Source organism: Staurois parvus, unplaced genomic scaffold, assembly GCF_062004578.1.
Source record: "Staurois parvus isolate SC_StPar_1 unplaced genomic scaffold, SC_StPar_1.0 ptg000017l, whole genome shotgun sequence".
NCBI lineage: Eukaryota > Metazoa > Chordata > Amphibia > Anura > Ranidae > Staurois > Staurois parvus.
In genome coordinates, this window is record NW_028317813.1 from 20,681,000 (window position 1) to 20,753,088 (window position 72,089).

The window sequence follows — 72,089 nt, forward strand, 5'->3', positions numbered from 1 at the left end:
AGTTACATAGTTAGTCTGGCTGAAAAAAAGTCAAAAGTTCATCCAGTTCAACCATAAAAAAAAAGAAAGTTCACATAAAAAAAAAATGTCAACACATTTTTAAATTTCAGAACATGATTTTCTTAGTGGTAAACCAGATTTAAAGAGATTTCATATTTTTTATACTCATGTAATTTTTACAAACTGGAATGAGAATTCCAGCAGAGGTAATGATAGTGATTAAAAAGACTGTTGAGTTATGAGAATTGAGCCACTCAACGGATTGATATTAAGGACAATGTATTTAAGTCTCAAATTATATCTATTTTTATTTCTGTACATGTATGGCTAACCCTTCAAGGACCTCAGTGAGATGTGGCAGAAGCTTCACTGTACAAGACTAATATATAATTGTATTGGATATACTGTTTGTATTGGAGCAAAAGTCTAGCAAACAATACTAATACCAGAGTGAAAATATGAATTAGTTTCCACCACTCTCTGGTACATTATAAACTGTACATTGTCCCATTCTGACATTGCAATTTCTATACGGCACACTGCTTCGTTATTAAAAGTGATCAGTACACACTGCACAATGCTCCATAGTGTAAAACGTATTGTACATTGTATACTTCACATATGGTACGTAAGCTTGACTTAGGCTGTTCACTTTGCAAGAGAAGTTGCACTTAAAAAGGGAATTTTCCCCCGAGCTACTGTAAGTCAATGTAGTAAAATTTCACTTTGCAAAGAATACCCAAACACGTGCAACAACAACATAAAATAGAATTTTTGCTTAAACATAATTGGATGATGGACACCGGCAGAGCTTTACCTCATTCACTAAGTTCTGGGGAAAATTCCCTTGCAAACTGCAACTTACTTTGAAAAGTGAACAGTCTATCTGCCTTTAGTAAAAAAAAAACCATATCACAAATGTGGAAGCTCAATCTTGACCTGGAAAATGAAAAAAAGAGAGAAGGTGTAAGGGAATTCCTGTACGGCGACTGTCGCATAAAAATGCAAATGTGTGCAACATCACACATAGGAATGATCAAGGGCGCATTGCTAATAAAAATGAGTGTAGGCTCACGCATGCGCACAAGAATGTGTGCACACAGGTGCATGCACGCGGGAGTGTGCCCAAAGTTTCTGGCGCCAGACAAACTATTTAAAGGAGGCTCTTACTCTCTGTCAGTGCTGACTGGTCTTCAGCTAATTCCCTGTGTCCTGCTGTATCCTGTGTTTATCTGTTACCGACCCAGCTTGCCATTGACCTGCTCTTGGATTCTGTTTATGCTTCTACTCATCGGTTTCTGATCCTGGCTTCCTCCTGACCTTGTCCCTGTCTGATATTCCAGTACCTCATCACCTGCTTGTTGCTGACCCTGGCTATTACTCTGACTACTCTTTCGGCTCCAGTTTAGCTCTACAGTCCTGCCGAGTGCTTGTTCTGGCTACCCATTATATCAGCTCTGGTTGTCACGGTGTGTTCCAGCCTCATGCTTATCAGAAGTTCCGGCAAGCCACATACCCAGATCTTGCAGTTCCAGTGGAGTGCTTCCTTATCCTCAGCTGGCCATTCCGACATCTCCTCTGTTCCTGACTGGATGCCCTGCTTGATTTACCGAGGTTACACCTCCAGCCGCAAGTTCTGCAATCAATATCCACAAGCACTTGTGTTTCTTCTGTCCCTCGGCACCATCTGTTCCACCTTCAGTGGGGCCTGGGTTGGAGATACAAGAGAGGCTGACCTTGTCAATTCAGACTTCTATCAGGTACGTGACAGAAGGCCTCTAGAAATGGAAAGGACATCTGGGTAATGGCATGCTTCATTTGGCAGGCTTGTGAGTAAATTCACCACTTACTGCATGTTTATGGAAATCAAATGGCCTTCGCTGATCCAGAACAGTGACCCTTGGCCTATTGTTTCAGTCTAGTGGGGACTAGTATGGAATTTGTAGTTCTAGTCAGCATGTGAAGCCCTACAGGAGGAACTTCAGGGGAGTGCATAGAACCAAAAGGAAAAACATGTCATTGCCCATTCTTCCTTTTGGAGGGTATATAGATAAAGTATGTACCATTCCTTGGTCTATTTTTCTGATGAACCTACGCCAGATTCCTTTTGCCATCAGAATTCCTCTTGTGGCAAAATGTAACCTTTTCCCAGAGGATGTCAGAACAACTGTTTGCAGTATTAACAAGTGAATATGTATTTTGTGACACTTAAGAGAACTTTAGATAGTATGTAACGGGGCGGACTGACAACTCATGGGGCCCCCGGGCAATAGGGGATCATGGGTCCCCTGTATCCTTGCCCAAACTCAAAAAAGCCCATGAAAAAGGTACCAGGGGCATCTCATGAGGCCCCCTACTGACCCCGGGCCTTTGTTTCCAAATGGTCAGTCCTCCCCTGGTATGTAATAATAATTGAAAAGGCTAAAGTAACTTCTATGTTAGTTGTATCAGTTTCGGGGTGCAGTATGAGGAACAGTATTGTATTCATCAATATGCCTCATCATAGAAGAAAAGAGCGCACAATAAAATTGAGACTTTCTTGACTTAATGATCCAATAAAAGCATTTTTTAAAATATTATTTCGTGCATCGTAATAAAGTTCATTGGGAACACTGCCATGATGAATCCTAGGACAATGCTAACATCATCCCTGATATGTGTACAGATGATATTGTGGTTGTTTATATTTAATCCCTTTTTCACAGAACAATGTTCATGTCATCATAAGAATAGGGACTCCCAAATAACCAAATGTCTAAAATAATGTCAAACAGATAAGAAGTGATATAAGAAAAAATCAATGATGCATTTTCCAGAAACTCCATAGACCAGTGGTTCTTAACCTGGGTTCGATCGAACCCCAGGGGTTCGGTGAGTCAGTCTCGCGGGTTCGGCGAAGGTGAAGACCCACACCCGACTCATATGATTCGTAATGACATGCCCCGCTTGTCCATCATTGGCTGCAGGTGGTCACGCAACATCGCTTAGCCCAGTGGTCGGCAAGCCGCGGCTCTTTACACGCTTTAATGCGGCTCTTGTGTGCCGGGCGCCCGCTCCCCTCCCTCCTCTCGGGCGGCAGGAACTCTGCAGCGTGATCCAAAAAAAAAAACAGCCAGGGCAGCGCGCTCAAATGCAATGATTGGCCAGTCTCGCTGCCACTCACATCCTGATAGCCAGTGATTGGCTGTCAGGATGTGTGTAGGCGGGGCAGCGTGACGAACGTGAGAGGAGCTAGGCTCCTCTCACAGTCCGCCCTGAAGACAGGAACGGCGCGGGAATACGGCGAGAGGAACGCGCGGAGCAAAGGTAAGTGAATTGACACAGGGGGGACTTGGCTTACTACTTGCTACTTACTTACTACTACTATATAAGGGATGAATTAATATGGGGGATGAATTACTATAGGGGGGATGAATTACTATATGGGGGATGAATTACTATATGGGGGATGAATTACTATGGGGAATGAATTACTATGGGGGATGAATTACTATATGGGGGATGAATTACTATATGAGGGATGAATTAATATGGGGAATTAATTACTATAGGGGGGATGAATTACTATATGGGGGATGAATTACTATATGGGGGATGAATTACTATATGGGGGATGAATTACTATGGGGGATGAATTACTATGGGGGACGAATTACTATATGGGGGATGAATTACTATATGGGGGATGTATTACTATGGGGGATGAATTACTATATGGGGGATGAATTACTATATGGGGGATGAATTACTATGGGGGATGAATTACTATATGGGGGATGAATTACTATATGGGGGATGAATTACTATGAGGGATGAATTACTATGAGGGATGAATTACTATGGGGGATGAATTACTATATGGGGGATGAATTACTATGGGGGATGAATTACTATATGGGGGATGAATTACTATGGGGGATGAATTACTATATGGGGGATGAATTACTATGGGGGATGAATTACTATGGGGGATGAATTTTCATACCGTTTGTTACAACATATCTTTGCGAGCAATCCTTTTCGAGGATGCTGGACATAAAGACGAAGAAAAGGAACAGACTTTGTTGCGAAAATGACATGAGAGTGGCACTTGCCAAGGTAATGCCGCGCATTTCTGAACTGGCCTCTGAAAGACAACAACAGAAGTCACACTGATTTGCGGTAAATATTCATTATTTTGTTTTTGTGTGAAAATCATGTTTATAATATATACCTATGTTTTGAATTTTAAAAATCATATTTTATTTTTCCAATTAAGAAGGGTTCGGTGAATGCGCATATGAAACTGGTGGGGTTCAGTACCTCCAAAAAGGTTAAGAACCACTGCCATAGACACTTACATTATACCATCAAAATAGCACATAATGTATGTCAGGGGTAGGCAAGCTTAGAGAGGAGGAGATCTACTTGAACAACATGGGAGGGGTCACAAATCACTAGACACAGTGCAGCCCTACGTCACTTCCTCACTGCCTGATTTAATCCTATAATTTCCATACTACCCACCACATTTGTGTGAATTGCACAGGAATAGTACTAGTGAATGAGCCCTTAATTGCATTCGGCAGTGGCACCTGTAGGGCTCGTTCACATGTGAAGTTGGGGGGGGGGGGGTTAGTAAAACTTCAGAGTTGAACTGCAATTTTACCTCCCCCAGTCCCTACCCTCTTTACTTGCAGCCAGTAGCCAAAGACCAATCGCGACCCATTAAAGTGAATGGGGCCAATCTGCAAGACTCCACAACCACGTTTGATGCATGCAGTTGTAGTATGCTAGTGCGGAGTCCAGGAAGTTGAAGCAGGTGGTGAGGAGGCGATGCGACACCTCCTCACCGCCTGCTTTAACCCCTTGGTTGCTGTACTGCACAAGATTGCAGGGGATTTACAGAGTGGTCCTATTCACATGAATGGGTCCTGATAGGTGGATTCTATATCAGTCAAACATCACAGGGTGTACAATTCTTGCTGCAGCTGTGGCATGTGTACTCCCACCCCCCAACTGCAAGTGTAAATGAGACCTTGCTGTCCTGATCCCCCATAATAGTAGCTTGCCATATAATTGATGACATCGGTCCAGTATTGTTTGTGGGCTTCTCACTGACCTGAACAAGATAATACAGGAGGAGGAGTCCACTGTCAATCAGCACAAATCACAACTCAATATCACTTCGAGCAGCTGCTCTGGTCCTGCTAAGAGGCGGAGTGCAGTTGATAGCCCTCCGCTGGAGACTGCAGGTGGAACTACATAAGTTGTATCGGCTGATTAAGCCTGCCTTACTCCAATTAAAAATATAATAGTCCCACTGCTTCATGTGCTCCACTGTGAGGTTATGCAGAGGGCAGGTCGACAAGCAGAGGGTGCAATCTACCAGTCACCTGGCCATGATCTACTGGTAGATCACAATCAATGGGTTGTTGACCCCTGATGTATGTATTCACCCCTTTCCACAGTATTGTACCCCCTCACAGAAAGGCCAGAATAAGTCAAAGGAATCCTAAGAAAAGAACCATTACTGAAAGTGTCCTGCACACAACCAAAGAAGTCATAAGGAGCCCCACATAAGCACATTCTGTATGGGCGTACCCTTGAGGACGTGCGTGTGCACGAAACATGTTAGGTAGAGCCTACATGCTGACACCATGCCACTGGGTCTATGCTTCGGAATGGTGGCCATCTTGGTATGTAAAATGTTTAATGTTTTACTGTTTTCCACGTGGAATGCTTTTATGCATAATTCTAAATAAATACTACACTATATAAAAGTTTTTCCAGGCTCCGTGTGGTGAGCATTTCCTTTTAGGATGTAACAGGACCAACAGATGTCAGAGAGTGGATAATACAAATCTCTTTTTATATTTGCTACCTAACAAGTAGCCCTCTGCTGAGTGCAGAGTGGTGGTGGATTGCACATTGGACAGCAGAGCACTATGTGGAATTTAATCACAATTTGCTGTGATTATTATTAGTATCACATCACTGATATACAGATTCTTATATAGAGCTGAGAAAACTGTTGGCGCTATATAAATACTGTGTAATAATAATACTGGAAGGACTTTTTGTTTATTATCATATTGGTTGCACTGAAATATATGTATATTTAATTCATACTTTTTTGACACATTATTATTTTATTTCATATGTTTTATGCGCCTCACCTCATATATGTTTAGTCTAATATCTCTGTCACAGACATTAGATACACATAGGCCACACAGAGAAAGCTGAAGTACCTGTGGTAACTTCACCGGGGCCGATGCTTCCACTAGGAAAACTAGGCAGCCGCCTAGGGTACATTACCACCTAGGGGTGCCTGGGCACAACACAGGCTGGCATTCTGTCTGTGTGGCCTATGGACCTCTTGTATGAATTCTTCATTTTTCTGCAGAGCCCCCTCTCCTCATACACAGGGAATGATGAGGGTATGATGGTATCTTTACTTTGCACAATTGTCTTACAGCCTATCCACACACATGACCATTTGGTTTCTGGGGCCAGTGTAGCAGCTGAGGTGCAGCTCCTTCCAGTGTTCCTCTCAGACTCAGTCCCTTACTACAAGCCGGCTGATGGCTGCTGATCACTGTGGAGTTTTGTCACTCTGCCTCTTTTTTTTTGTTTCTCTGTCTGGTCAATACAGTTAATTTATATTTGGTTAATATATATTTTGTCTCTAATATTAGTGCTAGTGTCATCTTATGGCACCTATTTTTTGAAAGTAAAAGAAATTCACCAGTTTCATGTTTTGTTGATTTAATATTTTTTACTGTTTTTAAAAAATGTTATACATTTTTTTTTTTGGGGGGGGGGGCGCAAGTAACTGGTCTTGTCTAGGGCGCAAAATAGTCTAGCACCAGCCCTGAACCCCACACAGATTATACAGAATCCAAGCAGATGTTATAATCTTCTCCATATTGGTGTATTTAGGGAAGTTACTTTTATCTCATTAGGGCTGGGTTCACACCTAATTTACACAGCAATGCACAAAAATGTGTGCTGTATGCATTGGTGTACTGTGGTGTCATTCATTCCTAATGACACCCAAATGCATCTTGCCAACACACATGCGTTGCAGGGCACCACAATGTACTGTAATGCACCCCAATGTATTGTAGTGCACTGCATTATAAAAAATTGTTCATGAACCTTTTTGGTGGGTTTTTCTTGGTTCATTAGGTAAAATTTTTTCCCTTCTTGTAAGTATTAAACTATGTTGATATAAAGTGGTTATGATTATGTTTATGGTAGATAGGGCCTTTTTCACGTGGGGGGAATGCAGTTCTGGCACCTCCAGCACTGAATGCATGTAATGGGAAGAGGTGTTGGGTTGTCTTAGAATGTCTATTGCTGCCGGGGGATCAATTTTTGTGTGGCATTCTATTGTTGCTGGGGAGGTCTATTGTTTTTGGTGGGGGGGTCTATTGTTGCTGGCCGGGATCTGCTGTTGAGGGAATGGTCTATTGTTTCTGGCTTATGGAGAGTCTATTGATGCTGGTTGCTAGGGGATCTGTTGTTGTTGCTGCTGGGGGTCTTTTGTTGCTGGGGTGGTATTTTGTTGTGGGGGTCTATTGTTGCTGGGGGAATATATTTTTGTGGGAGGCCTGTTGTTGTGGGGGGGGGTCTGTTGTTGCTGGGAGGGGGCGGGGTCCTATTGCTGCTGAATTTGAGAGATCTATTTTACTGCTTTTCTTGCTATCATTAACAAATCCCACACAAATGAGCACCATAAAATGATACTTGGCTCTGCATTCTCTAAAAGGAGCGGTACTGGCAAGAGACAGTGCTCGGAAGTGGATAGAGGGGAGAAATGACTCAAGAGGGGGGAGTTCCTGCACCTATTGCCTGAGAAATAAAAGTCCTGATGGTAGGGATTGTACTCTTTTGGATGTTATGTCATTAAGGTACTGTTGTCTTTACAATCTGCCTCCTCTTGGTGGTCTCTAAATGTTGCAGTCCCCGTGTGCTCCTGTGTCCACCTGAGAGACTATTGCACAGTCACTCCTCGCCTAACCATGTGGGCAAATACTTGATTTTTTTCATATACTGATAAAGAATGTTTAGTAATTTATTTGCAGTAAATCATCTGTATTTTGATCTGTATTTTGGTTAATATATAGTTGGCTGTTAAAAAACCATTCCGTCCTGAGGAAGCTGGTGGATGGTATTGTATACTGATCTTCCATATTTTCTTACATAAATTTTGTATGTTTGTGGAGCCTTTGAGATCTGAAAGGTTATTTTGTTTTTTTTTTGTTTTTTTTATGAGGTTATGAATAAATGATATGTTTTTATGGTAATTATGACTGCCTCAAGGTGTAACTTTAACCACTTCCCACCCAGCCTACAGTAATATGACGACTGTGAAGGAGCTCCTGGCTTCAGGTGGATTATTATTATTATTATAATACAGGATTTAAATAGCGCCAACAGCTTGCTCAGCGCTTTACAATATAACGGGAGACAATACAGCAACAATACAGTTCAATACAAGAGGGATAGGAGGGCCCTGCTCCTTGAAGCTTACAATCTAGGAGGGAGAGGCTAGTGGTACAAAAGGTAGTAACTGTGGGGGATGGACTGGTTGGAAGAGTAGAAGATTCCATTTTTAGCTGAGGGCAGGATAGGCTTCCCTGAAGAGATAGGTTTTCAGAGATTGGCTAAAAGTGAGCAGAGTAGGCGATAGTCTGATAAATTGGGGTAAAGAATTCCAGAGGATGGGGGAAGCACTGGAAAAGTCCTGGAGACGGCCATGGGAGGAGGAGACAAGGGAGCTAGAGAGCAGGAGGTCTTGCGAGAAGCGGAGAGTACGGTTTGGGTGATATTTGGAGACAACATCTATGTAATTTGGGGCAGAGTTATAAATGGCTTTATACGTTATTGTTAATGTTTTGAATTTTATCCGTTGGGCAATGGGAAGCCAGTGGAGGGATTGGTAGAGAGGGGTGGTAGATACAGAATGGTTAATAAGGTGGATAAATCTGGCAGCAGCATTCACGATACCTGCGATTTGGTAGGCTATGAGGAGGGAGTTACAATAGTCAAGGAGAGATATAACAAGGGAGTGAATAAGTTGCTTAGCAGTTTCCGAGGTTAGGAACGGGCATATCTTGGAGATGTTGAGGAGGTGAAGTCTACAATGTTTGGACAGTGATTGGATTTGGGGGTTAAAGGACAGATGGGAGTCTAGGAGTACACCTAGTACCCTGGCATGAGGGGAGGGAATGATGATTGTGTTATTGATCTTGATAGAGAAGTCAAAGGAGGGGGCATGGGCTGGGGGGAATACTAAGAGCTCAGTTTTGGAAAGATTGAGTTTGAGGAAGTGGAGTGACATCCATGCCGATATGTCACTTAATAGGTTAGTAATGCAAGAGGAGACTGAAGGGGTGAGGTGAGGCACTGCAGTCAACATCAAAGTGTACCTGTCACACAGAGCAGCCATCAGTGCCCTGATTCAACAGTGTACTTGTCACACAGAGCAGCTGTCAGTGCCCTGATTCAACAGTGTATTGTCACACAGAGCAGCTGTCAGTGCCGATTCAACAGTGTACTTGTCACACAGAGCAGCTGTCAGTGCCCTGATTCAACAGTGTACTTGTCACACAGAGCAGCTGTCAGTGCCCTGATTCAACAGTGTACTTGTCACACAGAGCAGCTGTCAGTGCCGATTCAACAGTGTACTTGTCACACAGAGCAGCTGTCAGTGCCCTGATTCAACAGTGTACTTGTCACACAGAGCAGCTGTCAGTGCCGATTCAACAGTGTACTTGTCACACAGAGCAGCCATCAGTGCCCTGATTCAACAGTGTACTTGTCACACAGAGCAGCTGTCAGTGCCCTGATTCAAGAGTGTACCTGTCACACAGAGCAGCTATCAGTGCAGCTGTCATCGATGCCTTAATGACATGGAACCTGTTAGTGCAGTGCAGGTGTCATCAGTGCACTGATCAGCCTGTCACACCTGTACCAGTGTCACCAGAGCCAGCCATGTAAAAAAAAATTTACACTAGCAAGGAGGCATTTGAAATCCTCAGAATGAGGGATGAGAGCATTGGAGAGCTCTCACTGTCCGATTTGTATTTGGTTTATGAACCTGTAGAGAGTGGTGGATCAGTAACGGAGGAGCAGGAAAGGGTGTCCACAAAAAGGCATTCTGAAGAGAAGACAACCACCAGCAGCACCATACCGCTAGATGAAAGGCCTAGTACTAGAACTGGGGTGTCTCATCAGTCCCAAAGAATTAGTACCCATATAAGTCTCCCAGAGGCACTTTCAAACCCATTATGGCTGCTCCCTGACTCAGCAGCAGTTAGTATACCTGATTGTACAGCACAGCCAGGTGTTCAGGCTAACACAGAACATTTTACATCGATTGAATTTTTTCATTTATCTTTTACAGACAATTGATTTCAAAGTAAATATATGAAAGTGTTACTAAACCCACAACAGTAAAATCAGTCTGTATATGCAGTAAAGCATGCTTGATATACTCACTGTGGAACCTAGGGGTTTATTCTCTGCATTGTGTAAAAACGCTGTTTGATCCTGATTTCTCAGATTCTCCCCTTCTTCCAGTGTCCCCCTCTTATCTCCTGATAAGACATATTGTGTGGAGACACTCTGCACATGCTCAGTTTTGTGTGTATTGCTAGATAGTTGTTTTTTTTTTGAGAGAGTTCATGTGATCAGCACAGGGCCAATCAGCACTGTCCAGAGGCCAGGGGTTCTGCATCCTCCTAGAACAGAAAGAAAACTCTTCCTACAAGCAATAACCAATGCTCTGCTAAACACTGATAGAAGTCACAAGGCTGCTCTAACTGCTGATGAGAAAAGTCATTTAACAGTTTATATTTACTAAGTAATTGCATTTACATGTAGTGTGTACTGTGGGAGACCAGATATAGCGAATGCAAGGTCCTGGGTTTAGTAACATTTTAAATTACCTGGTGTATGAGGCACCACATCCTACTCAATGAATTAAAAAAATGTATACAGAAAAAAAGGCGCCAACACAATATTATAAAAATATCCAAAATTTTATTGAAATATACGAATATTTAAAAACAATGATTTCATAAAAACGAACACAGAGTGTCCATGCGGCTATAATACATATGCAGTAGCTTCAGCTCAACATGTTTTGCCAATCACTGGCTTCCTCAGAAGACTTTTGGAATACTGCATGAAATGCCATTAAAGATAAGAACATAATACATAAATACATAATAAGCATATGAGACACATCTAAAGTATATTTTGATACAATGTCAGGACATTATTACTTTAGCACTTATAACAATCTAAATCTACACAAATATAGATGGATCACTTGGAGGGCTTTCTCACCTAGGCTGCTCAGGAGTGTTTGATAAATGTCAAACAGGAAAAAAAGCCATGCACCAAAAGGATTGTCCCCGGATATATCAGTAGGCCATAGGAGGGAATACAGCCCAGCAGGGCAGCAGCCTAAGAATAAGGCATAGCAAAAAATACTAATTATAAAAGTTGTATAATGTTATATCTTTATGAAAAAGTCTAATAAAGGACTTGCATACTATACCTGCTACTCATGTCTTAAAGGTGAAAAGTACAAAGAAGGGATCAATATTGGTAAATTTTTAGGCCCCCCTTCCTCTATACAGGTTAAAAGCTCAACTCCAAGATTCCTAAAATGTTTCCCCACCAAGAAGGACCACCAGCCCGTAAATATACATATAATGAAACAACAGAGGCAGAAAAAAAGTCTGCTAAGAAATCCCATAATATTACTAAACAGTTCCAAAACTACATTTACGCAGAAAAATCTATTGTTCTTACCATTATCCAACAAAATTATGTTGTGGTGTCCCCATTGGTAAGGCCATGACAAAGAGATCACTGCCTCATGGGCCTTATATACTTACTGACCACTTTATTGAGTACACTTGTTCAATTGCTTGGTAACACAAATTGCTAATCGGACAATCACATGGCAGCAACTCCATGCATTTAGGCATGTAGATGTGGGGAAGATGACTTGGTGAAGTTCACACCGAGCATAAGAATGGGGATGAAAGGGGATTTAAGTGACTTTGAATTTGGCATGGTTGTTGGTGACAGATGGGCTGGTCTGACTATTTCAAAGACTGCTCATCTATTGGGATTTTCGCTCACAACCATCGCTAGGGTTTACAGAGAATGCACTAGCAAGGTGTACCTGCAAGGTGTAAAGTGGCCGGAGAGTGTATATCATCCTCCTATAAATTCAGCATGCAGTGCTAAAGGAAACAGTATTAAAATCCATGTAGAAAAAAAGCAAAATATCTCAGTGCGATATTGATAATGTATCACAAATGCATCGTAGTCTCTATGGTGAGTGAGATATCCCAAAACTGTAATAAAGCATTTAGCAAGTAAGTCTAATAATATATCTGTTTGATATATGCAAATTCTTTTATCATCAGTTCCATAGGCGCTTTCCCCAAATTGGCTTTTCATTGTGGACGCTGTACCTGAGGAAGTCACATGTTTGTGACACAACACGTTGGAACGGAGGCCGGTGACATAATTTCCGGTCCGGACAGAGGGACCTCATGTGAGATTTTCTGCATACCTGTCATGCTGCATAAGTCCACGATCCCACCGTTGCAACTTGTCATTAGATTTGATAGTTTCAAATCACATGACAAGTCGCACCCTATTGTCTGCAATGGAAGCGGTCATATTGGTGTGATTCTGACTCCGTCAGAGTTGCACCAATTTTGAAAGTATTTCATGCACTACTTTTTGAAAGTTGAGGTGTGACCTGCACAGACATCTGTGCATGAAGTTACACAGAAGTCTTCCAAGTTGCACGAGAAGTCTGACTGACATCTGACTTTGGAATCGTGCAAATTCAAGTGAAGTCGCATGATTTCAAAGTCGGATTCTTTAAATTTATGAAGAAAAATTATTTATGTGAAGGCTTTTTTTTAAATTTTCAGGCTTTTTTTGCTTATATTGCAAAAAAAAAAATACAACTGTGATTAAATACCACCAAAAGAAAGCTCCATCTGTCTCAAAAATATGATACATTTTTTGTTTGGGAACAGTGTTGCATGACTGAGTAACTCTCATTCAAAGTGTGAGAGCACTGAAAGCTGAAAATTGGCTTAGGCAGGAAGGAGGGTAAGGGTGTTCAGTATTGAAGTGGTTAAAGTCAGACATTGAGAAGCAACAATAGCATTTCTCTACTCTTTTGGGATCTTTCTATATACGGATACGGTACAGTGGAAGTTTGATGTAGATATTACACTGTAATTAATTGAAATATATAATTAGTTAATATTTCAGTGATTATACATGTTTAAATGTACTCCCTAATATATGTATTCTCGTAAAGCAGCACATCATCAAAGAATAGAAAATGCTTCCTTGATTAAAACTTAATTTATCAGCTATTCAAGCACTGCTTACAAATCTGTATGGAATTCCCTGGGGATGTAAATCGGCTTCTCCTCAGCAAATAATCAGTCAGCTAAACACCCAGGTGAGAAGGTGTTGGACATACTTGACACAAGCAGATTCTGCACATGTCTTGCCAGAGAAATAAAAAACGTTGACTTTACTGAAATTTGTAGCATCAAAGGTGAACTAACAAATTGTTTAAATTATTACTGATTTAACCATCAGGATAGTTAATAATCAGCCTGCGTTATGTTAGAACAGTAGAAATGTTATTCAGTATATTAAAAAAAATGAAGGCAGATAAAATGGTAAAGACCCTTCAGAGCCTGTTCATTTTAACCTAAATATGTTTATTCAGTTTTAACAAGATAACAAAATACCAGGCTTTTATGACTGTTTAAGTTCCATCACAATAACAGTGATAAGTACATATCCATGTACAGGGGCGGACTGACAACTCATGGGGCCCCTAGGCAATAGGGGATCATGGGGCCTCTGTGTCCTTGCCCAATTTAGACAGGAGCCAATTCACCTACCAGCATGTCTTTGGAGTGTGGAAGGAAACTGGAGTACCCGGAGGAAACCCATGCAGGCACAGGGAGAACATGCAAACTCCAGGCAGGTGGTGCCGTGGCTGGGATTTGAACTAACAACCCTAGTACTGAAGTGCTAACCATTTAGCCACTGTGCTGCCCTAATTTGCATTCTTTAGCATTTCTAGTGAGTTTTTCTATCCCCCCAAATTTTGTTTTGGGTTCACAAAACATCCATAACACCGGTTTGCGGCATTTTACTGCGTTTTACAGCTTTTTTCAGTGTTAGAGCATTTTTACAGCTAAAATACTCCTCTAGAAACCCACTAGTCCTGGGTTTATTTTCCAGCCAAAAAACGTCCCTGCCAAAAAATGTTGATTACAGTCTATGTCTGCATGGACACATAGGATAACATGCTTTTACTGGCTGCAGAAAAAAACATCAAATGCCAAAAACACCAGCTGTAAAAATGCCCAGTGTGCATGAGGACTAAGGCATGCACCAGATGACACTCTAAGCCAGTGGTTCTCAACCTTTCTAATGCCGCAACCCCTTAATACAGTTCCTCATGTTGTGGTGACCCCCAACCATAAAATTATTTTCGTTGCTACTTCATAACTGTAATTTTGCAGTGGGAGGACTAGCGCCCCATCACTGATGTCAGTGGGATGAATAGTGTCCCATCGTTGGTATCAGTGGGAGGAATAGAGTCCCATCATTGGTGTCAGTGGGAGGAATAGTGCCCCATCATTGGTGTCAGTGGGAGGAATAGTGTCCCATCATTGGTGTCAGTGGGAGGAATAGTGTCCCATCATTGGTGTCAGTGGGAGGAATAGTGCCCCATCATTGGTGTCAGTGGGAGGAATAGTGTTCCATCATTGGTGTCAGTGGGAGGAATAGTGCCCAATCATTGGCGTCAGTGGGAGGAATAGTGCCCAATCATTGGCGTCAGTGGGAGGAATAGTGCCCAATCATTGGCGTCAGTGGGAGGAATACTGCCCAATCATTGGCGTCAGTGGGAGGAATAGTGTCCCATCATTGGCGTCAGTGGGAGGAATAGTGTCCCATCATTGGTGTCAGTGGGAGGAATAGTGCCCCATCATTGGCGTCAGTGGGAGGAATAGTGTCCCATCATTGGTATCAGTGGGAGGAATAGTGTCCCATCATTGGTGTCAGTGGGAGGAATAGTGTCCCATCATTGGTGTCAGTGGGAGGAATAGTGCCCCATCATTGGTATCAGTGGGAGAAATGGTGCCCCATCATTGGTATCAGTGGGAGGAATAGTGCCCCATCATTGGTGTCAGTGGGAGGAATAGTGCCCCATCATTGGTGTCAGTGGGAGGAATAGTGCCCAATCATTGGTGTCAGTGGGAGGAATAGTGCCCCATCATTGGTGTCAGTGGGAGGAATAGTGCCCCATCATTGGTGTCAGTGGGAGGAATAGTGCCCCATCATTGGTGTCAGTGGGAGGAAAAGTGCCCCATCATTGGTGTCAGTGGGAGGAATAGTGCCCCATCATTGGTGTCAGTGGGAGGAATAGTGCCCCATCATTGGTGTCAGTGGGAGGAATAGTGCCCCATCATTAGTATCAGTGGGAGGAATAGTGCCCCATCATTGGTGTCAGTGGGAGGAATAGTGCCCCATCATTGGTGTCAGTGGGAGGAATAGTGCTCCATCATTGGTGTCAGTGGGAGGAATAGTGCTCCATCATTGGTGTCAGTGGGAGGAATAGTGCCCCATCATTAGTGTCAGTGGGAGGAATAGTGCCCCATCATTGGTGTCAGTGGGAGGAATAGTGCCCCATCATTGGTGTCAGTGGGAGGAATAGTGCCCCATCATTGGTATCAGTGGGAGGAATAGTGTCCCATCATTGGTGTCAGTGGGAAGAATAGTGCCCCATCATTGGCGTCAGTGGGAGGAATAGTGCCCCATCATTGGTGTCAGTGGGAGGAATAGTGCCCCATTGTGGGTGTCAGTGGGAGGAATAGTGCCCCATCGTTGGTGTCAGTGGGGGGAGGAATAGTGCCCCATCGTTGGTGTCAGTGGGAGGAGGAATAGTGCCCCATTGTTGGTGTCAGTGGGGGGAGGAATAGTGCCCCATCGTTGGTATTAGTGACACAAATGATTGGGCACTATCCCTCCCACTGACACCAATGATACTTACCTTGCTGACTCCTGCTCCAGCCTGGGCTCGCTCTCTCCCTCTCCCATCTACAGCCTGCATACCTGGCTGCAGCAGCAAAATTTGCACTTACCTGTCAGCTGTCTTCCTTCTCTGGCCTCTCTCTTCACTCGTTCCTGCAGCTCCCTCGATCTTCTTCGATCTCCGCGCGCTGCCGCTCGGCTCCTCCTCTCCAAGCTCCACCTTCTCGCCGGTGATTGGCCGCCTGTGTGCCTCTCCTGAGCTACAGTTCCGGTGGCCAATCAGCGGCGAGGAGGCGGTGACAGGGGCAGCATATAATCCCGCCCACACATCGCCGGAGACAGGAGCGGCGTCTCGGTTCCTAAGACCATCGGAAATATGTGTTTTCCGATGGTCTTAGGCGACCCCTGGGAAATGGTCGTTCGACCCCCAAAGGTGTCGCGACCCCCAGGTTGAGAACCGCTGCTCTAAGCTATACCCCTATCACTGAAAATGAGGGGTGGTATCCTCACACCTCCACGACCAATGTAGATAATTGACGCCTGCTCTAGGAGGAAGGAGGAGTAACTCATCACAACAGTATAAGGGTGAAGAAAAAAAAAATCACACAAAAACAAACTAAGCACTTGCAGCACTGAAGGAAATAAAGAGGAAAACAACAGTCAGTGAATTTTCAATTTGCCAAGGGAGTTGGAAAGGTCTGCTTTAAGATACCACTTTGAAAGATGACATCAAGGTTGCTAGTTCAAGCGATGAAGGTGCGCTCGATGAAAACTCTCCAGCACCTAAAGAATTTCCTAGTGGTTGAATAATTTTGGAGCTCTATGTCTAATTTCTCCTTATATAACAAATCAATGAGGTCCCTTTTAAGACCCTGCTCATTTTATTCATCAAAAAGCATTTAACCACTTACCCTCCAGATGATTTACCCCCCTTCCTGACCAGGCCATTTTTTGCAATATGGCGCTAAGTTACTGTAACTGACAATTGTGCGGTCATGCAACGCTGTACATAAATGAAATGACCAGATCTGTGTAGCTGCACTCAGGAAATTGAAACCAGACAGTGTATTGTTTAACCACTTGCACTTCTGAGGATTTACTCTCCTTCCTGACCAGGCCATTTTTTGAGTTATGACGCTGCATTATTTTAACTGAAAATTGCACGGTCATGCAACGCTGCACCCAAATGAAAACGACGTTCTTTTTTTCTCCACAAATAGAGCTTTCTTTTTGTGGTATTTGATCACATGTGCGTTTTTTAGTTTTTGCGCTATAAACAAAAAAAGAGCAACAATTTGAATAAAAAACAAGATTTTTGAGTTTTTGCTATAAAACATATCCAGTAAAAAAATTAAAAAAATCAAATTTCTTCATAAATTTAGGCCAAAATGTATTCTGCTACATGTCCTTGCTAAAAAAAATCCCAATATGTGTAAATTAATTGGTTTACGTGAAAGTTATAGCGTCTACAACTAGCGGTATATATACTGGAATTTTTTCTTTTTTAACACTAGTAATGGCGGCGATTGCGGGTCTGCGGCAGGCATTCTGACACTGGGGGGGAGCTGACTAACTGCCACTGACATCCCAATGACACTAATACAGTGATCAGTGCTAATAAAAAGCACTGACACTGTACTAATGACACTGGGCAGGAAGGGGTTAACATCTGGGGCGCTAAAAGGGATAACTGTGGGCTATTTTACTAAGTATGCTGTGTGTGCTTTACTAGGGAAACATACTGCTGTGTATATCTCTGCTGGCAGGAGAGAGACCTGTGTTGTTTACACAAAGGTCTCTCCCCTGTCAGTGATACTCGGCAATCACCGGGTGCCAGCGGGGAATCTCCAGCCGGTACCAGCGGGGAACCTCCAGCCGGTACCCAGTGATCAACATCTGTAGCCGTCAATGGAGGCGCGGGTAGGGCATATATATGTATATACAGTACTTCCACGATAGGGTGGTCGGGAAGTGGTAAGGTGGACATTCACCCTAAATTAACATTAACCCTAAATTAACATTCATTTTTCCCTGCCTTCTTCCCCCTCCCTCTGTCACATATTTATTTTTTTTAACCTAATAGCGTTTTTGTGCAATGCAGCATGTCCATTTTTCTCACCTAGTTGAGAACTAAAGTTCCTCTTTAATGGAAATTCCACCTTAAAATAAATACTTTTGTCAAAGTGCCAAAGCTACCTCTTTGTAAGGGCTCAATTACATTAGTGTTCACATTAGGGTTAGCCCTCTGAAGAGCGATCAGTGTCCAAGCCGTCGATGCAGCAGTCCAGGGATTTGAAATCCTTGCTTTTTTGCCTCCTCTCTGTGCAGCGCTTCAGGGATTGATCTGAGAAATTCTGATTGGTCAGCATCGACACAGTGAATTGCTCTAATCCGTTCTGGAAGAGCTGAACAGAGAAGAGGTAGAAGAATATGCATGTCAAATCCCTGGATCGCTGTATGGATGTTTGGGCATTGACACATCATTTTTTTATATACTGCTACCAGAGCAATGCTGTATTACCATGGTGACACTTTACTGCTCTGGATAAGGGGGGGGGGGGGGTTGTTCAGGGTTTTTATTTACACTGTGTCATGATGACTATAGAAACAATAATCTCTAAACCTGTTTGGTTGATTACTACTGTGATATCGATATGATTGGCCCTGTGCCATGTAATTGCTGTGACCAATCACGGAGATCACAGTAGTAAACAATGGCATCATGAATGAAAGCCATTGTTTACTACTGTGATTGGTCACAGAGATCACATGATACAAGGCCAATCAAATTGGCCTTGTACCATGTGATCGCTGCAGCTAATCATGTCGATCACAGTAGTACTCAGTCAAACTGTGTTAGAAATGATTGCTTATACAGTCATCATGACTATATAAACAAGACTATCTAAGCATATATGGACTTTAGAATGTATATAGCCTTAAATCAAACTTCTGTTCCATTATAGAGCTGTAAAACATGTTAACAAAATTAACAGGAGCAGTGCAAATTGGCCCTTAAAGTATATTTCCAGTTTTGCAGCCAAATTTGAGACCCCCTCACCATATATTTGTTATGTGTTCCCATTCACACAGCATACAGTATATCAAATATATATTTTTTAATATTTATTACTTTTTTATGTTTCTCAGAAGGAGACATCATGGCTTTTCTTATTTATTTATTAACCACTTGTTTACCAAGGTACATTAGTACTGTCATAAATTCCATGGTAGGCATTGGTTGAATCAAGCTCACAGCTGCTGCAGCTGTAAGTTTGATACCGGCTTCACTGAGCTGGTGAAGGGCTTTCTGGTGGCTCTAGGGAGAGGATTTGAGCTGGGAGGGGGGGATTTATACTGGAAGAGGGGTAATTTTGTTTGGGGAGAATTGTGGCTTGCAAAGGGTATTTATGCTTAGGGTGTAAGTGTGAAGATTAATGCTCAAATATCTCTTTGGGGGGGATTTTTGCTTACACATAATGCTCATACATTTTGGGGAGGGGGGGTCCCATTTGGCATCTTTGCCCTGTATACTAGATAATCTTGTCCTGGCACTGGACATACCCACTGCCATTTCACTATAGTGCTGAAATAAAGAAATAAAGTCACATCCACAAAGTCACGGAGAGCAGCAATCTTTCTCTGCAGCATGCTGTGAAGTTTTTTGCTGAGACTGAGGAGGATTACAGAAATAATTAACAGAAAAATCACTTTTATATATGCTAAATTGAGCCCCCTTTGTTTGGTTTGTATAAATGGTCTTTAAGCTTTAGGAAATACAGTTAGGTAACTTTCCTGTCCCCAGCATCTGAATGGATAAGTGAAGGAGCAGCAAAACCATGTTTGTCTCTATGCTCTTTCCTCCTGTCAGCATATTCCTTTTAATGTGAATGCAAGACATCTGGTTGCCCCTCCCTCTTGCATTCTGAATATTCTTGTACAGGGAATTTCAAAAAGCTTATATCAAGCCAAATTTCAAAAATATTTACACTAGCTGCAGTTAAAATATATTTAATGATTGTTACATAAATATATAACTGCATTAAATGGTGTTTTTAATACCCATCTACAGTTCAGCTTTGACATACACCTTATACACCCAACCACAATCTGTGGAATTTCAATAAAAAAAATCATTGTTTGCACATGATTGAATATTAAAAACAACCACAGATGCACTAGTCTAAGCAAACATTATTTTCTACAGGGAATTAATCTCTGTACAAAAGTAAAGCCTTTCCAAATGGCCAATACAGAGTTTTATATGTAGTTAGATTCTAGATATGGAAAATTAGCATAAAGATGAAACTTTCTTCATTAAAACATAATAAATTAAGATTTATTTTGATTATTTTCCCAAATCCTATTTACATATTTTATTATAAATTGTTCACATACTGTAAATTAGTAAAACAACGCAGTCCGTGGTATCAGTAGCCTGCATTTGCACAGCACAGGGAGATCTAATTGTCCATTATATGGAATGATGGTAACCAAGGGAAGTGAATTAACACTGTACTGAAAGAAAAATAGAAAGCCTACATTTTTACTTTGCATCCATTAGTACTTCTGCTTGGCTTTAATAAGAATAGTTATTATATATTACTACCCAGTAATGCATTTTTCTGTAGTAGTATCCTTTCAAAAGCAAAAATAATGTATTTATTTTTCAAAAACATGTAATATATATTGTCCTACTATTAAATCATGTACATAGAAGTGTGATACCATAAAAAAGGCCCATTTAATAATGATAACCATGCAGAACGATTACTTGTTCTAGGTCCTGTAGTGAGCTAAGCACTAATGTGACCTGCTCTATACCTAATTCTGAGCGCTTAAGTCGAGTCGTGGGGGCAGGAGCGGAGAGGGGGACTCCAGAGAGAACTTGAAGATTAATGGTTTAAGTTTTAATTACTCTAACACTTGGTGAATTGAAGCCCAAACAAAGGAAGATTGATGGTGTGCCTGTATCTGTTGCTCTTTACAGCCTGTATTTAAATTCATGGGAGGCCAAAGCAAAGCTGGTACATGAGAGCTTTGGGAGTCATGGCCTCTATCCAAAATTATTATTGCAGTTCATAATTTCACATAAACGTGTTATCTCATTCATTCTGACGCATCTGGATATTACATCCAATAACATCATTAGCAGTCCTGATGCATGGATTACAGTTTGTAGTCAGCGATTATGGCCAATGCTGTATTTTGGTTAAGAATTTAAAAAAATACAAATTAAAGAGGAACTACAGTAGCCTAGCAAAAACTGAAATAAAAACATAATCAAGGCTCTTGTGCAGCACTTCATATAAGTCGGCTATTGTCCTAAATGTACTGTATATGCATTTATTACTTGCCAAATGTATAGATTAATGTCACATGAAGAAATGTTGCAGGCAGCCATTGTATCTGTGGGTACATGAAGCCAGCCCCCACATACTTCAGTGAATTTGTGCAGCTGGCTACCCAGCATGCACTTCCCGCTCTAACGCATGCACAGAACTTACACTGCTCAGCACACATTTGTTATTAGCAAAATGCCCGTTGACTCCTGGGATGGATGACACCGATATCCCAGGAGCCAACGGGGCATCCTTTATGACGTACATCGCCATGGCCAACTGACCGGAACTTTGCCCATTACAACTCACATCTAAATTTAGATGCCTGGGGATAGAAATTCAACTTCCTCTAAGTTCCATGACAATAATTTAGCGCCTTGCATCTAATCCTTCCATACTAAGGTCTCTCAATGGACTGGAATGATATATATTTTAGCCTATTCACCAGTTTTTGTCTCAAAAAACATCTTCCAAGAATTCGATTCCATTCTTATGTCCTTCTTGGGTATTCTAAACCCCCCAGAGTATCCTTGACCACTCTACAATTACTTACTAATAGGGGAGGTTTGGCACTTCCTAATTTATGTTTTTTATTATTATGCTGCTCAACTTCTATATGCACACTGGTGGTTGTTTCCGCAACTGAACAATGCTTCAACGGCTAATATAGTCTCTTCTTATGAAACTCTATCCAATTTGTTATTTTGACAATCCCTGCATATAACCGGGGGTACTTCTATTCTCCATATGTCCCTCCGTATTTATAAGAAGAGTTCTATCTCCTTAGCTGAAAAAGATTATATATGTTCCCCTAATCAGCTGTGGCATAATCCACACCTACCACATTTTGCTTTTGGTCAACTATGGGCAAGACGAGGGTTAACTTATGTACACCAACTGTATGAGGGGAGCACATTCAAATCTTTTGTGCAACTGGGCCAGGAGTTGTGTATTCCAATGTATTGGTCCTTTTGCTATGCACAACTCAGGCATGCTGCAGAAGCACAAATTGGTCTTCATATTGTTTGCCTTACTAAGTCAACACTTGAATGGGCCCTCCTTCTTCCACACCATACAGGGTTGATATCCTCCTATTACTCTTTGCTTATGGGTAAACCAGTATCCTACCTATTGAGAATTCAGAATAGGTGATTGAGATATATCCCTGATCTTAGCTCTGAATATTGGCAGGAGCAGTTTAATTCACACTCAGGGACAGTGATTTCAGCCAAAGATAAGCTTATCCAATTCTGCAATTTGCATAGAGGGTTGTACTCCCCGGTCCGTTTGTTTAAAATAAATAGGAGAAACACTCCTATTTGTCATAAATGTAAACGTGAGACAGGTGACTTTCTACAGATGTTATGGGGATGTAATAGGATTCGACCCTTCTGGTCGCAAATGACGGCATTTATTGACGATACCTTTGACCTTTCCTAATATTTGTTGTCCTAATTGGTGTCTGTTGGGAATATTTGAAGATTTAGAAATGTCTGCCATTTCCAAGCACTTTCTTCCTCTTCTACTTTATTATGCCCGCACTCAATTGGACCCATACGTAGACCCTACATATTGAGCTATGGAAAAAGACTATTACCCATACCTTGCCATGTACAAATTGACGTATGAAGCTAGAGGATGTCCCAAAAAGTTTTATAAACTTTGGGGCCCTTGGCTTGATAGTCAGAAGACCAGTGACCCTTTATTATCTCTGATATCTTACCCCATATAAGGAATTGTTATGTTATGTTGCTGGCCTAATGTATATCTGTACCTCAGTACAGGGACATGTATATAGCTTTATTGAATGCTACCTTGACCAATGACCTACTTTCCTTCTCAGGTATAAGTGAATGGACTATTTCTATTAACCTACTCTGTTGGGGTTAATGCTAAGTTTTCACTTTTTCGTACTCTTCTTTTTTCTTTTTATATGCAGGATATTTCTGCCAATTGGATTGCTATGGGTTATGTAAGACCATGGGTAAATGGCTTCTTACACATCTGTACCTGTAATTTGTGTGCATCAGATGCTATTGTCCTACTTATAATGAGGTATATGATTTTGTAATTTGTGTATACTACTGGGGACTGCATTTATCTTATGACGGTATCCCTGCACTTTTTGTGTAATGATCACTTGAATGTTACCATGTATATATCCGACGAGCCTTTTCATCAATAAAACTGAGTTTAAAAAAAAATTAGTCGGAATTTAATTGATGGTATACTACTGATTATGTCAAAGTGATCCCTTTACCAACAAACATGCCAAGTGAATGAAGTACGAGGGTTCTTCGAAAAGTTTCTGCACTTTTTTTTAGCATATACATATGTACAGGGGCAGACTGACAACTCATGGGGCCCCCGGGCAATAGGGGATCATGGGTCCCCTATGTCCTCAAAAAAAGCATATAAAAGGTACCAGGGGCATTTCATGGGGCACCCTACTGACCCCGGGCTCTCGGACAGTGCCCGAGTGCTCAAATGGTCAGTCCACCCCTGCATATGTATAAAAGTGCTGAAACATTTTAAGACCCCTTGCAGTTTCATAAAATTAAAAATACTTTCATAGTTTTTTTTCCCCTTTTTCTGTCCCTGTACAGCAGACCTCAAACTGGAAAAGCGAGAAGGTTTTCAATCAGTGCTGCAGTGCTCATGTGCTAACAAGGAACATGCTGATTGGAGGAGAGAGCAGAGCAAGAGAGTGTGCTGCTTCTTCTTTCACTGTTACAAGGTGGGGTAGGGACAAAATCTGTAAGTGCTACTAAGCTTCAGCAGAGAAGAATCAGGTCTTTTGCTCTGTCGGGGCAGTTAAAATGTTGCAGGAAGGAAAGGCAGGACATTTTGGAATGGGAAAAACCTAGCACAGAGAAGTTTTTTCATGGAACAAATTAGCTTTTGTTACCAATATAAAAAAAGCACAGGGCACCTTTTTTCAATATGTTTTGGTTGAGACCATTGTTTTATCATTGGAAATATAAAGCCAACCTTATAAATGGAAAAACTAAAGCTTTAATACTAAACCTGAAAATTAATGCTAAATGCTAAAGAAAAAAACTGTCTTAAAGTAGATCTGACCTGTGGAAGCCAAAAAAATGCAGACAAAAGGCAACATGGCAGTATGGCCTTTGGTCTTCCAGCAAATATTTTCCCTGGTACATCATAGCAGCATACATTGGGTTGTGGCTCTGCCCCTCAACCCAATGTATGCTGCCATCCTTTGCAGGATCCGACCCGCTGGCATTATCTCACTATAAAATAGATCCGTCCCGGTTGACCACATTGGTTTTTGGTATATCTGTTGTTCAGGCTTGTCCTAATGCTTGTCATTAAAACTTATCTTGGTGTGTACCCTCCAATTTGACAAGTTATTTGCCAGTGATGCGCCAGGAAAAAATTGTATACTCACTTTTCCATAATTTTCCTTTCCTGGTGCATCTCCATGGCAGCATACATGGACCCACCCTTGAGGTGATAGTTATGGAGAATGCCAACAGGCTAGATCCTACAAAGTTTATAGGTTAACAGCTCTATTCGGTTGAGGGGTGGAGCCACAACCCAAAGTATGCTACTATGAAGATGCACCAGGAAAGTAAAATTATGGAAAGGTGAATATACAATTTTCCGGGTTTTTTTTTTCTCAAAACTGAATTATAGTGTCTTGTTCAGCATTGTCTCTCTGTGTGGAAGCTCCTCACAAGGTGCATCCACATCACTGGTGATCTGAAAACGATGGGGGAATATTCATGGCACAGCAGTGGAGGAACACATTTATTGTGTGTTTAGGTCCACTATCACAAATATAAGAAATGTCTTCCCTATAGATCCCTTTTTTTATGCAATGAAAACAATATTATGGGAAACCAGCTAACACCTACCAAATAGGGTTGAATTGATTTGAATACGTATTCTTTGCTGTTAATAAATGAAAGCAGTATTAAGACAGTAATAAAACCAAAAGCAAACATTTATTATATTGCTTAGCAATTCTTAGATTTCATGGCTGCATTTGTCTCCATTTTTGGGGTTTCTTTCTTCTATTATCATCTGGTGATCCAGAAAGTAAGTCTATTGATTTTCAACAGGACAAGCTCTCTTGCAGTTAAGACAAACCATTTAAAAGGAAAAATACTGTTTGCTGTAACTGATTATAAAGTATTACCCAGAGTTTAGCTTCAATTTGTTACGGTATTTAAATTTGCAGTCTCCCTCCTAGACTGACAATGCTTCTGGCTGCTGTGTCCCCTGTGCTCATTCATCCAGAGTGGTGTTTATCTAAGGCCCCTTTCACACAGGCAATCCAATAAGGTCCATGTATCATCTGGTCCACTAAAAAGAAAAGAAGGGGATCTATCCATTTCCATTTAACCACCTCCCGTCCGCCATAAAGTAATATGACAGACGCAAGGTGGTTCTCTTGTTCTGGGAGGACCTTATGTGACGTCCTCCCATTCTCACCGCGCATGCGTGGCTCCCGGACACAGCGGATCACCGATCAACGGAAAGAGCCAAAGATGTCGGCTCGGTCATGTGATCACAGCTGATCACATAGAAACAGGGAAATGCCGGTTATCGACATTTCTCTCCCCACGAGCTGTCAGGCTGATAGCTCGTGAGAAGGGGAGAGCTGGTAATCGGCATTCCGCGGAGGGGACATGTACACAGAGCACTGATCAGTGTGCCCTGATGATCTGTGTAGCCCCAGCAGTGCCACCTGTCAGTGTCCATCAGTGCCAGCTCTCAGTGCTCATCCATGCCACCTGCCAGTGCCCATCAGTGCCACATTTCAGTGCCCATCAGTGCCACATCAATGCCACATATCAGTGGCCATCTGAGCTGCCTTTCAGTGTCACCCATCAGTGCCAGTCAGTCCCACCTATCAATGCCAGTCAGTGCCACTTATCAGTGCTGCCAATCAGTGCCACCTATCAGTGCCAGTCTGTGCCGCCTATCAGTGTGCATCAGTGCCACCTATCAGTGCCCATCAGTGCTGCCTATCAGTGCCACCTAACAGTGCCAGTCAGTGCTGCCTATCAGTGCCACCTATCAGTGTCATATATGAGTGCTGCCTTTCAGTGCCCATCAGTGATGCCTGTCAATGTCCATCAATGGCACCTACCAGTGCCTCCTCATTAGTGCCCATCAGTGCCACCTATCAGTGTCCATCAGTGCAACCTATCAGTGCCCATCACTGCAGCCTCATTAGCACACATCAGTGAAGGAGAAAAATCACTTATTTACAAAATTTTATAACAAAAACTAAGAAAAAAAATTGTTTTCAAAATTTTCAGTGGTTTTTGGTTTGTTTAAGAAAAAATAAAAAACCCAGAGGTGATTAAATACCACCAAACTAAAGCTCTGTCACAAAAAAATGATAAAAATGTCACATGGGTACAGTGTTGCATGACCGTGCAATTGTCATTCAAAGTGCAACAGCACTGAAAGCTGGAAATTGGCCTGGGCAAGAAGGGGGTATAAGTGCCCTGTAGGCTAGTGGTTAAGTGGATTGGATCAGAGGGTAGTTGGGTGTAAATAGACAGTGGAACCCATTTATTCCCTGCCACCCATAGATCAGAGTGGGCTCTGTAAGTGTCTCATCTGCAGAAACTTTGTGAACACAGATGTGTCATCGGCCCACTCTGCACTGGTCAGCAGGAGATAGGTAAGGGGGTACCTTGCTGATCAGAATCTGCCCGTGTGGAAGGGGCCTAATACAGGAGTTGTATCACTGGCCAGATCACTAGGTGACAGCAGAGGGAAAAAAGACTAAACAAGGAAAATGAATACAGCCACCACATCTAATGATTGGTAAACTGAAATATATTACATTTTTGTTTTGGGTTTGATACTGCTTTACCACCCACCCAAAAAAAAATATATTGCAGCTTAGAAATTCTTAAATGTAGTAGATGAATTAGATTTCTTTTTTTAGGCTTTTTTCCTTTATTTTCACCTAGTGATCTGGCCAGTAACACACCCCCTTTATTAGGGTGGCTCCACTTCATGGATAGGAAACTAATGCAGCCACCACATCTAAGAAATGGTAAGGCTCAATATAATATTTTTTTTTAATACCACTCTAATGTTTTTTAGATGAAATTGTCCTTTAATATTTATGAACATCTGGGCTTCCTAGAATAATCATTTAAAAACTGATTTATCTAAAACTTTTCTCCTGATGATATCTTTGTTAATTAATGTTTTTTTGCATGTGTTATAGATTTTCCCTACATCATAACAGTCTTTTAAAATAGAGAAATACAATTTAATTATCCTTTTGTATTCTAAAGGGTATGGGAAACGTAAAGGGACATCCAAATGTTGTCTATCGTTTGTGTTTTGAGTGGGATTTTAGGATACTAATTATATTGTTTGTAAAAAAAAATGAAAAAAAGGCTTTCCCCTAATTTAATGCCTTGGAACCTGATAATCTTCTGTCCTATCATCCACTAAAAATGTTGTCTTTATTCTTCTCTGAAACGCTTGCCACACTTTCAAGCATAACTGTCTTTTATTAAAGCTGTTGTTAACCAAATGATTCTTCATCAACTAAAATGTATGGAAAGCCAAAACTTTTTTTTTTGTTAGATAGGTAGGAAAGGTCTAAAACCCCCTCTTGTAGTATTTTTTGCTGCCTGTGTTCTTCTGGGGAAACATCCCTTCATATCCTTTCCTAAAGGGAACAGATTCCCTATTTAGGATAGATGTCATAGGAACAGGTGTCCCCATTGAAAGTTTTCCCATCGCTTTTTTTCTCTGGAATCAATTCAGAAATTTTGGATTTCCAGCTACTTTCTGTCTCAGTGATAAAAGTCGGTTAAAGAGACGGTTAAAGTGTTTCTAAACCCACAACAGTAAAACCAGTCTGTATATGCAGTAAAGCATATACAGTTATACTCACTGTGGAACCTAAGGGGTTAATCCTCTGCATTGTGCAAAAAGGATCTTTGATCCTGTCTTCTCTGATCCTCCCCATCTTCTACTGTCCCCAATCCATCTGCTGACAGTACAGAGCCCTAGGAGTCATTTTGCACATGATCAGTTTGGTGTGTATTGCTAGAGAGTTTTTTTTGAGGGGGAGGGTGCATGTGATTGGCACAGGGCCAATCAGCACTGTCCAGACAGAGGGTCAGGGGTCATGCAGTCTCATAGGACAGTCAGAGGAGAAAAAAAATTCCTCCTACAAAATTAACCAGTGCTCAACTGGACACATAGAAGTCAAAAGACTACTGTATACTGCTGATGATAAAAGGTATTTATTAGTTTATATTTACTAAAATAATTGCATTTCTATGTTCTGTGTACTGTGGGATACCAGATATAGTGAATGCAGAGTCCTGGGTTTAATACACTTTAACTTACCCAGAAAGTACACAGACAGCATTAAAAAAGATACATTAAAAAAGATAGATAGAAGGTCCAAAAAAATCCCACTCTATCCTAAACTGGAAAAAAAAAATCTTTAGAATAACAGGCCAAAAAAAGTATATATTATCACTGTCCAAAAGCAAAAAGGTGACAAATAAAACACAACATGTCTATTTTTACATTTTAGTTTACCTACTATTGAACTATTTCCTAAATATTTTCTCACTTTCACTTAGAATATTAATTGTTTTAATGATACTGTGAGGTTGATTTACTAAAACAGTAGAAAGCAAAATCTGGTACAGCTATGAGTGGTAGCCAATCAGCTTCTAACTTCAGCTTGTTCAATTAGGCTTTGACAATAAAACCTGGAAGCTGATTGGTTTCTATGCAGAGATGCACCAGATTTTGCACTCTCCAGTTTTAGTAAATCAACTTCACTGAGTTTTCAATTAGGAGTTGCAATTATTTAAAATTGGAAATAAAGTTTTAGTATAGCAACCCCTCTATGTATAAACGTATTTGAAGAAAAAGGCATCCCTAAATGCAGGTGAAATACGCAGTCTATCAATCATATTCAGTCACCTGGCAGTGTGGATGGTGTAGTACAGAATCCCGGAATAGAACCAGATTTATCAAAGTTCACTGGGAACAATAGGACTTTTTCTGAAGTTTTGCTTCTGCTTTGCAGCATGAATACTTCAATAAATAATTCCTTTAGGGGATGACATTAAACTATAACAGAAAGAGATTGGAAAATGGATGAGTCTTTATTTTCCCAACTCCACCGATTTTTGTCATTTTATTCAGACCCTTACAACACAAATATCAGTGCTTTAATACTTAAAATTCATGAGCCAGTATGCAGTGTGGTCGAGAAAATAATGCTTTTAAATGAGATCCTGAAATGTTTTTCTGTTTTATAACTAGTCTTTTTATAAGCATCCTCCACATGACAAACAGATCATTTTTGGATGTCCTTTTGTTGTCATAGAGCACTTTTGTTAATGGTGACCATAATCCATGACCCAAGGAAGTAACCGTAGGTATACCAGGCCCCTCATAGAACCCAGTGAACGAGCTTCCACTATAAACATGCTGTGAATTTATCATCGGTAAATGTACACTTCTAATGTTCATTGATCTGCTCACCTTATTACTGTTTCTATAACTTGCTTTCAAACTGAATGAATCATTGTAAATAAATCTGACATGCATGATAGATAGAATTTCAGGGGTCATTGTTGAAATCTGAGGATAATTCCAGGGGCTTATTTTCATGGAGTAATCCAAAACTTAGGACTGTCCCTGAAAACCTGAGACAGATGAAAACAAGGTGGATTTTTTTCCTAAAGACCAGAATTCTGGAAGCTTCTCAGGAACCAAGAATCATTTACTTGGAAGCAAACATAGTTAAATATATGAAATATCTCTAGAACAAACTTAAGGAAGGAAAAAACACAATTAAAAATACATATTTAACAAACAGATAATGTACAAGCATATCAGTATGAAGACCCTGTCTATATGACATAAAGATGTGGTTTGTCATCAATAAATTTACTTATAACAGAGTTGTCCTTAAGTATATACCAATATATACCTAGTATTGTATCTGATTGATTGTTGAATATAACAAATGGATGAATTTTTGGCCCGGTATCCGCAAGATCTTCTCCATGAAAAAGTAATAGACCACATGGGCTTTTTTTTTTGCCCGTCGATAAGCATCTTTAAGAGATTTCCTGCTCTAGCCCTATTGCAGGAAGCATGTTTGTAATCAAGGTGTCTGTCTTTCAAAATCAGCCGGATCTGTACAATTTCTACTGATCTGCATATATTGGCCTCTCGGGATACTCTTGATAAGATGACATGGGTGAGCACTATTAAAGTGAAAAAGGGAATTTACAGACGTAGGTTTCCTAAATAGGTCAGTCTGGATGTTTCAAAGGTATCTTTTTAAAAGATCAAGAAATGGTAAAGTATGAGTGTGACAGGATAGGGTAAAGGCAAGATTGAAGTCATTCATATTGAGCTGATCAACAAACTCAATCAAGAGAGCTTTTGTGCCTGACTGAAATATAATGTCATCAATATATCTGCGCCAGAGTGATGTGGTGCAGATATACAGATAAATAATCTGATGAAAAGACAGAAGAGAGAAAAGGTTGGTAAAAAAATGCTCTATCAACAGTGGCTTAAAATTGTCTCTGAAATATAATAATAGCAGATGCCTCAATCCTACAGTTCCAATCAACATTTTTTAAGATCTTGTAACACATATACATATATTGTTTCTACAAAATAATGACTATATTTCCTCCCTTGTGTGAGGGTTTAATAATAATCCCTTCTCATTGTTGGAGCTGTTGAAACGCACGTTGTTGACTGCTGACGGGTTAGATGATTTCATGTGTGGGGTAATTTTTTAAATTTCCTTGGAAACAATATTCAAGAATAATTTCACCCTAAGATTATTAGAAGATGAAAATGTACATGAATTGTTTTTATATTCCTTAAATGTAGAAGACTTTTGAATCACTATTTCTCCTGTCAATGTTGTATCCATTTCATGAAGGAGATCACCTGGGTAATTCCAGATGCCGCCTTCATTTTCCAATAATGTCAGTGTTTTGAGAGCTCTAAAATCAGCTCTAGCAAAGTTTTGATACCTTAGAGATTCCTACAGTTCTTGGGTTTATTGTTGCCCTTTGTAAAAGACTTAAAGTTCAATATGCGTGCAAATAACTATAAACCTTTAATCAATTCAAAATGGTCTAAGTTTGTGGATGGACAAAAATTGAGGCCTGAACACAGAACAGAAAGCTCAATTTCTGAAAAAGTGATATCTGTGAGATCAATGATATCAAAAGTTGATGAAGTTGGTGAAGAAAGAGAGGCAATTTGTTCATGAGGACACTCTGTTCTATCTTTCTTATGGAAATCTGCCATACAACTGCGTCTTATAAAAACCCTTCTTAATTGACATAGGGTATGTATATATTATAGTTAAACAATTCATTGATATATGATGAAACTATATGCTGATGTGTACCCCCCTCCTTTCTTTCTATTTGATTATTTTTGGGTATACCCACATCGACCCCGTTATGATCATAGTGGTCCCGTAAGATGTATTTCTCTATATCTAATTATCTATTATATGATCGTTCCATAGAACTTTTTTCCATTCCTGAATCCTTGACATTATTGGGGTGACATCCCTTGGGCCGACAAGAGCAAAAAAGTGATATTTCATCTTAATTTCAAGATCTTCATTCGATATTCTACTCCCAATATTTCAGGGGTAAGAGTACTGCACAATATATAGTTATATTGTATGTTTGATAATACATATGTTTTATACATGTTTTCTCATGATAACTGGCTCTCTTTATGTCTTATAGACAGGGTCTTTATTCTGATATGCTTGTACATTATCTGTTTGTTAAATATGTATTTTTCATTGTCTTATTTTTTCTTCCTTATGTTTGTTCTAGAGATATTTCATATATTTAACTATGTATACTTCCAAGTAAATGATTCTCAGGTCCTGAAAAAGCAGGGGGCACATGCAAAGTGCGTTGACCTACGTCACAAGATGCATTATATATCTAAGAAAGATGTTTATACTTGCAGATGAATCTTCTTTTATGTAGTTTCAATACATTTTGTAATTTTACATATATTCTTTTTTTGCTTGTATAATTTTTGTGAACCCACTTTAAATTACCTACTTTTATTGACCTATATATATGGAATGATACCCTGGGAGTTCTAATTTTATATCTACTGTATATACCACTCCTTCCACTATATATTTGCATGATCTAATGTCCATAGATTATCCCCTTACATCAGAGTCTGCAGGATTCCCCCTTACAGTGCAAGGGGAAACTTTGTGGACCTTGATGTAAAGGGAACTCTGATGTAAAGGGGAATGCTGCTGGCCGTGATGTAGAAGGGAATACTGTGAACTCTGATGTAAAGTGATTGCAGGCACCAGAGCCCCCCTTACACCAGAGTCTGCAGTGTTCCCATTTACATCACAGTTCCCACTTATATCAGGGTGTGCAGCATTTCCCTTTACATCAGAGTCCCCCTGTACATCAGGTCTTAACATTAATTAATTAATTAGTTTTAACTCTAAGGTCTTTTTTAAGACACCAGGTCAGGTCCCTTCAGTAAATGATACTCCCTCTGCCTGTCCTGTATCTGTCTGTAGAAAAGCATGACAATGTGAGAAGTCTATCCATCTATGGCCAGCTTTAGAGTGGTACAGAGAGGGATGGAGATAGGCGCAGTTCTGTAGTCCAGCAGGCAGGGCTGACAATGCTAACTGTGATTTCAGAGTATGAAAGGCGTTGTGTTGGCAGCCCAAACAGAAAATTAGGAATTATTCTGTATTTTAAGCATTTTTGCAGAGATGAAACACTGGGAAGTGTGCATATATTGCAGAAATGTACCGAATCTTGTTTTTATTTTACCCTGACAAACATTTTAATTTGGATTATCCAGAATTTGAAATTTTGGGATTTCGCAACGTATTGATTATTGCCATAAAGTGTACTCAGACAGATAAGTTGGATCACCTGTGTGTTCACACAAAGTCACTATAGCCCTTATCTTCTGCTAATCAATATTGGCATGGTGCAAATCCGAATATGACCAATAGTAGATACACTATATAGATAATATAATAGGTATAAAATAATGATAGATGAAACCATTCACCATTTTTTAACAAATACACCAAGAGAAAGCAATAATAGGGGCATTCAAGTCAAACCAGGACTTTTGTGTTAACACAATAAAAGAACAGATGATAAGAAGTTCCCATGTTACAAACAACCATTGGAACTGGTACCATTTGTATGAAAATTAAAAATATGCAAAACACGTGTGCATAAGGTGTCATTGGATTAAATTGTTTTTTCACCAATGCCAGAAGTCTGCCAAGCAAAATAGGTGAGTTGGAAGCTTTGGTGAATGAACAGAAATATGATTTAATTGGCATTGCTGAATCTTGGCTTCATTCTTCACATGACTGGGCTATTAATATTTGTGTATATGTTCTCTTTCGGAGAGACAGGGTAAATAGGAAAGGTGGTGGTGTCTGTCTCTATGTGAAAAGTGATTTCAGAGCGAGTGTGAAAGAGGACCTAGTTGATGGAGAGTGTGATGAGGCTGAAGAATTATGGGTGGAATTGCATAATGGGGGTGCGCACTACAAAGGTAATCATTGGAATTTGTTATAGGCCTAACAGTGTTAATGAGGAGGTGGAGACTCAGCGCGTTGCACAGATCGAAAGGACTGCAAGGGCTGGGCTAGTGATAATAATGGGGGATTTTAACTACCCAGAAATTGACCGGAGTAATGGTACTGCAGAAACAGTTAAAGGGCAAACATGTTTAAACCTACTACAGGACAATTTTATGGTACAGTTCATAGAGGCCCCAACTAGGAATGATGCTCTGCTGGACCTGGTAATCTCAAATCATGCAGAGCTTATTATGAATGTCCATATAAAAGAACATCTGGGTAGCAGTGATCATAACATGATTTAATTTATTGTTAGCTGTAAAGAGCAAACACATACAGGAAAAATAAAACCGCTCAATTTTAAGAGAGCTAATTTTCCAAGGTTGAGAGCTGCTCTCCAAGACTTAGGCTGGGAGGGGATTCTGACAACAATGAACACAACACAGAAAGGTGAGTGCTTCAAAAAGACTGTATGTGAACACACTGCAAAATATATTCCCATGGGCAACAAGTTTAAACGGCTAAAAATCAAACCTATGTGGCTTACGGCCAAAGTTAAAAAAGCTATAGGTAATAACAAAAGAGATGCACAGCACCACTTTTGCGCATTCCCCATTGTTATACTCGGTCGCCACACAAAGCCCCACATAATCTGTTTCTGCTGACAGCCAACTACACACTATTGCTGTGCTCATCTCAACAGGTTGTTTTTTTATGGCAGTTGGGGGTGCCAGAAATGGGGGTGGGGAAATGCACCAGCCACCAGGAGTCCAGGATGTCACTCTCAGGCACAATCTCCACCAGACCCCCCCGCCACTTCAACAGAGTAGCAGTAGCAGCAGCACTCGGACTCTGAGCCTTGGATAGTCTGTTGGCATACGCAGTTCCAAGCCAACAGTCACAGCCATATTTTTAACAGGCACTCTTCTCCTGTCACAAACATTTATGAACAGGAGGAAAGTACCCAGTTTTACAAACAGTCTGTAAAATAATGGTAGGACTTCAGTCCAGCACACAGGTCAAAGGGTCCAGGAAGAACAGGGTTAATGCAGCACACAGGGCAAAGGGTCTGGGCAGAACAAAGTTAATCCAGCACACAAGGCAAAGGGTCTGGAGCAGGGATGGCAGAGCTCTGGTGCAGTGGGGGTTAAACAACTCACCAGCCAGCAGTGGCAGAGGCAGGTCAGGCAGGAATCTTCCTTGGTTCACCAGTAAAGGAGGGTGCTGTGAGGGGGTGTGTGGCAGTTTATTTTCTCTGTGGGGCAGTTTTCTGCTGTCCAGGTAATCCAAGACTTGGCATCAGGTTACCCTAACAGGCCTGCCCCCTCCACACCGGACCTGCACAGGGAGCGTGGCCTTTGTCTCCAGCAGACACAGAATGTGGGAAAGCGGGATCACGCTGTGCCTGCAGAGAAAGGAGAGGGAGGGGTGCGCAGTGACAGTAGGGTAACCTACATATGGTGACTCCACATGCAGGCACAGCAAGGCAGCTGACTGCCCGTAGCTCGGCTGAGGGAGAACAGGATGCAGCCTCAGCAGGGGGGACAGTCCTCTGGCAGCAGTGGCATTGTGGAGATCTGAGGGGTAGTAAAAGGCTGGGAGGTGGGGGGACTGTGACAGATATATAGCTATGCAATGTTTTTCTCAGAAGAACTTCCAAACTAAAGGTCTACTTTCAGGGTACTGCCTAGGTACAATTAACATCTCTAGCTGCTCCATACAACATAGCAAATCTCCACTTTTTGAGTTCAAGTCCACTATAAAGTAAAATAAAATAAAACTGTTATGTATTCTGTATACATTCTGTTCCCAATCTGCAATCACATGTGAATTACAGTTCCTAGGCAGGTTTATGCTTTACTTCTAGGCCCTAAGTCTCAAGGTCTGATAATATTTGTCAGAACGGGGGCACATGTTCTGGCCTTGTGCAGGCAGCTAATTGAAAGTTGGAACCCCCTCCCCGCTGAGTAATAAACTATGTTGAATACTTGTAATCCGCTGTGCCAGAGTGCAAGGCAACCACCGCTGCAGGAGCATAAACAAATTAGTATGGAAAGATTAGTGGATGTGAAATGACAATAGCAACCTTCATGCAGCAACTCAAAATGCCCGATTAATCAACCGTTTAAGCTAGTCAGAATCTTACATGGATTGATGCTCCTGATATTAACTTTAAACAATCGCTTGTCTTTAGTACAGTTGTCTTTATGAGAGTAATGTGAAAGTTTGCTATATGTAGAAAATTACAAATATAAGTGCATGGAGGTTTAAAAGGCAAGGTGATAAGTGCACCTACCTGTCAGAAATGATCTGTTGTTCCAAAATTTCAAAACAAGGATTCTGATGGTAAAGAGTTAGGCCTCTTTTACATGGGTGATCTGATCAGGTTCACCTGTCAGTTTTTCAGGATGTTTCCCTATGGCCCAGCAGTATTGGAGGTAAAACGACACTTCATGAATTATAATTGCTGGGTAAAAAATTTTATGGTTGGGGGTCACCACAACATGGAACTGTAAGGGTAGCGGCATTAGGAAGGTTGAGAACCACTGGTCTAGGCGGATAGGATTGGAGGGCAGTTGAGTATAAATGGACAGTGGAATCAGTTTACACCCACCTGTTCATATAACAGACAGTGCTGTGTCCGTGTCCATTCTGCATAAACCGATCAGACACGGACCTACCATCCTCCTGCTCTGCTCAGCAGGAGGTCAGTGGTCAGATCCCCTGCTGAGCAAAACGGAGTCCACCCCTTATGAAATGGGCCTTATACTGAACATATACAGTATGACAGGTTTTTTTTCTATAAAACAACAAACCTGACTTCAACAGTACAGAGACCCATGATTCAGCTAAGAGGCCTGGTCATGCAGACATTTTTCAAAAACTTCTGTGTGTTAGCGATCACTTCCAATGGTGAAAATAACTTTTCTTAACCCATAGGGTAACCCTAAACAACTGGATCCTTGTCTTTGCTTTACTTTGGGCAACCAAGTAAGGTGGAAGGATTAGGAGTTAGGATTTTAGTCATCTTCATTTCATAACATTTCCCTTGCATTTAAACCCAGTAAATGCATTTTATTTTGTTTAGACCTTTTGGATGCCCCTGCATGGGAATTGCCCCTCTCCCATGTCAGTGATGCAAAATCTTTCCAACAGAGACGCAGACAAGATAAAAATACATGTTTAGTAAAAATTTTTACCATTTTTATTTTTTTTTTACTTGTGCCTTTTGGTCCTGGTGACACTCGTACGCTCCATTTCCTACATGGGCATCACGGGGACAGGAAGTGAAGGAAAATCCATACAACTGCGCCACAGATAGGTATAATGACCTGATCCGAGTCCTAACTCTTACCCAGTTGATCAAAAACTAAAGTAAAAAAAGTTTAGGCTGGAAGTGAACTTTAAGACAGCCTTACTACATAATGCAAACATGGTCAGCAGGTTCTATACCCTAATCTCATCTAATAATAAAAAAGAAGCATACTTAATTTTAGCTAATATAATACTAATACATTAGTAATTTTTTTACTCTGGCCTATATTTCCATCAAATACCTATTCAGACAATTTAACCTAAAGCTAATTTGACACTTGAAGTGAGCACAGACTACAGTGAAAAATATTGCTTTAGCAAACATTTTTGAAATGAAAGTGTAGCTAATATACAAACTAGTTTATGTTCCCAGAATTTGGGATTTTGATGCTTAACATAGTTTACGTTGTAGAATCAGAGTAGGCAAAGTTCAAGCTGCATCATGGGAGGCCTTTTACAGAAACGAAAATTAATAATTTTGCACTTTGAAACTCACCTGTATCTATATAGACACAATAAACAGTCAAGCTTTTTTCTAACCAAAATTATTACAGTCCTTCTGGAATAGCTTGTGTATTATATAATTTAACCTACAGTATGTAATTTAACCATTTTAGAGGAGCACAGTGTCCATAGGATTCTCTTAGAAAGTGATGCCAAAGCATTGAAGCTGCAATTCCTGTACATTATTAGAAATGCTATACACAAAAGATATCTCTATAAAAATATTAAACATGGTTTATGCCACAGGAGGGTTGACCTCCCAAAAATCAATTACATCACGCAGTACTTGATGGGACAATTATTTATAGTCTGTACAGGCGTAATTAAATTGGGATTAATTTGAACGCTAGAAAGGCAATTTGTCAAAACCTTTACAGCTTTAATTGTGTTTTCAGTGTGCTGTATGGGGCAGGGATGGAGATCTATAATTTTATTTTCGAACGCTTGGTACCACTGCAGACAGGGCCAGGTTTCATTTATGTACCCAAACCACATTTACTGTGTCATCCCCTATTACCACAAAACCACAATTTGCTGCATTATTATTTTTGGTTGTCAATTTTTGCTTTGTATAGTTCTCTGTAGCAAACCTTTATTTCTTAAAAAAATTAGAAAGTATATTTTATTCTGGAGCAGTTATATGTCTACCAGTCCCAATCCTCTATACAATTTTTGGCAACTTTATTTATTATTTTTAGTTATAAAAAGGACAGGCAGGTCAGAACTGCATACAGCACATCATTTCTGCCTAGAGTCATGAATGAGGTTTTAATCATAATGGATCATTACCAAACCTCACAGGGGGCACACTGATTGCTATGACAATATCTTCACTGTTGAGACGGGGTCAAATTGAAATCTCTGGTATCGAGTCTTTATGTAATCACTGCATACACTACAAATGGCGATATCTAGTGAAGTTCCTTATAATTTAAGAATGGAAAAATATATACAGTAATATCTCTTGATGAAGGTTTCTCCTTATTGAAATAATAATGCCTCATTGACCCATCAGGACACTCTCGTGGACAACCTCCACCCATGCAATGCCTCATGATTAAATGGAAGGTGGTAGGTGGCAGGGAAGGAATTATAACATAACATTTTCATACCTGGGTCTCTTCCTTACATCTCTGAACTAGCCCCAGAATACTTTGTGCCTGCAGATTTGTGATTTCTATCCCCCAATAGTCAGAGTTGTGATTTAATACTGGGCGGCACAGTGACTTAGAGGTTAGCACTTCCACCTGGCAGTACTAGGGTCGTTGGTTTGAATCCCAGCCACAGCACCACCTGCCTGGAGTTTGCATGTTCTTGTGCCTGCGTGGGTTTCCTCCAGGTACTCTGGTTTCCTCCCACACTCCAAAGACATGCAGGTAGGTTAATTGGATCCTGTCTAAATTGTCTATAGTATGTGTATGTATGAATGTGAGTTAGGGACCTTAGATTGTACACCCCTTGAGGGTTAGGGACTGATGTGAATGTACAATATATATATGTAAAGCACTGCGTAAATTGACGGCACTATATAAGTACCTGAAATAAATAAATAAGTAAATACCCCTTGAGGGTTAGGGACTGATGTGAATGTACAATATATGTATGTAAAGCGCTGCGTAAATTGACGGCGCTATATAAGTACCTGAAATAAATAAATAAGTAAATACCGCCTTAATCCATTTTTATGACTCTTCTTTTTACATACTGATTATGCTCAGTACCTTTATTTTTGGTTGCCTGTTTGTCTGAACTTTTATTCCACAGGATACTCTTCTTACACTCTCTACTATAGAAGTACCACTGGGTGACACCTCTAGCATTGACTCTGGCTAAGTTCTGGAGCATTTGTGTTGCTCTCTCTCCTGAGGAATGATGGTGCACTTGACCTCATTTAAGGTGAGCTTATCTCTTTTACTATGTATTCTGAAATCTCTGGTATCAAGCATAGGCTTGGGAATTGTAACATAAATGCATATTTAAAGCCATACTGAAGCCTAAATCAACTCAATGTGCAACAGGAGAATAAATGGTTAAAGTGCATGGAAAGTCTTTTTTTTATTTGAGTTTTGAATAGAGTGGAGAAGGGTTAAACCATTTTAAGTCTCTACTGCTCTCTTTGTCCTTACTGGGGGGAGATTCTCCTGTCTACTTGTCCTGGTGACCATTGTCACTGATACAAAAAGTGAGGGCAGGGAGTTACACAGCTGTAACCAGAGAAGTAGGTAAGGATTAATTGTCCAATGGGGACAAACATTACTGTGACCCATATCTAAGGTGTTAATTCCCCTCTTTAGTCTCCATGTCAGAAACATCTACAGTGGGACACAGACAGGAAAAATAACTTGATAGGGGTTTTATCCCTTCACTACTCTATGAAAAAAATAGGGAAAAAAGTTTTGGCTATATGTACACTTTAAACTCTTTAATTCTTGTCACACTGTGGCAGCATTAGGAGAACATCTGCCTATCCCCACAAGTAGACTGAAGTGGGGATTGCTGCTTTCTGTGTTGAGGCAACAGCATTTCTGCAGAGGTTCAATATTATTACTTTTTGGTTTGGGTGAAACATAACACAGGCTGATTATATTGGATACAATTTCTGCATATTAGACATTAGACTCAATTCACAAAGCTCTAACACAAGAATGGGAATCTTTATTTTAGCCACATTATTATAATTTTCAAAGACCATTGAGCTAAACATAATTGTCACTTTCTTGAAAATAAAGATGCCTTTCCTAAAGTATTAGCTTTTCAAACTGAGCCTATTTTCAAAATAAACCAGTAAAAGAGAGTCAGTTGTCTTCTTTCTGACCCTACATGCAGCTCATTTCTTAATAAGATACAGTGAGTAATCAGTCAGATGCATTGTCAGATTGGGATTGGTCTCATATCTTTGAGTTATTTCTCACATTTAGCCCTTGCAATGAGGTATAAATAAGCCTCCATGCATATCAGTGAATGAACCTTCCTATCTGTTGACAGCGAAGTTAACAACAGACTTCCAACCTTTTTGATTTACAAACAAGAAGCAATCCTATGAATGTCACATTTTTATTAGTACTATAGATAATTGTGTACCTGACAACAGCAAGTATCCTTAAAGATATTCATTCATTATGCTACATAGTTTGTGTCATATTGTGCATACAAATGTAAAACATTAGGATATTGGGGTGGCACAGACGTTAAATCACCTCATTAATACAAAAAGTAAAGTGTATGTCAGAACGCTGAGCTGAAGCCTTATAACCTTTATATCCTATAATTTATGTTTCATTATTCTTTATTATACAGAGAAGCCAAGAAAGCTGAACTTACATCAGAAATTCAACACTCTGACCCTATGATACAGCTAAGGGTGCAGATGTATGGCATTTCTAGGTAAATGCACAATTTAAATAAATTATTTCACACATATCACTGTGAAACAACATTGTGGTATCAGCACTCAGCTATAATTTCACGTGCCATAAATATTTGCATTATCTATGTTGTACTGTATAATTGTACCTGCATATTGCCACCCAATATAGGCATTTTAACCAGTTGAGCTTTTGAGCGGTGATCGGTGGTGCGCTATGTCCATCTGACACAGCAGATCACCAATCAACGGAAAGAGCCGAAGACGTTGGCTCTGTCATGTGATCAGCTGTGTCCAATCACAGCTAATCGCATGTAAATAAGGAAATGCCGGTTATCGGCATTCCTCTCCTCATGAGCTGTCATGCTAACAGCTCGTGAGGAGAGGAGAGCCGGTAATCAGTATTCCTCAGAGGGGACATGTACACTGATCATCAGGGCACTGATGTGTGTCCTGATGATCAGTGTAGACCCATCAGTGCCACCTGTCAGTGTCCATCAATGCCACCTGTCAGTGTCCATGAATGCCACCTGCCAGTGCCCATCAGTGCCACATCAATGCCACATATCAGTGCCTACCAGTGCATATCAATGCCACATATCAGTGCCCATCTGAGGTGCCTTTCAGTGCCACCTATCAGTGCTAGTCAGTGCCACCTATCAATGCTAGTCAGTGCCACCTATCAGTGCTGCCAATCAGTGCAGCCTATCAGTGCTGCCTACAAGTGCCAGTCAGTGCCACCTATCAGTGTGCATCAGTGCCATTCAGTGCCACCTAACAGTGCCAGTCAGTACCACCTATCAGTGCCATTCAGTGCCGCCTACAAGTGCCAGTCAGTGCAGCCTATCAGTGTGCATCAGTGCCGCCTATCAGTGCAGGCTATCAGTGCCAGTCAGTGCCACCTGTCAGTGCCGCCTATCAATGCCAGTCAGTGCCACCTATCAGTGCCATATATGAGTGCTGCCTTTCAGTGCCCATCAGTGATGCCTGCCAATGCCCATCAGTGCCACCTACCAGTGGCTCCTCATCATTGCCCATCAGTGCCACCTATCAGTGCAGCCTATCAGTGCCCATCACTGCAGCCTCATTAGTGCACATCAGTGAAGGAGAAAAATCACTTATTTACAAAATTGTATAACAGAAACTAAGAAAAAATTTTTTTTTTTTCAAAATTTTTAGTTGTTTTTGGTTTGTTTAGCAAAAAATAAACCCAGAGGTGGTTAATTATCACCAAAAAAAAGCTCTATCTGTCTCAAAAAAATGATAAACATTTCATATGGGTACAGTGTGCATGACCGCGCAATTATCATTCAAAGTGTGACAGCACTGAAAGCTGAAAATTGGCCTGGGCAGGAAGGGGGTAGAAGTGCCCTGTAAGCAAGTGGTTAAGATAACAACGTAATACATACACTATATTGTGTTTTTTAGAACAAACAAAGCTTTGTTTTAGTGATAATTGTCTTGTGAAAATGATTTTATTTTGTATGCAAATAATCTGAGAAACTACAGAAAAAAATAACTTTTTTCTTTTTTGATCACCTTTAGTATAAAATGAATTTAGCACCCTCCTAGATAGGTGCTAGGATTTGTACATTTAGGATAGTATAGCTGTGTTTCTCTGCTTAAGAGAGAGAACTATTCGAAATCTAGTTAGGCTGTCCGTTTAACAGAGAGCTGCAATTGATTAGTAAGGGATGCTCAGTTTGCTCAGGTGCTGTTTGATTCTGCCTATAGGTGTCCACTGTATCCAGGCAATCTAGGAAGGTTCTGGATGGACAGGAGAAACCTATGCAGATCACAGTGTGGATATTACTGCCATCCCAGGCAATCACAGGGAACGCTGTCCTTTGTCTTTCCCAAGAGTTGATTGTAACAGGCCAGGGAAGTGCACGCTGCCTCCCCTGGCACCTGCTGCCATGAGGCCTCAGGTGGGTGAGCCTGGGAGAGTGACCCTGGTTCCAAAGATAGCTGGCTGAGGGGGTGTCTATTGAAGATCTTTTTTGGTATCATGGAGAAAAGGTTGCCAGCAAAGAGGGAATGTGTATGTGCACCTGGCTGCGACGCTACCTTGTGCCTGGCTGCTAGACAAAAGTGGGGAAGATATGGGCAAAATCCTAGTGACTCCTAGGGGGTACGACTACATAAAATATTGTTTTGTTTATTTAACTTTATGTGTGTGTGTGCATGCTCTTGTTATTTTTACTATATATATATATATATATATATATATATATATATATATATATATTTATTTATTTATTTATTTATTTATTTTTTTCTAATTCATAATTATTTATGTTATCATAAATGTATTTTAAAAATATGAGTATTTTACAAAGCAATGCAAAGTTATTTATAAACTTAAAATAAACTTTTAATTTAATCTTGGGCCGTATTTAATGCACAACTAGGAAGATGATTGAATAAAACAAAAAATGAAAAAAGTTGAAATATTCATGGTGAGAAAAATAGAACTATATAGAAAAATATGATAAGAATAATAAAAGTTGAAGGGAGAAGGGAAAGAAGTAGTTTAATGGGGCTGACCTGAGCCGCATCCAATCTGCATGACATGTGAAATGACATTGCTTCCTATGGTGCCTGTTCACATACAAGTAGTATGTCCAGTGCACTGGCAGTGTGGATTCAGTACGGATTGAAAAAGAGTCATGTACAATTTCTGAGTAGTGTGGTCTGGTTCAGGTGCATATTACAAGCTATTGACTTCTATAGGAACCGTTTCTAAACTGCACATGTGTGAACAGGATAAAATCCTGGCCTGAAACTGTCCTCAACCTGACTTGAACCGCTGAACAACTACCGCACATGCGTGAATCAGCTCTGAATCAGGTGGTAACATATCTCCTCCTCACCATGTGTCAAATGCACTCGGATTGCTTTTCAGACGAGCAGCAGTACCTTTTGCACTTGTGAATGAGCCCTTAGTTGCATTTGGCAGAGGAACCCTTAGGGCTTGTTCACATGTAAAGTTGGGGGGTGGAAAAACTCTGCTGTTGAGTCACGGTTTTACCGCCCCCCAATCCCTACCCCCCTTTAGCTCCTGAGGTGTGCACATTCTACAGCAGGAATTAAACCACCTGTTGCTTTTGGTGGGTGCTACTCCGTGCCAATTGTAACCCATTAAAGTAAATGGGGCCACTCTGCAAGTGCCCCACAACTGCATGCTTCTGCAGGGTCCAGAGGGTTAAAGCAGGTGGTGGCAAAGCAACACAATGCTGCCTGCTTTAACCCCTCGTTGGCTGTACTGCAAAAGGTTGCAGGACACTTGCAGAGTGGCCTCATTCACTTGAATGGGTCATGCTAGGCAGGTGCTGCACCCACTAATCATGACAGAGCATATAACTCCTCCTGCAGATGCAACATGTGTACACCCCTGGCTACTGCAACTAAATGGGGTGCAGTTGGGGCAGAGGTGGAAAAACACATCTTAACTATGGGGTTTTGCCACCCCCAAACTGCAAATGTAAATGTACTCTTACTGTTCCGAGCCCGAAATAAGGCTGCTTCCACGCTGATGTGCTGTGGCTTATATACACAATGTGTGCAGTGCATCTGCGACTTTCCTGGGTTAGCTTCACTTTGCCAAAGACTTCTATAATATACAGGTGAAACTTAGAATATTGTGCAAAAGTTCATTTATTTCAGTAATACAACTTAAAAGGTGAAACTAATATATGAGATAGACTCATTACATGCAAAGCAAGATAGTTCAAGCTGTGATTTGTCATAATTGTGATGATTATGGCTTACAGCTCATGAAAACCCCAAATCCACAATCTCAGAAAATGAGAATATTGTGAAAAGGTGCAATATTCTCGGCTCAAAGTGTCCCACTCTAATCAGCTAATTAAGCCATAACACCTGCAAAGGATTCCTGAGCCTTTAAATGGTCTCTCAGTCTGGTTCAGTAGGAATCACAATCATGGGAAAGACTGCTGACATGACAGTTGTGCAGAAAACCATCATTGACACCCTCCATAAGGAGGGAAAGCCTTAAAAGGTAATTGCAAAAGACGTTGGATGATCCCAAAGTGCTGTATAAAAGCACATTAATAGAAAGTTATGTGGAAGGGAAAAGTGTGGAAGAAAAAGGTGCACAAGAAGCAGGGATGACCGCAGCCTGGAGAGGATTGTCAGGAAAAGGCCATTCAAAAGTGTTGGGGACTTTCACAAGGAGTGGACTGAGGCTGGAGTCAGTGCATCAAGAGCCACCACACACAGACAGATCCTGGACATGGGCTTTAAATGTCATATTCCTCTTGTCAAGCCACCCCTTAACAACAAACATCATCAGAAGCGTCTTACCTGAGCTAAAGAAACTAATGTCTCATACATTAGTTTCACCTTTTAGTTGCATTACTGAAATAAATGAACTTTTGCACAATATTCAAATTTTTTGAGTTTCACCTGTATGTGTATATATATATATATATATATATATATATATATATATATCGTATTTGCCGGCGTATAAGACGACTTTTTGACCCTTGAAAATCTTCTCAAAAGTCGGAGGTCGTCTTATACGCCGGTATACGGCATACTGACACTTTTTAGGGGGGCGGCGCGGTGCCGCCGCCGCCCCCCTCTTCCAACGGAAGGGACGCTAAGTACAGGGGTGGGCAGGGGCTGGTGTTTCTTACCTGGCTCCGGTCCCACGACGATCCGGTCCAGGAAGCGCGGCTGCTCCTTCAGTTCGGCCACTGGATGTTCGCGCGGCTGCTCGGCTACGCCTCCTCACCGGCGATTGCCCGCCAGAACTGTAGCTCAGGAAAGTCACACAGGCGGCCAATCACTAGCGAGGGGGCGGAGCCGAGCGGCCCCATGAAAATCGAGTGCAGGAGCAACAGGTAAGTGTGCCGTGTAGAGGTGCTGCTGTAACCACATATGCTGGCTGCAGCAGCACCATACTAGAACAGGGTAAACAAGTGTCATTGGTGTCAGTGGGAGGAATAGTGCTCCATCACTGATACCAATGATGGAGCACTATTCCTCCCACTGACACCAATGATGGAGCACTATTCCTCCCACTGACACCAACGATGGGGCACTATTCCTCCCACTGACACCAACGATGGGGCACTATTCCTCCCCCCAACTGACACCAATGATGGGGCACTATTCCCCCCCCCCACTGACACCAATGATGGGGCACTATTCCACCCCCCACTGACACCAATGATGGAGCACTATTCCACCCCCCACTGACACCAATGATGGGACACCATTCCTCCCACTGACACCAATGTTGGGACACTATTCCTCCCACTGACACCAGTGATGGGGCACTATTCCCCCCACTGCTACTAATGATGGGGCACTATTCCTGCCACTGATACCAATGATGGGGCACTATTCCTGCCACTGATACCAATGATGGGGCACTATTCCTCCCACTGATACCAATGATGGGGCACTATTCCTCCCACTGACACCAATGATGGGGCACTATTCCCCCCACTGATACTAATGATGGGGCACTATTCCTGCCACTGATACCAATGATGGGGCACTATTCCTGCCACTGATACCAATGATGGGGCACTATTCCTGCCACTGATACCAATGATGGGGCACTATTCCTCCCACTGACACCAATGATGGGGCACTTTCCCCCCACTGATACTAATGATGGGGCACTATTCCTGCCACTGATACCAATGATGGGGCACTATTCCTCCCACTGATACCATTGATGGGGCACTATTCCTGCCACTGATACCAATGATGGGGCACCTATTCCCCCCACTGATACTAATGATGGGGCACTATTCCTGCCACTGAAAATAATGATGGGGCACTATTCCTCCCACTGACACCAATGATGGGGCACCTATTCCCCCCACTGATACTAATGATGGGACACTATTCCTGCCACTAATACCAATGATGGAGCACTATTCCTGCCACTAATACCAATGATGGGGCACTATTCCTCCCACTGACACCAATGATGGGGCACTTTCCCCCCACTGATACTAATGATGGGGCACTATTCCTGCCACTGATACCAATGATGGGGCACTATTCCTCCCACTGATACCATTGATGGGGCACTATTCCTGCCACTGATACCAATGATGGGGCACCTATTCCCCCCACTGATACTAATGATGGGGCACTATTCCTGCCACTGAAAATAATGATGGGGCACTATTCCTCCCACTGACACCAATGATGGGGCACCTATTCCCCCCACTGATACTAATGATGGGACAATATTCCTGCCACTAATACCAATGATGGAGCACTATTCCTGCCAGTAATACCAATGATGGGGCACTATTCCTCCCACTGACACCGATGATGGGGCACTATTCCTCCCACTTGTGTGCATTGGAAGAGGGGTAGTCTTATACGGTGAGTATAGCCCAAACACTACATTTTAGCAGTCTTCTTATACGCCGGCAAATACGGTATATATATATACAGTTGCAAGAAAAAGTATGTGAACCCCTTGGGATTACGTGGAGTTTTGCATGAATTGGGCATAAAATGTGCTCTGAACGTCATCTAAGTCACAACAATAGAAGAACACAGTCTGCTGAACATAATACTACACAAACATTAGATGTTGCCATGGTTTAATTGCACATAACATGTAAACATTCACAGTGCACGGAGGAAAAAGTATGTGAGGCCCTAGCTTAATGACTTCTCCCAGAGCTAATTGGAGCCAGGAGTGAGCCAACCTTGACTCCAATCAGTGTGATGATATTGGACGTGTTGCTGACAGCTGTCCTGCCCTTAAAAAACACACACCTGTTTTGGGTTTACTGGTTTCAAGAAGCACTGTCTGATGTGAACCATGCCTCGCAGAAAAAAGCTCTCAGAAGACCTACGATCAAGAATTATTGACTTGCATGAAGCTGGAAAGGGTTACAAAAGTATCTCCAAAAGCCTTGATGTTCATGTGTCCACGGTAAGACAGACTGTCTAGAAATGGAGAAAGTTTAGCACTGTTGCTACTCTCCCTAGGCGTGGTCATCCTGTAAAAATGACTGCAAGAGCACAGCGCAGAGTGCTGCATGAGGTAAAGAAGAATCCCAGAGTGTCAGCTAAAGACCTACAGAAATCTCTGGCACATGCTAACATTTTTGTTGACACATCTACAATAAGGAAAACATTAAACAAGAATGGAGTACATGGGAGGACACCACGGAGGAAGCCATTGCTGTCCAAAAAGAATATTGCAGCACGTTTGAAGTTTGCAAAAGAGCACCTGGATGTTCCACTGCACTACTGGCAAAATATACTGTGGACAGATGAAACCAAGATTGAGTTGTTTGGGAAGAACACACAACACTGTGTGTGGAGAAAAAAAGGCACAGCACACCAACATCAAAACCTCATCCCCACTGTAAAACATGGCGGAGGGAGCATCATGGTTTGGGGCTGCTTTGCTGCCTCAGGGCCTGGACGGATTGTTTTCATTGATAGGAAAATGAAATCCAGAGTTTATCAAGACATTTTGAAGGAAAACGTACGACCATCTGTCCGCCAACTGAAGCTCCGCAGAGGATGGGTGATGCAACAGGACAATGACCCAAAGCATACAAGTAATTCAACAAAACAATGGCTGCAACAGCACAAAATACGCCTTCTGGAGTGGCCCAGTCTGAGTCCTGACCTCAACCCGATTGAAATGCTGTGGCATGACCTTAAGAGAGCGATTCACACCAGACATCCCAAGAATATTGCTACACTGAAACAGTTTTGTGAAAAGGAGTGGTCCAAAATTACTCCAGATCGTTGTGCAGGTCTGATCTGCAACTACAGGAAACGTTTGGTTAAGGATATTGCTGCCAAAGGAGGGTCAACCAGTTATTAAGTCCAAAGGTTCACATACTTTTTCCTCCCTGCACTGTTAATGTTTTCATGTTATGTGCAATTAAACCATGGCAACATCTAATGTTTGTGTAGTATTATGTTCAGCAGACTGTGTTCTTCTATTGTTTTGACTTAGATGACGTTCAGAGCACATTTTATGCCAAATTCATGCAAAACTCCACGTAATCCCAAGGGGTTCACATACTTTTTCTTGCAACTGTATATATATATATATATATATATATATATATATATATATAATATCCTGCAGGTGTGGTGTACACTCTGAAAGCACACTAAAACTCATGCATTCAAGAGTTTTGGTGTGCTTTCAAAAAGTGCAGCAAACCTGCAGGCTATAATAGAAGTCTATGGCTAAGCGCAGCAAACCCGCAGGAAAGCTGCAGGCATACTGTACTGTGTACACTGCAGGGGTGGACTGACCATTTGAGAACTTGAGCAGTGCCTGAGGGCCCAGGTTCAGTAGGGGGCCCCATGAGATGCCCCTGCTACCTTTTCATTGGCTTTTTCATAAGCTTTTTTGGGTATGGGCAAGGACACAGGGGCCCCATGATCCCCTATTGCCCGGGGGCCCCATGAATTGTCAGTCCGCTCCTGGTACATGGTGTTGGTAAACCACAGTGCATCAGTGTGAAATCAGCCCTATACTATTATGCCCAGTGTATTGTTTCACACTGAGCTGAAGATCTCTTCTTTTCTGCTGCTGGCACCAATCTGGACACCGCTAGCCAGGAAAAGACGTGGAGAGCAGTTGGTATCACTCAGCATGGGACAGGAGCCAACACTACAGAGGAGGCATGGGCTCATGCAGCTCTTGCTCCCTACTACAGCTCCAACTTTACGAGCAGTCCCTCTGCATTTTTTGATGCTCTGGGATCAGGGGCGGACTGACAACTCATGGGGCCCCTGGGCGATAGGGGATCATGGGGCCCCTGTGTCCTTGCCCAAACTCAAAAAAGCCTATGAAAAAGGTACCAGGGGCATCTCATGGGGCCCCCTACTAACCCCGGGCCCTCGGGCAGTGCCCAAATTTCCAAATGGTCAGTCCGCCCCAGTCTGGGATGACGGGTCAGCAAGCCCAGGCCGCAATCTACCACTCACCTGGCTGCAACCTACTGGTAGATCGTGATCTACTGCTTGCTGATCCCCACTTTATGGCCATTTTGTAGTGTAGTCAAATAAAAGCTTTTGTGCTTGGAGTTTAGCTTTAAGGAGAACACTGGTCTGCTTAGAAAGCAGGATCTTATTTTAAAACAAGAAGCTGCTAATTTCTATATATAACCAATTATCACTTTTAATTACTTGCAGTAATGTAGTGAGAAAGCATGCTGATTATGTCTGTGTACACCCTTCCACCTACACATATTGTACATTGCGCTGATTAACAGCATATAAAAGCAGGGCAGTGATGATTGCAATGTCATTATGGGATCTTGAGACCTTTCCCTGCTCTTATACATGGATCATAAGGGTCACTCTGAAAAGAACAGAGTCTATTTTTTTTTCCTCTGTACCTGACATTTACAGTCATAGGGCACCATAAAAAGATTGCTATTCTTCTTGGCTATTGTGTAGCAATGTTAAATATTAAAATTGGTATTTAAATACATTCACAAACCTGTATAAATAAGATCCCAACATGGCACAGTATACAGCAATAATATACTTTCGCACCTCAATGCCCCAAAATCTTGGTACTGCAGCATGTTTGCAGCATATTGCACACTGAAGAAGCTTGAGTGCAACAATCCCCAGTATTAGTGTAAGTGGAGGCAATGACCCCCAGCACTGGTGTCAGTGAATGCAATAATAACCTTCAGTATTTGTGTCAGCGACCTCAATAATAACCCCCAGAACTGGTATCAGCACTATTAGCCCCCCTAACATTAGTCAATGTTAGGGGGGCTAATAGCTTGTGAGCTCTCTCTTTCCCTCCAACTATAAAAAGGGTGTGTGATGTGCAGTTGTATGACTAGACCTGGGACCTAGGAGATGCTTGGTGCAAAAGCCTGGGAGCAGAAGAAGCCTACCTGTCCAGTGTGCTCCTGGTGCTGGAGGCCCTAGGGTCAGGGAGCCTTGCAGAGTTATATTCATTCTGGAAAGTTAAAACCAAGAAGAAGTTTCCCCACCTGTCCACCCTAGAATTGCATGTATGTCAGGGGTTTGGGGAGGTATTATTTATAAGAAAAAAAATCACAGCAGCTTGGTGGGTCAGGGGAGCTTGGGGGGAATATTTGAATTGTTACTAGGGGTTATCTAGGCTATAGCGCGTCCACTTGGTTGGTTATTGGTGATTATCCCAGCAAGCTAGGTTCTCTGGGGGAAAAAGTAAGAGCATTCCAGTTTGAGCCAGTTGCGATACGGCTAAGGACATGGGTGGTTCTAGTTATAAATTGTGCCTTTAATGATCCCCTTCTGGTTGCATTGTCATTGTTGGAATTGTTTATTGTTTGTTGTTAGGTTAATATGATATATTTCATTTTGTAAATAAAAAAGCTGCTGTGGCTGTTTAAACCCATGCCACACAGTCAGTAATATTATTTTAAGAGTTGGTAGAAAGACCAAGATTGACAAATCTTTTAGTCATGTATTGCATGTTGCTTGAAAGTGGGAAACTGCTTCCCCTCTGCTCTGCATGGTTAACTTTCTTTCACATAGCACAGTCTGAAAACAGGCTGTTCATCTGATGAGTCTACAAGGACTACAAGGTGGAGCTTTGTGATTCAGACTGGGTTCACACCACGGATGTTGCGTTCAGTGCCTATTCATGGAGTTGAATGCACTTAAGTCGACATGCACTGACATATTTCTTTAAGCACATTGCATTACGCTACTTCCTTTTATTCACCAAGTGATCATTAACTTTGCAAAGTGAACACTCTCTATTCCTTAGTAACTCAACAGCAGTATGTTGTAAAAAAGGTTACAATTGATATTATGCTAAACAAGATGACAACATTTTCATCACTTATACCTATGCCAATATAAACCCAACAGGATGAGTGACATGTTTGCATTTGGTCACCTGTAAAACTAATCCTGATATCTCACCTGGAATTCTAGCTCAAAGGATGCAAAGACATCATCTACATCAGTGGTCTCCAAATTGCATCCCTTTGCTTGCCTTTATCTGGCCCTTGGGACACTTTTTTTCCCACTGAAAGAAGACTCTATTCCTCCAACTGACAACGATGGGGCATAATTGCAGATATTGCTATCCACAACAGGGCCTTTGACACTAGTGATGGGACACTTTTCTTCCCACTGCTATCAACAATGTGGCACAATTCCTTCCACTGAAACCAACAATGGGATACTATTCCTCCCACTGACACCAACAGTGGGGCACTATTCTTCTGACTGACACCAAAGATGGGGCACTCTTCCTCCCAATGACAGAAATGATGGGGCACTATTCCACTCATTGACACAAAGGATGGGGTGCTATTTCTCCTCAATACCGAAGATGCATTGTTTACTCCCATGGATTCTAGGGCAGTTTCTATTTCCATTTGGTTTTATGGTTTCTAAAGAACGATAAGATCAGCCAATCTTAATCTGGTCACACATTGTGAGTTTTATTTTTCTTCAATTCAACCAGTGGGCTGGATGAAAAAAAAACCTTACAGATCAATGCTTCCACATAAGGGATGTGGATGCAGGAATCTCCCTTGCTACGCTATTGTATTCTGACAGACGGGACCTCACCCTCCCACCTCAGAATACACTGATCAGCACTGCAGCCAGGACCAGTGCTAGACTATTTTGTGCCCTAGGCAAGACCAGCCCACTTGCGCCCCCCCCCCCAAATAAATAAATAAATACATTTTAAAAACAGTAGAAAATATTAAATCAACAAAGTATGAAACTGCTAAATTTCTTTTAATTTGCAAAAATAAATGCCATAGGTTGCCACCAGCATCAATATTAAAGACAAAATCAGTGTCACGGATGGACTGTATGGAGGATAATGGATCCACACTCTAACAGATCCCAGGCTGGAATTCCCTGGGCAATGGGGGGAGATAAAACTCTGTGACAGCAGGCAGCCCAGCTCTCACACACAAAGCGAACACCTGAACTGAGCAATCCCACACAGTGACAGATCTGACAAAATACACCTCCAATACTGACACAGATCAGCAGGCTTTGGGATCGTGATGATGCCATCACTCGCTGACACATTGCACATGTGATGGATGGCCAGCCGGGTCACACTCACACAGACACGAGACATCAGAGTCAGACATTACCTTCCTCCGCAGGCGAAGCTTCGCCTTCACTGATGAATGGGAAGAGAAGGGCTGGAACTCCACAGTGATCAGCAGCTGCCAGCTGGCTTGCCGTAAGCGACTGAGTCTGAAAGGAACACTGGAAGGAGCGGCAGCTTAGCTGCTACACTGGCCCCAGACACCCGGCATCTTCCTCTGTCCTCTCTTCCTCGTCTCTGCATCCCCTCCCCTCAGCTGTACGATCATTCATGTCGTGGCGGCGTCCCACACAGAGAGAGTGACGGCCTGTGCTGTGCCCAGGCGCCCCTAGGTGGTAGTGCTGCCTAGTTTGCCTAGTGGAAGCCCTGGCCCTAACTAAAGCCATTGGCTGTGTGGCTTATGGAATGCTGGTTTTCCAGCAAGACTGTGTGTCAGAAGCTGGTGTAATGATCCAGTATAACGATCTGCTGAACCGGTACATGTGTACCCAGCTTGAAAGCCTAGTGCATACGATGAGAATATTGGACGAATGGTCGTCCGTTTCTTTTTTTGCATGCTAGTCTAATTTTGAAAACAAATAGAATACTAAAGTTACGAAAATTCTTGTAAGACAGAATGCTACTTTGGAAGTGATGTAATGTATTGTATTCTTTTGTTTCCGAGCATGCGTGGTATTGGTCACACGACAATCATTCATTCTGTTATCGTACTAGAAAAATATTTGTGCATATCCCTTTGTATATTTTCGCACAAACTGTCATTATTGGCTCTCAAAAGCTGTATATTAATGATCAGATTATCGGATGATCACTCCAAAAGTGGTATTTTTCATCCAATATTCTTAACAGGTGTACGCGGCTTTACTCTAATCATCTCCTTCAGTTGTACAAGCACGTACAAATTTTTACATGATATACACTATATAGCCAAAAGTATTGGGACACCCCTCCAAAACATTGGATTCATGTGTTCCAATCACCTCATGGCCACAGGTGTTTTAAATCAAGCACCTAGGCATGCAGACTGCTTCTAAAAACATTTGTGAAAGAATGGGTCGCTTTCAGGAGCTCAGTGGATTCAAGCGTAGTACTGTGAAATTTCCTTGCTACTAAATATTCCACGGTCAACTGTTAGTGGTATTATAACAAAGTGGAAGCGACTGGGAACAACAGCAACTCAGCCATGAAGTGGTAGGCCACTTAAAATGACAGAGCAGGGTCAGTGCATGCTGAAGCGCACAGTGCGTAGGAGTCGCCAACAGTCTGCAGAGTCAATAGCTAAAAATCTCTTAACTTCATGTGATCTTCAGATTAGCACAACAGTGCGAGGAGTGCTTTGTGGAATGAGTTTCCATTCAAATCTTACATCACCACATGCAATGCAAAGCGTCGGATGCAGTGCTGTAAAGCATGCTGCCACTGGACTCTAGAGCAGTGGAGATATGTTCTCTGGAGTGACAAATCATGCTTCTCTGTCTGGCAATCCAATGGATGTGTCTGGGTTTGGCAGCTGCCAGGAGAACGGTACTTGCCTGATTGCATTGTGCCAAGTGTAAAGTTTGGTGGAGGGGTGATTATTGTGTGAGGTTGTCTTCAGGGGTTGTGCTTGGCCCCTTAGTTCCAGTGAAGGGAACTCTTAAGGTGTCATTACATTTTCATGCTCCAACTTTGTGGGAAAAGTTTGGGGTTGGTGCATCGGTGCACAAAGCAAGATCCATAAAGGATGAGCAAGTTTGGGGTGGAAGAACTTGACTTGCCTGACCTCAACCCACCAGAACAAATTTGGGATGAATTAGAGCAGAGACTCCAAGCCAGGCCTTCTCATCCGACATCAGTGCCTGACCTCACAAATGCACTTCTGGAAGAATGGTCAAACATTCCCATAGACACACTCCTAAACCTTGTGGACAGCCTTCGCAAAAGAGTTGAAGCTGTTATAGCTGCAAAGGGTGGGCCAACTCAATATTGAACCCTATGGACTAAGACTGGGATGTCATTAAAGTTCATGTGCATGTAAAGGCAAGAGTACCAATACTTTTGGCAATATAGTGTATCTCCAAAAAAAGCTAAATATTCACTTACAGGTATGTTGCACTTAGCAAATTGATAGAGAAAAACAGCATAAGAAACATATACCAGACTGTCACACAACCTACTTACAATAGGAAAGACTGCAGTTAAGACTTTTTGCAGGATCCATCAGATGTTCATTATAGGCACAGGCATGTCTCATAATATGATTTCAGAAAAGAACAATATTATATCTTGAATCTTTTGAACAATTTCATATGGCATACAATTCCTGGCTTAGTCACAAGGGAATAAGTAGGCTGGAGTTTCAGGAGACAAAGCTGAATAGAAGTTAATAGGGTTGTCTTGTAGCATTAAGATGTTGATGACTGCACTGGTTAGGCTGTCAAGAGAAGGCTGCTGCAAATCCTAAAGGGACAATTAAAACATTTAACAACAAAAGGAACACTAATGATTACACCACGCTCTATTATCCAATGCATTTCCTTAGTATTAAGATGCAGAAAACCTCTTTGATTATTTTGTTTCTGCTCACATGGCTCCTGAGACATGGAATCCCCTAAATTTTGTTTTGTTGTGTTAACTCTTTCAGGAAACACGTATGAGAAAAGTTTGCAAAATTTAGCAAATTTTTATACATAAGGTCCAGGGATAAGATTAAGGGAACAAAGGGAAGCGTAGAACTAGCACGGTAAAACATATTATTAAACAGAAAAGATAAATAAATCAAATGCACTCACATTAACCAGATCAGGGGCGCACCTTTAAACATCCCACATAGATCACAGAAGAATCCTGGCCAGGGATACAATGTGTTTCACAACAGCAGGGGAAAGGATCACTTGCACTCCAGGTCAGGGTCTGCTCCACAGCAGAGCTCACATTGCATGTGTAGGATTGCTGGCCACTCACTGATCTAGCTTCCTGGGTTGCTATGATGACACATGTTTCGGGGGTTGTGCCACTCTTTCTCAAAAGACTTGAAAAAGGGGAGCACTCCCCTGAAAGGTGAGTATAATGTCCAGCCAAAATCTTTTTTTCTTTTAAATAGACTGGGTAAGGGCTAAAACCCCTGTCAGGTTTTTAGTGCAATACAGGGCTCTGTTAGGGAGATGTCCACTCACTTCCTGTCCTAGTGACATTTCACCAGGTAATATGTGAAAGTAACTGTCCCACAACAACCCAATACAAAAATAAAAATGTTTTTTTCTTTACTACAGAAGAGGAAAGCTACAACCACTGTAAGGTTTATATTTCTATCTGTGTCTTTTTTACAGATTTTACCTTGCTGCCTTTCAGCAGGACAGGGAGTGAAGGTAAATCTAACAAAATAAAACAACAACAACAGGAGTTCTAACCCTACACAGGGCAGGGCTGGACCTAGCCTATGTGATCTGGGGGTGCAGTTAAAACAAAGTCAGGGGGCAAAATGTCTATTCTGTGTGAGTCACTGAATGTCACAGATGCAGTAATCCCCGTTCCCTCAGCAAGCTTCTGTACCATGAATCATAACCTGGAAGTAAATGTTTAAAAGGCAGGGCAGAGGCAGTGCAGGAGTGAACAGGGAACATTGATAATTATTGGGCTGTCATTAGACTGGGATGAATAAATAGAACCTGTACCCCCTTATAGTCACATGTCCCTAACACAGTCCCCCTTAAACCAGCTGTCCCCATCAGCGTGCCACCTTATTTCTGTAGAAAACAAAATAAAAAAGGCTACACATCGAACAGGTTAACATCAAAACATATTTATTCATAGAAAACACACAAAGTAAAATCACATTGCATCGGGAACCTGGTGGTCATTTCCAATCATCAAGACCCCCACCCCCAACATGGAGGGAACCTCCCTCAAAGGACACTCACTGATGGTACAAAGAGTATCCCCTGTGTGCAAACTACACACACACCTCCTTGATGGAAACCCAAATTATCCCCCCCAATCACAGACACCCCAAAAAAAAACCAAGTACCCCAACCACCCTCAACAACCTTCCTACCCCCAGAAAAAACCCAAACAAAACAAACACGAAAACAAATCCCCGAGAAGACTGACCAAGGTACCCCAATGCTCCTCCCACAATGATCCTCACAAACCAACCAAACCAGCCACCCCTCTCCCTAAAAGGGAAAGAAGGGAGATGAGGTATCACACTAGCTCACTATCGCCCCACCACCCAGACCCCGCTAGATCAATTGTCCCATTCCCCAACACACCTGGCAAACCAAAGGATATAACCTCAAAACATGAGCAATGCAATGAACCTCTGAAAACCTGAAAGACATATGAATAGGTATGAAGGGCTATAGCCTCTGAAGTCCAATCAATCAGGTAACTCGCGCACTAAAAAAAATGTAATGTTCTGGTTTGGCCAATCCAAAGAAAAAGGTACAGCTCATGAAAACCCCAACTCCAAAATCTCAGAATATTAGAATATTACATGCAATCAATAAAACAAGGATTGTACATAGAACAATATCGGACCTCTGAAAAGTAGAAGCATGCATATGTACTCAGTACTTGGTTTGGGCCCCTTTTGCAGCAATTACTGCCTCAATGCGGCGTGGCATGGAAGTTATCAGCCTGTGGCACTGCTGAGGTGTTATGGAAGACCAGGATGTTTCAATAGCGGCCTTCAGCTCTTCTGCATTGTTCGGTCTCATGTCTCTCATCTTTCTCTTGGCAATGCCCCACAGATTCTCTATGGGGTTCAGGTCAGGCGAGTTTGCTGGCCAATCAAGCACAGTAATCCCATGGTCATTGAACCAGGTTTTGGTGCTTTTGGCAGTGTGGGCAGGTGCCAAGTCCTGCTGGAAAATGAAGTCAGCATCCCCATAAACCTCGTCTGCGGAAGGAAGCATGAAGTGCTCCAAAATCTCCTAGTAAATGGCTGCGTTGACCCTGGACTTAATGAAGCACAGTGAACCAACACCAGCAGATGACATGGCTCCCCAAATCAACACAGACTGTGGAAACTTCATACTGGACTTCAAGCATCTTGCAGTGTGTGCCTCTCCATTCTTCCTCCATACTCTGGGTCCTTGGTTTCCAAATGAGATGCAAAAGTTTCTCTCATCAGAAAGAGGACTTTGGACCACTGAGCAACAGACCAGGTCTGTTTTTCTTTAGCCCAGGTAAGAAGCTTCTGACGTTGTTTGTTGTTCAGGAGCTGCTTGACAAGAGGAATACGACATTTGAAGCCCATGTCCAGGATCTGTCTGTGTGTGGTGGCTCTTAATGCACTGACTCCAGCCTCAGTCCACTCCTTGTGAAAGTCCCCAACACTTTTGAATGGCCTTTTCCTGACAATCCTCTGCAGGCTGCGGTCATCCTTGCTGCTTGTGCACCTTTTTCTTCCACACTTTGCCCTTCCACATAACTTTCTATTAATGTGCTTTGATACAGCACTTTGGGAATATCCAACTTCTTTTGCAATTACCTTTTGAGGCTTTCCCTCCCTATGGAGGGTGTCAATGATGGTTTTCTGCACAACTGTCAGGTCAGCAGTCTTTCCCATGATTGTGATTCCTACTGAACCAGACTGAGAGACCATTTAAAGTCTCAGGAACCCTTTGCAGGTGTTATGGCTTAATTAGCTGATTAGAGTGGGACACTTTGAGACGAGTAAATTGCACCTTTTCACAATATTCTAATTTTCTGAGATTGTGGATTTGGGGTTTTCATGAGCTGTAAGCCATAATCATCACAATTATGACAAATCACAGCTTGAACTATCTTGCTTTGCATGTAATGAGTCTATCTCATATATTCGTTTTCACCTTTTAAGTTGCATTACTGAAATAAATGAACTTTTGCACGATATTATAATTTTTTGAGTTTCACCTGTATATCTGTGAGGTTATCCAATGGAGTATGTCTAATGTGCACTATCAGATGTAGAATTTGGGGGTGTCTGTGATTGCGTGGGTGGGTGATTTGGGTTTCCATCGGGGAAGTGCGGGTGTAGTTTACACACAGGGGATACTCTTTGTACCATCAGTGAGTGTCCTTTGAGGGAGGTTCCCTCCATGCCAGGGGTGGGGGGTCTTGATGATTGGGAGTGAGCACCAAGTCCCCAATGCAATGTGATTTTACTTTGTATATTTTCTATGAATAAATATGTTTTGAGGTTAGCCTTTTAGGTGTGTAGCCTTTTTTCTTTTGTATTCTACAGTATTGCCTTAGGTAGCACCCTTCCAGAATGTCCTGTAGGCACTTCATCATTTTTTCTTGAACTCCCCGGCTTCCCTATAGTTCCCATCTTTTTTTCCATTTTTTATATTTGCCACCTTGTCTCATCTGTTCCCATCAGATGAATTCAAATCAGGGATGAGAAATTAAGAGATTTATTAGTAAAAAACAGCACACTTTACACAGATTATGTGCATGGTACCCCTGGTTTTAGCCGCAGTCCCACTGACTTCTATTAGGTTGCGGGTTTTCACCACATGTCCTGCATGCTGCACCTTTGGTACACTTTCAGAAAACATGGCAAAAACCGTCAGCTTAATAGAAATCAATAGGACCATAGCTAAAACCGGGGATAACATGCAGGAAAACTGGGGATACACCCACACTGCAGTCAAATTTCAGCACACCACTGTAAACTCATTGAATATCACATGGGATCAACAACTACAATAGGCTGATGACAAAACTAAACTCTTTTAGCTGCACTCATAAAAGCTATTACTGCAGAACAAAATAGGAAAGAGGAGGAGGGGAGGGAGATAGATTTGGGGAAAGGAAGGAAGGAAGGAAGGAAGGGAGGGAGGGAGGGAGGGCGGACTCACTTGGATGGTCCCTGGATCACTGGCTCATCAGAATCAGCACAATACAGCTGCTGGCTGCTCTGTATACAATTTCCCACCCACACATTCTCTTCACAGACACTACACAGACTGGAGAGGGCCTGGGGGAGGGCCAGGGGGAGGCAAAGACAATTCAGCCTCTCTCCTCTCCCATTTGTGCTGAGGATGGGAGAGGGACTGGGTTTCTGGGAACTGTGAGAAGAGAGATGGGCATTTGACAACACAGGCGATGGCACCAGAAATCTAGGAGGGGGTTCAGCTAAAACATAGCTTAGCTAACCCCAGCACCACCCTAGATCCGGCCCTAATCCTACACCACTCTATCCAAAGGTGTTTAAAATAATTTTGAATCCCCCCTCCCCAGGAGCACATACTTTTTTTTCTCCCTTGCCACTTTGATAAGCCCCCAGCTGTGTGAAGGGAAGACCTGTGTAAGCTGAAGCCTGAACTCTCTCCCTTAAAAGTCTGATATGTATTTTGGGGGACATATTGAGGCCATCCTATGCTGGCTGGGAAATGTAATTACCAGCATTTTTTTATTTCTGCTTTTGTTGTAGTGGCAAAATAATTGCCTCATCTTGGATGAGGTTCTGGTATCGATTTAAAGGACTATATGCTGGCCAAGAAGTGGGGGGGGGGGGATTAGAATGTGCCTCTCCCTCCTGCAGCTGCAGTCATGCTCCTGGTATAACCACTTGCTGTCCAAGACATATAGATTCGGCGTTGGATAGCTGCAGCAGGTGGTAAGCACACAGGGTCCTAATTTGCAAAGAAGGATGTATTGAAACAGTAGGTCAACAGCACAAACAGGCCAGGTGGGGAGACTCACCTGTCCGATGTCACTTACAATTGTACAGCAGTCTCTCTCAGCAGTCTGAGGACACAAGGATGTCAACAGCATCTGGTAGAAGTAGCTGAGTGTGGCCTGGCTGGTCTAGCCCTGAGAAGGTAGACATAGTCCCTGCTCTTTTCCTATTTTATAGAAACCTTTCCCTTTCCCTAGCACTGTCCCTGACAGATGGGGAACCTGTCCCTACAATAGCCACTTTCATAAGGCATGCCAAACCCAGGGGTCAGAGTTTTAATAGACTCTACCCGACCCAAGATGGCCACCAGGGTCACATGGGACATGAGCATCCAACTGAATCATTGCCCCAAGTAACCAAGGAAATCATAGAAAAACCCAGTTTCTCTCAACTTCTTCTTCCAACTGCGTTGCCACTGTGATCGAGCCCCACCTGCAGTGGAGAATACAGGCTGCACCTGCCTACATACATACACTGGACAGCAAGTGGTTAAAAAAGCTCATGGCTGTTGCAGCAGTGAGCTTGGTATTGATTTTTTTAGCTGGTGATCAGCTTTAAGGTAAATGTGATCCAGGCAGCTTTAAAGCAGCCACATTACTTTTATAGGCTTTAAAAGTGCTGTTCTTATGTTCTATCTAACCCAATGAAGGGAGTGTTCTTGGACCCCAAAAACATATTGAATACTTTTTGGATTGTCCCCCTGACTTTTATTAGAATAAAGTTGTTTCTGGACTTCTTAGCACTGGTGTGGCACTTCATTTTCAATTTTTGTAGCAATAAAAACCAGACAGAGGCTTTTATCCTTTTTTAATCTATTTTAAATCAAAAAAGTTTGAGCTGGAATTAGGTTTTTATCATGCTAGTAAGTGTTATGCCAGCATGTTTGACCTATGTCTATTTCAAACATCCAGTCAAGTAAGGGAAATAAACAAGAGATTCTACTTTCATTAAAATTATTATATGAAAAGGATAACACAAATATGTATTGCGTTTCTTTTTACAACAAGAGATAAAAATAACACAGCAGGTCGTGATTGGATGTGGGAGGCCTTGGCATTCCAATAAAATCATAAGATATAATATGCCACCTGTCTGTCTCAAAAGCTGGTCAGAGCCTGGACGGATATTGAAACACATAATGAGGTATGCATGCATTGCATAGACAGGCTCCGTTGAGGGCTCAAGAATGACAGCACACATAATCATATATTCAATAACAAAACCAAAGCAACAGACACTACTGTAATCAATAATAAAACCTTGGGAATACATCACTGCCACTACGATAATTCTGTATTTCCTTAACTTTCCCAGGTTAGAAATAATGAAAATGTGCCAGTACCATATAAACATCTAGGTGATAAGAGCATTTTGATCCAAAGAAGACATACAGAGAGGCATATACAGGGGTGTATTTACTACAAAACAAACAAGGCATTTGCCTAGGGTGACATTTCTCAGGGGGGACAGCACTGTCCCCTGGAAGAATGGATGGAAGAAGGGACACACGCGGAATGGGGACCAGGTGGTTTCCGAGAGAGGCTGCGGGTTTCATGACGGTGTACGCACAGCCCAACTCTCGTTCCCAGGGATGTCCAGAGCTGTTAAGGTGAGTGTCTCTCTCTCGCTAGGGGGGGGGATAGTGGCTGGTGTATGGGAGGGCAGTGGTAGTGGAAGGCTCTCTCAGGTGGGAGGCAGGGGTGTTTTTGGTCAATGCCAGTTTCTCTCTGCAGGGGCGCTGATTTTTTTTTTTTGTTGCCTAGGGCAGCACAAAACCTAAATACACCACTGGGTATATACCCAGATAGCCTATTATGAATATTGATGAACATATTGTTCAGAACTGGATCTGCAGGCAATGTGCCAAATCTGGTCTGTTATCTATTTCACAAGTATCAGAGATGGTCTTCCAGACCACCAAGTCAATTGGTAAAGTGTTCCACATAAGTTAACTAGCATGTTCTAGAAGGTCTATTGTCATTAAATACGCTAATGTTTGAGGGTTGTGGAGATCAAGCATAGAGCTAACCAGTGAGTACAGTCAACTCCAGGTATGCCACTTAAAGGCTTGTTGGCCCACTTTTAATTAAAAAACAAAATCCTAAAAGAACAAAATGACTGCCCTTGCAGGGGTTTCCACTCCACCATCAACACAAAATACAGTGATGTTCAGCCTCCTGGCTCTCTTTAACAGCACTGCCTCTCAGGCATTGCACCCTGATCCTACTGACCATATAACACAGCATCCCTGTGTTTATGTATAAACGCTGTACCCCTGCAGTCTTCTTTCTGGCAGCTCCCTGCTGCTCTGGCCCTCAGGTTTGGGCCTTCTGTCTGTTCTATCACAGACCAAGTCTTTTAGCGTCTAAATGTGTAAATGTCCTAAAAACCGTGGATATCATAATTTTCTTCTTTATTATAATATTCTTCCTCCAAAATGTAAGAATTCTTCTTATTCAAACAATTGAGTACTGTCCGTGATACTTTTTTTATTTGCACTAACATACAATTTTGAGGACAAGCTTTCGGGGTATGTCCCCTTCTTCAAGGTCTAAGCAGTACTTATTCAAAAAAATTTTAAAAGAAAAAATTATAATCGCACATAGTGCATTATTTCCAACGTGTGATATATTGCACGAAACGCACTTCCAAACTCGTGATAAATCGTGCAAAATTCCACTTGTGACCTTGTGACCACTTCTAAATAACGGTCATCCTTACTCTTACCCTATGTAAACTTGAAAAAAGCTTTAATCAATTCCACTTTTAAATCACTCCGTGACTTCACTTCTCAATCTGTCCACCTCAGCGTAGGAGATGTACCTCCAAAAAATTTGAATATAGTGTAATATCCTTAAAGCAATATATACACTCTTGTGCTCCCCTCACGTCTCCACAAATTACAAGTGTATGTGAACACATAAACTGCCACCTCATATATCATGCACCTTACCAGACAGTAAGAATCAACCAGCATTGAATTGATTTAGGTTCTTCTCATTCCAGAGTATATATGATCTCTGATGGCATCATAACATATATCAGAACAAAGTAATACAGTCTAGTAGGCAATAGTAGAAATTTGACCATTTATTTAGCTAAAATTACTCTTACAAATAAATTTTTGTATCTCAGCATGTATTCATTCATAAAAAAAGCATGGTGTGTAAAACCTTCTCCACAATAGCCACTCAGCAACTTCTGGTTTACGTCCGACCAGCTGACGCGTTTCGTCACTTCCGACTTCATCAAAGAGCCTGGGCATTACATTGGCATAGAATTTAGATAGAATTTAGATTAGCATAGAATTTCATTTGCCTAATTATTTGTATTTACCGTTCATTTTGGTATGCCGTTTTCTCGCAAGGTAACATTTTATGCAGTTTTATTATATTCTCAAATAAATTGTCCTGCTTTGTGATGGGTTTACTTTAATAAAATGTATCACTTTAACATCAGCTTCACTTGACTCTCTCGGGTTTTTGCACACATTGTTATATTTTTCTTTTCTTTCTCTACCTACTCTCTTTCCATCAGATTTCTTTTCTCATCCTCTTGCTCTCGATGTTTGCCTTTTTACAAGACAAAAAAAAGTTATGGTGTCTGTTTAATATCTCAGTGGTAACGCATAACATTAAAATAGTCACTATGGAAATTACATACAAGAAAGGATGCTGTGACCTGTTCAGATTTACTCCACCCCTACTCATCATCTTATCACCTCTCTTTCATTCAGCTTTACCCTTGGTGATGCCCTTTAGAGGTGATTCTTAACATCTTTTTAATCTCCCAGTTGGTTCAAGTTCTTTCCTCACTCCCAGCTTGTCCCTGCATTTATAGCTTTTAATATTCATTTGCTATGGTGCTCTCAAGCTGCCAGGTTTTATAAGACACTAGCTAAGATCTGGTGCCTCAGCAGACCCTTCACTCCATCTTGGGCTCGCCCTGATCCTAATTGCTGGTGACAAGGACAGACAGTGAAACCACAAGGGATGCATTCAAAGTAGGGACCGCAGGGCTGGTGTCAGAGTCACAATCCACAAGCACAGACACCCAAACAGACAAACATACAGATGGAAACAAAAACAGGAATAATTACATTGACATTACTCTGTATTATGCCCTTGGCTTCCGATATTGTTGTGCCTATTTTTCTTCTACTGTTTATTAGAAAATATCTCTGTATATTATTAGCACAAGATTAACATATTACACTTTTAACAGGTTATTTAAAATAATGATGTGTATATTAATGTATATTTATACATTAATTGAAAATAAATGGTTGAATTGGTTGAAATTGATGGACGTGTGTCATTTTTCACCCTATGTATCCATATGGCCTTACCTCTAGAGCCACCAAGAAACAGAGCACACATATTCCCACTTGGACTTGCATAAAAAAGACTGTGCAAGCAATTTCTGAATTTTGAGTAAACTGATAAGGTACACATATGCTAAGTGCTAGCTGTCAACTTAAAGTAACACTTTAAAGTGGACCTGAAACTCACATAGTGAAGATTTGCTATGTTATAAGTAACATCTAGAAATGCTAAAAATGCCTAAATGGTACCCTGTGAAAACTGTATTTTTTTTGTTTGGAATGACATCCAGCCATATCAAAATGTCCCTGGAATGATGAACTGCAGGAATCAGGGGGAGAAGAGCTCAAGAGTACTAGTTCTGGGATCCTGGACTGAGCCAGTGACTGAATATTAATCTGCCCATGGCCCATTTGCAACCAACAGGGCTAGAAGGTGCTGAGCGAGCATCAACTACCTTCCTGAGCATATCTCATGTCACCTGGTAAGTGTTTGCTGGTGGAACATTTTTAAGGGAAAAGATGTGTGTGTGTGTATGTATGTATGTGTGTTGTGGGGGTGCTGGGGAAATGGGGGGTTGCTGGTAGGGTGTTTTACTGGAGAAATGTTGAGGGTTTGCTGGTGGAGTGCTTTAATGTCACCATTGCCATATTGTTTGCAAAATTTTGTAATAATTGCCTGTTGATGCTTGCATATTGTCACAGTTACTCATATATTGTCAAAATTGCCAGTTTTTTGTTCATATAGTGCCACAATTGCCTATTAGTTTGCCACATATCACCATTTTGCATTTTTTGTTTTTCTTTATCTGGTGGTTGCCAAATTTGTGATCCGATAGAGAAAAGGAAGGAGCATTACTGGTTTCAAGGAAACATAAATGTGTGCCTTTTTTTAGTTAGTGGGTCAGATGGGTGCTGAGAACCTCCTATGATGTAGACCTGGATAAGTTTATGTACTGTGTATCTTACTGTACATTTTAAATAAATATTTTGCATTCCCATACTTTTATTGTATGAGTATAACTTTTTTTTATTGGTAGAGCCTGGCATATTTTTGGGAAACAAATTACTGAGCCCTGGTCCCACTAAGGTTCACAACCACTGTCCTAGAAGCCCTGCCTTTCCACATGCCTGCCTCCACATAGATACACAGTGCATTAAAAGGCATAATGGGGGAAATATAAGCTACAGAGACACCACAGGCAATTCTGATGACTAGCGTTTTCCCATCTACTTGGCATTCTTTTGGGCACAGCTTCCAGTGCTCAGTTACTTAAAAAAAATATTTGCTGACAGGTACAAAAAGAAAAAGAGAGAAAAAGAATCCTTCCTTCGACCACCTGTACATTCCTATTGGACCATCAATTTGTCACGCAGCCTCGCTCTCCAATGGGTTTGTGTGGTAGGCAGGATGACAAGGACAGCTTCAGCACCACCAAGAAGAGCCAAGGCTATGCCAAATCATAACAGTCATGCATTCAGATGGAGCAGGGAGACTTTAAGCAAGCCTTTTTCAACCGGGTTGCCCTCAGGTTTCTTCAGGGGTGCATTGGCAAAATGCCTAAAAATTGCCCAAAAATATTATCCAAGCCAGCGAGTGGATTAATCCTGCCTTTTAGTTACTCAAAGCCACAAGTTTTAATTGTGCACCATTACAACCTTTTAGCCGCTGGCATTCTAACAACCAATTATATCATCGCTTGATAAGGAGGATGTCCTACACCTGCACAGCATCCATTTTGCCCCTCTCCTGCCCTTCTCTGCCATCACTGGGGTCACATTAACTGAGTCAGCGAGAGAAACTAAAGGAGAAGAGAAACTTTGGAGTATTAGCCAGTACCAGTGTGCAAAGTTGTATTTGCTTTGGAAGAACAAATCACCTCTGAAACTGGGTGTCCTACGTATGTGGATGTTGCTGCATTATGTAAAACCTGTAGATCATTTTTTTTAGATTTTAGAATTGGGTGCCTCAAGATTGAACTTACATAGTTCTTCTTTAAATCACCAAAGTGGAAAAGTGGCAATCTGTTACCTTAGCACAAAGATTTGTGTTGCTCTAAAGGATGTGTTTGTTCCCAATTTACTTGAACCTCTCAGATAGAAAATTGTACACCTGGACAAATGAAACACTGTCACGTTTTGTGTTACCTGGAACCTCAGATTTGACTTTTTTTCTGGGTATGTAAGAGTGCTTTCTCTACTATCTAGATAGGATACCTTGTTCAAGTTTACACATTATTTCAATTTGTTTGTCACAGTCTCTGTGTTAGTACAGACTGTAAAACAAGTATGTTTTCAACCACATATTGAGGATATCCACTGCAAAAATGTAAGGGTGGATTCCTATCAGTAGGTTTAGAGCAATGGTTCCCAACCTTTTTTTTCATTTGAGTATTCCTTGGCAGCCTATTTTCAAAAATTGGAACTTTCAATGGGGGCGGGGCAGGGGCATGGCTATTGGCAGCACATGCAGCAAGCTGAACTGAAGGTAAATTAACCACTTCCCATCCTGTAGAACATATCTGTATGTCCTTGGACGAAAGCAGTGATATCTGGGTCATGGTTACAGCTGCAGCTATGATCCAGAAGTCATTTTCTTCAGCCAGCAATTCCCTACAATGTAAAAGTGGTCCAAGAGACTATACAGCTGCCCAATCACTTTTAAATGGGTCTCCCCTTCTGACACTGCCAGCTGCCTTTACCAGGCTCTCCCATCCCACTGAGCAGCACGGTTCCGATGCAACTGTTCACATTGGATGCCCTAGACTAGACAGAGTGAGAGGAACTTCCATTGCACCTCCCCCCTGTGACATCAGAAACCAGAAGATGTCTCCATAAAAAGGACCTTTCACAGCTATCACAAGGGATGTTGTTCATGGGATCACGGACAACTCTAGTTTATGTGGGAGATTATGTAGATTAATCTTTTAGTAAATCAAAACTTCCTTTGCAATACTCAGAGTAATCTCTGCAAGATGTTAAAGCACGGGTGTAGGATGGATTTTTTAAAGTTTGCCTCCGCATAAGAAGTTTCTTTTTATTAGAAACCTTTACTAGTGACTTAACTTTTTGGGGGGAATTGCATGGGTTCATATTCATAGACTGAGATAAACACACCTTTATTTTAGAGGAAATTGATGTGTCACTTCTGGTGAAAGTCTGCATCTCTTCCAGTCTTTTAACATGACTATAGGCACAGTTGATGCAATTCCAGGCAGTTCCAGACAAGCCAGATTTTTCCCCTTTTGCTGCTTGCCATCCTGTTTCAGGAGTGTTTGGGGTGCAATATCCAGTGTTTTATGCAAATAATAAAATATGCACCAAACTACTGGGAAACAAACATGAAAGACACAAAAAGAATCCATTTTTTCCCACCATTTTTAGGAATAATTATTGTTATGTTATATTTTTTAAACATCATGCATGATTATGCATTTTGTGAAAAATACACTTTTGCTTCATCTTTTGGTGCAATTTACCATCATACTCTATGTTAAGAAACATCAAATAACAGTATAATACACCAAAAACTCCAGTGTACTGTCTTCTTAAATATTTTAGGGTACTATGTTTTTTATCTTTTCAACATTTATTATCTAAAACAGTGAGAAATTATGCAATCATGAATCAGTCAATGAAGGACAGGGTTATGGTTTTAAACTGAGCAGCAGTTATTAGCATGTGGTTATAGTGACTCACAACTAACCATTACACCACATACGTGCATCATGCAAAGAATCATATTTGCAATAAACAGCATAGAAAATGATAAGCAATAGTGAGACAGTTTTTCCTGCCTGGTAGCAACCTGTGAACATCTTCACCTGTGCACTTGTGTGTAACCTGTAAAGAGGTCTCTGGCTATGAACAAACATGGTGGGTGATCACCATGAAAAGCATGCCATAATTAATTGACTCTCCTTGATCTAAATTTTCTGTCAGCTACATGGTGGGGTCCAATCTTTATGGTGGTGGACTTAAGTACCATCCCTTTAACCGATTCAATACCTGACATCTTTAACCTCTTCCTGCCCAGGCCAATTTTCAGCTTTCAGTGCTGTCGCGCTTTCAATGGCACTTGTGCAGTCATGCAACACTGTACCAATATGACATTTTTATAATTTGTTTCACACAAAAAAGGCCGAAACTTTTGAGAAAAAAACATTTTCTTTGTTTCTGTTATAACATTTTGCAAATAAATATTTGTTCTTCATAAATTTAGGCCAAAATGTATGCTGATACATTTCTTTGGTGAAAATAACCCTAATCAGTGTATATTATTTAGTCTGTAGAAAAGTTAGAGTCCACAAACTATGGTATATACAGAAAGTCAACCAGTCCTAATCTACTGATGGCCTCAATTCTCAATTCTTGAGGCCCAAAAATTCCACAACAGCACAAATTTCTCTCAAATGACCCTTTTTTTGGAAAAGAAACAGTCCAAGGTATTTAGTAAGAGACATGGTGAATTTTATGAATTTGTAATTTTTTTGTCACAATTTTTTGGAAAATGAAGAAATTAAAGAAAAATGTTTTCTACAATTTAATTTTTTTTACATACTGTCACCAGTGCAGTACAGCATCATCATATAACTGGTGTGGTGGTGACAATATGTAACAAAAAAAACACAAACATTTTTTTTTCAACTTTTAAAAATATATTTATGGTGGGGAGGGGGGGGTTATTGTTTAGGGTGAGGAGGTGGGCAGGGGGGTTATTGTTTAGGGTGGAGAGGAGGGGAGGGAGGTTATTGTTTAGGGTGGGGAAGGGGTTATTTTTTAGGTTGGAGAGGTGGGGAGGGGGTTATTATTTAGGGTGGGAAGGTAGGTTATAGTTTAGAGTGAAGAGGTGGAGAGGAGTGAAGGAGTTGTGTAAACAGTAGAGCTGATTAGGACTCCATGAAGGGGGTTTTTGGGAAGTAGTGAGCTGTCAGCACTGGAGGGAGGAGTGGGCATCCACGTATTTACAGTACTCAGAGCTGGCTCTGATTGGCTGCAGTGGTGGAGACTTCACAAGCACTGCTCTTCCTCCATATTCTCCATATTGGAGCATTGGCTGGGAAATGCAGGAAGGGTATTTGGGGTTTGAAAACTCCACAGCTGTCAATCACTGCCCACACTACAACACCCAGCAGACCCGCCCTCCCCCATTCAAGAAGTTCTGCCACAGCTGCGAGAGTTGTCAGAGGCAAGGGAGAGGGGTAGCCTGGCTCAGGACAGGACACCATGGCACTGAGCAGAGCAGACTCACCTGGCAGCCACTCGCAGAGGAGCCCGAGGAGGGGAGGAAACAACTCAGGAGGAGACTCTGACTGAGCTAAGGGGGAGGGGTGGGGCCAGTTTTTGAGGGGGCAGGGCTGACATGGGAGGAGGTGGGGCCAGTAGAGAGGACTTTGTATGTGGGGACATTTAGCCCATGCCTATTCCACACAGTGTATAGTGAAAAAGTAGTGCAAACACTTTGCAGTGTCAAAATAATATTGTTATGAGTTCTGGGTGGATATTGAGAGGGACCTCAGTAACCTACATACCCATATTCATACACAACAAATGACATGAAAAATCAGCATTTAAAAAAGCATATTAAATAATAAAAAACAAAAAATGATATCACATAAAATATATGATGTGGTCACTAATAAAATATTAATAATAAAGTCCACATCCAAGAATTAAAAAAAATGATAGAAAGTCCCGTGAAGAAAGAAATAGTGCTCAAACTAAAACTTTTTTCCGTGCTCTCAGTGTATCCCCCACTCGGGTGTACACTCACCAAATGGATAATAAATGCAAGCAGGAAGGAGTAATTCCAAATGATGCAATCTGGGAGGTCCTCCAAACATATCTCTCTATAAGTTTGGCCAAACGATTCAATCCTCCATATATTAGTTATTCCACTTTCAACTGTATCATGTGAAAGAAGCAAAAACAAAACCGCTCCAATGGCATATTACCCAATGCATAGGCGTTTATTGCTTAAAAAATTGCACTTACAATGTAGTATTAAAAAACAAGCCCATATAGTGATAGTGAAGAGGTTAGTTGGAACTGCATAGTGCTCTCACCACCATTGGGTGATCCAGCAAATGCCGCCATGTCATATTATGGATCAGCCGGCGGTAGCATCTAGCGCTCCACAGACCGGGATTCCCCAAGGCGCGGAATCTAAGCCCCGACCTGCTTGTTCACCAGGGCCCCTGATGGTGGGGATGGACTTGGAACAGGCCGAAACCAGGATGCATCCCCCGGGTGCAATCAGTTGTGGTAGAAGCACTTGCCGGAGGTATATAGCAGGTGAGAGCCTGATGTGAGAAGGCTGAGTGAGCGAAGTCGGACAGGCCGGGTCGGTAACGGTGGAGGCAGGACGATACAAGCGACAGGCAGAAGGATAAACAGGTCACAGGCCAGGTTCGGTAACGGGAGATCAAATCCATAATGGGGATTATATTGACACACCTCTAAATGATCCACAGTATCTCAATGTTGATATGGTCCAGAAATATTTAGACATAATAAAGGTGAATAAAGCACTGTTTTATAACAGAAAGTAGAAAATATTGTGGGTGTTTTTTCTGAATTTTCTGTCTTTTTTTTGTTTATATCACAAAAATAAAAAACCCAGTGGTGATCAAATACCACCAAAAGAAATCTCTATTTGTGTGAAAACAAATGATATAATTTTAATTTGTTTAGAGTGCTGCATGACCCCACAATTGCCAGTTAAAATAGCACAGTGCTGAATAGCAAAAAGTGCTCTGGTCAATAAAGGGCATAC